The sequence below is a fragment of the Gorilla gorilla genome, chromosome 5 (assembly GCF_029281585.2).
Source record: "Gorilla gorilla gorilla isolate KB3781 chromosome 5, NHGRI_mGorGor1-v2.1_pri, whole genome shotgun sequence".
Lineage (NCBI taxonomy): Eukaryota > Metazoa > Chordata > Mammalia > Primates > Hominidae > Gorilla > Gorilla gorilla.
Window position 1 is genome coordinate 50,873,793 of NC_073229.2, and position 66,553 is coordinate 50,940,345.

At 54.6% G+C, this 66,553-nt stretch overlaps 5 protein-coding genes, 1 long non-coding RNA gene and 1 other non-coding gene across 13 annotated transcripts; 5 read left to right on the forward strand and 2 right to left on the reverse strand.

Annotated features, from left to right (window-relative positions):
* Positions 1–10,382: 10,382 nt before the first annotated feature.
* Positions 10,383–40,086, reverse strand: COL11A2 (collagen type XI alpha 2 chain). 5 transcript variants are annotated; one of them, XM_004043798.4, is made up of 66 exons: positions 39,759–40,086; positions 36,917–37,066; positions 36,575–36,785; positions 35,959–36,121; positions 34,224–34,415; positions 33,308–33,385; positions 32,600–32,662; positions 31,753–31,932; positions 28,726–28,785; positions 28,579–28,620; positions 28,283–28,345; positions 27,873–27,947; positions 27,331–27,417; positions 27,043–27,099; positions 26,843–26,896; positions 26,685–26,738; positions 26,532–26,585; positions 26,292–26,345; positions 26,048–26,101; positions 25,921–25,965; positions 25,745–25,798; positions 25,264–25,308; positions 25,014–25,067; positions 24,783–24,827; positions 24,594–24,647; positions 24,323–24,367; positions 24,035–24,088; positions 23,861–23,905; positions 23,618–23,671; positions 23,176–23,283; positions 22,121–22,174; positions 21,759–21,812; positions 21,605–21,649; positions 21,467–21,520; positions 21,295–21,339; positions 21,096–21,149; positions 20,942–20,995; positions 20,654–20,707; positions 20,123–20,230; positions 19,881–19,970; positions 19,640–19,693; positions 19,302–19,409; positions 19,056–19,163; positions 18,860–18,913; positions 18,703–18,756; positions 18,399–18,506; positions 18,146–18,199; positions 17,929–17,982; positions 17,650–17,703; positions 17,435–17,488; positions 16,987–17,094; positions 16,559–16,612; positions 16,309–16,362; positions 16,122–16,175; positions 15,461–15,514; positions 15,088–15,195; positions 14,926–14,979; positions 14,732–14,785; positions 14,382–14,489; positions 14,175–14,228; positions 13,833–13,868; positions 13,593–13,646; positions 13,211–13,478; positions 12,515–12,627; positions 11,956–12,162; positions 10,387–11,507 (listed from the first exon to the last, which is right to left on the reverse strand). In XM_004043798.4, the coding sequence occupies exons 1-66, from the start codon at positions 39,838–39,840 to the stop codon at positions 11,367–11,369; spliced, it is 5,211 nt and encodes a 1,736-aa protein (XP_004043846.3). In that variant the 5' UTR covers positions 39,841–40,086; the 3' UTR covers positions 10,387–11,366. The 5 variants fall into 5 exon arrangements, with proteins under 5 accessions (XP_018885668.2, XP_018885669.2, XP_018885670.2 ...); XM_019030123.3 differs by lacking the exon at positions 31,753–31,932 and having other exon boundaries at positions 10,383–11,507; positions 39,759–40,085; XM_019030124.3 differs by lacking the exons at positions 31,753–31,932; positions 39,759–40,086 and adding an exon at positions 38,091–39,728 and having other exon boundaries at positions 10,383–11,507.
* Positions 34,352–36,079, forward strand: LOC134758729 (uncharacterized). The gene is made up of 3 exons (XR_010134247.1): positions 34,352–34,505; positions 34,648–35,054; positions 35,966–36,079. It is a non-coding gene; the product is annotated as an uncharacterized lncRNA (long non-coding RNA).
* Positions 40,087–41,186: 1,100 nt separating the features above from the next.
* On the reverse strand, positions 41,187–48,253 carry RXRB (retinoid X receptor beta). 2 transcript variants are annotated; one of them, XM_004043801.5, is made up of 10 exons: positions 47,823–48,253; positions 46,750–46,997; positions 45,891–46,047; positions 45,345–45,524; positions 44,017–44,189; positions 43,499–43,628; positions 43,162–43,294; positions 42,955–43,046; positions 42,537–42,642; positions 41,187–42,421 (listed from the first exon to the last, which is right to left on the reverse strand). In XM_004043801.5, exons 1-10 carry the CDS (start codon positions 48,055–48,057, stop codon positions 42,274–42,276), a joined length of 1,602 nt encoding a protein of 533 aa, XP_004043849.1. In that variant the 5' UTR covers positions 48,058–48,253; the 3' UTR covers positions 41,187–42,273. The 2 variants fall into 2 exon arrangements, with proteins under 2 accessions (XP_004043849.1, XP_018885059.1); XM_019029514.4 differs by having other exon boundaries at positions 42,955–43,058; positions 47,823–48,246.
* SLC39A7 (solute carrier family 39 member 7) lies at positions 48,003–52,016 on the forward strand. 2 transcript variants are annotated; one of them, XM_004043804.5, is made up of 8 exons: positions 48,003–48,519; positions 48,823–49,237; positions 49,326–49,494; positions 49,649–49,702; positions 49,840–50,004; positions 50,137–50,277; positions 50,487–50,683; positions 51,118–52,016. In XM_004043804.5, exons 2-8 carry the CDS (start codon positions 48,827–48,829, stop codon positions 51,388–51,390), a joined length of 1,410 nt encoding a protein of 469 aa, XP_004043852.2. In that variant the 5' UTR covers positions 48,003–48,519; positions 48,823–48,826; the 3' UTR covers positions 51,391–52,016. The 2 variants fall into 2 exon arrangements, with proteins under 2 accessions (XP_004043852.2, XP_018885062.2); XM_019029517.4 differs by having other exon boundaries at positions 48,330–48,519; positions 49,649–49,747.
* A 1-nt stretch (position 52,017) lies between these two features.
* On the forward strand, positions 52,018–54,405 carry HSD17B8 (hydroxysteroid 17-beta dehydrogenase 8). Its single transcript, XM_004043803.3, has 9 exons — positions 52,018–52,300; positions 52,486–52,703; positions 52,805–52,921; positions 53,031–53,123; positions 53,224–53,309; positions 53,412–53,496; positions 53,708–53,750; positions 53,949–54,023; positions 54,212–54,405. Exons 1-9 carry the CDS (start codon positions 52,018–52,020, stop codon positions 54,226–54,228), a joined length of 1,017 nt encoding a protein of 338 aa, XP_004043851.2. The 3' UTR covers positions 54,229–54,405.
* Positions 54,406–55,036: 631 nt separating this feature from the next.
* RING1 (ring finger protein 1) lies at positions 55,037–60,294 on the forward strand. Its single transcript, XM_004043802.5, has 7 exons — positions 55,037–56,223; positions 56,344–56,479; positions 57,205–57,365; positions 57,494–57,709; positions 58,735–59,124; positions 59,306–59,579; positions 59,876–60,294. The coding sequence occupies exons 1-7, from the start codon at positions 56,012–56,014 to the stop codon at positions 59,975–59,977; spliced, it is 1,491 nt and encodes a 496-aa protein (XP_004043850.4). The 5' UTR covers positions 55,037–56,011; the 3' UTR covers positions 59,978–60,294.
* MIR219 (microRNA mir-219) lies at positions 55,410–55,519 on the forward strand. The gene has a single exon (NR_106257.1). It is a non-coding gene; the product is annotated as a microRNA mir-219 (primary transcript).
* Positions 60,295–66,553: the final 6,259 nt, after the last annotated feature.

A 66,553-nucleotide genomic window follows, 5' to 3' on the forward strand; every position in this document is an offset into this window, starting at 1 on the left:
ACTGCAGGAGACCAGGTCGTATTTCAGTCCTTATCTCAACCGCATAAAACAGACACTCCCAGAGCAGCCATTTATAGACCTCCCCCAAGGAATGTAATTATTCTCCCAGAGTATTAATTATCAATATTCCTTGCTAGGAAAAGAATTTAGTGATATCTCTCCTACTTGCAAGTCTGTTTATAGGCTCTCTGCAAGAAGAAAAATATGGCTCTTTTAGCCCAACCCCACAGGCAGTCAGACCTTGTGGTTGTCTTTCCTTGTTCCCTAAAATCGCTGTTATTCTGTTCATTTTCAAGGTGCACTGATTTCATATTGTTCAAACACACATGTTTTACAATCAATTTGTACAATAGTGGCCCTGAGGTGATGTACATCCTCAGCTCATGAAGATAACAGGATTAAGAGATTAAAGTAAGACAGGCATAAGAAATTATAAGAGTATTACTTGGGAACTGATAAATGTCCATGAAATCTTCACAATTTATGTTCAGAGACTGAAGTAAAGACAGGCATAAGAAATTATAAGAGTATTATTAGGGAAGTGATAAACGTCCACATTAAAATGAAATCTTCACAATTTATGTTCCTCTGCCTCGGCTCCAGCTGGTCCCTCCATTTGGGGTCCCTGACTTCCCGCAACAGGCATGGTGGCGGGCACCTGTAATCCTAGCTACTTGGGAGGCTGAGGCAGAAGAATGGCTTGAACCTGGGAGGCAGAGGTTGCAGTGAGCTGAGATTGTGCCACTGCACTCCAACCTGGGCGACAGAGAGAGACTCCGTCTCAAAAAAATAAAATAAAATAAAATAAAATAAAAAAGTCTTGATCCACGTTGCAAATATCCTAGTGGTGTACTAACAAAGCCAGAGGCCTCCTCAGACAGCCAGACACCTCAGAGGCAGACATATATGGAAAGGTAACTAATGGTGGCCTCAAGAGGAAAGGGGGCAGCTACTCCATGAGCACAAGCTCTAGATACTTATAACAGCCTTCAAATACTTCAAAAAACAAAACAATCCCTCGGGGAGAGATTTCCGAGCAAAACAAAATAGCCCATTTGTTTTTAGACTCCTGCTATAATGCTTTGCCTAAAGGTATTGGCCAAGGCAGGTGGATCACTTGAGGTCAGGAGTTTGAGATCAGCCTGACCAACACGGTGAAACCCCATCTCTACTAAAAATACAAAAATTAGCCAGGCATGGTAGCACATGCCTGTAATCCCAGCTATTCAGGAGGCTGAGGCAGGAGAATCACTAGAACCTGGGGAGCAGAGGTTGCAGTGAGCTGAGATCCACTACTGCACTCCAGCCTGGGTGACAGAGCAAGACTCCCTCTCAAAAAAAAAAAAAGAAAAAAAGAAAAAAAAGAGGGGTTGTCCTTATTTCCCCTTTCTCCTTCAGCTGACTGGAACACAAACATGAAAGCTGGAATTCAAGCAGTCATATTGGACCTGAGAGAGAAGAGCTATCTTGAGGCTGGTGGAAGAAAAAGATAGATAGAAGGAACCTGAGTCTCTGACACTTAAACATTACACCAGCCCTAGGGTTGCATGTGAGAGAGAAATGAACTTCTATCTTGGTGGAGACACTGCTGTTTTCAGAGTTTTCTGTTTCTCACAGCTGAAGTTAATCCTAACCAAGCAGAACAAGCCCAAAGTCATCAAAACATAAACTGGAGTTTGCAAAGCACATGTCACTTCCAAGCATCAGATACAGTAAAATGATGAGATGTTTTTCCCAAGCCCTGGCTCAGGACCCTCCCTAACAGCTCCCCAACAAGCCCTTTGTCTTCTTAGTAATCATGCCTTGCATGGTGCCTTTTCCAACATCATGCCCCTCCGTGGAGCTCATTAGTAAGGAGCAAGTGAGATTCTTTTTATTTATCTAATCAGTGAATTCCAAAAACTGACAAACAGGATAAAGAAGGAATACCAGCCACTGTTATGAATGTCAATAAGACATTTGTTCAGTTCAGGACCATCTCAATTTCAGAAGGGACCTGCATAGATTTATTTGCAGTAATAAATCAATAACACAATTCACTGGCAATTATACTTCCCAGTTTCCCACACTGCATCTATAGCTGCCAGGTACAAGTCGTAGTATCTTCAAAGAATTTGCAATAGCCATAAAATGGCTCTTTCATGACAGCAAAGTGGTAGCAGGCATTTCTACAGCTAAGGGGTGCCGAACATGTCCAATGCGTCTTTTCTTTATTGGTGAATGTCATGTTTGGCAGTGATGTAAATGGAACAGCTATTATGAAAAACGTGCTTATAGTTTAGCCAAAGAAAATATGTAAGGGTAACATTGTAGGAGGGTGGAGTGTAAACATATGAAGAGTCTGGAACCCTGATGGCATCATTAAATGCTCAAACCAACGCTGGAAGCTGTCATCCTCAGATTTCTTACAAGAAAAATGAATTCCTGTTTATTTTAGCCCCTGTTTTTCGGGTTGTCTGGGCCTGCACTTGCAAGCATTTCTGCTGGATGCAGCAGGTCCCAGGAGGCCCTTTCAGACCTAGGGCATTTGGTTGCCTTTCCCACTCTGTGCCTTTGCTTATTTCTTTTTTTTTTTTTTTTTTTTTTGTGACAGAGTTTCACTCTTGTTGCCCAGGCTGGAGTGCAATGGCATGATCTCGGCTCACCGCAACCTCCGCCTCCCAAGTTCAAGCGATTCTCCTGCCTCAGCCTCCTAAGTAGCTGGGATTACAGGCATGTGCCACCATGCCCGACTAATTTTGTATTTTTAGTAGAGATGGGGCTTCTCCATGTTGTTCAGGCTGGTCTCGAACTCCTGACCTCAGGTGATCCGCCCGCCTCAGCCTCTCAAAGTGCTGGTATTACAGGTGTGAGGCACCACACCCGGCCATCTTTGCTTATTTCCTTTTTTTTCTTTTTCTTTTTTTTTTTTTTTTTTGAGACAGGGTCTCGTTCTGTCTACCAGACTGGAGTGCAGTGGCATGATCTCGGCTCACTGCAACCTCTGCTTCCCTGGTTCAAGTGATTCTCCTGCCTCAGCCTCCCCAGTAGCTGGGATTACAGACACGTGCCACCACACCTGGCTAATTTTTTGTATTTTTAGTAGAGACAAGGTTACACCATGTTGAACAGGCTGATCTCGAACTCCTGACCTCAAGTGATCCACCTGCCTTGGTCTCCCAAAGTGCTGGGATTACAGGCATGAGCCACTGCGCCTGGCTGCTTATTTCTTACAGGATCTCTCCAGTTTAGAGCAGAGGTTCTCAACTCAGCCTGCACTTTGGAATCGCCTGGGGAAATGTTACACAAGTCCCTTTGCTCGTGCCCCAAATGGGTTGAATCCAGATCTCTAAGGGTGAGCACAGGTGGGCATGACTATTTTTAACAGTTCTTCTAGATTAGTGATTCCCAATTTTTTTAAATCTCAATTTGAAAAAAATCTCTCAATGTTTTAAGAGTATAAACCCCTTAAATTACTGAAAACACTGAAAAGCTTTACTTACGATATTGTTATTGATATTTACTGTATTCAAAATTAGAACTGAAAAAGATTTTTAATATGTATTAATTCTTTTTAAGATAGCAATAACAGGCAAGGCTCAGTGGGTCACGCCTGTAATTCCAACACTTTGGGAGGCCAAGATGAGCAGATTGCTTGAGCTCAGGAGTTGGAGACCAGCCTGGACAAGATGGCAAAACCCTGTCTCTACAAAAAATACAAAAATTAGCCGGGCATGGTGGCTGGCGCCTGTAGTCCCAGCTACTTGGGAGGCTGAGGCTGGAGCATCGCTTGAGCCTGGGAAGCAGATGTTGCTGCAGTGAGTTGAGATCGTGCCACTGTGCTCCAGCCTGGGCGACAGAGCGAGACCATCTCAAAAAAAAAAAAAAGCAAGAATAAACCACTTTTGTATATGCTTAAATTTGTCCATAATAAAAGTAAACAAAAAGGACTTTAAATAAATTACGGAAAATGTAGATCTTTAAAGAATTAGAAGACCATCAAGTTTATTTGGATCATGAGTCACACACACACACACACACACACACACACACACACACACAAAACCTACAAAACAATCTTGGAAATCTGAACACTGACTGGATATTTGATGACAACAGGAATGATTATTAAAATTGTGGTAATAGAATTGTGATTACATTTTAAGAGTAAACCAGTAAAATCTTTAACAAAGACACAAGGAGGGCCTATGGATCCATTATGTACAGTAGCCACAGTGCCTAGGGCCCACAATACTCCCATAGCAATGTTTACATTTCTTTTAAAATAGAAAAAAAATTAAGGTTGAAGAAAATATTTTAATATATAATATTAATATACTTGCCTGTGTATCAACACAATCATAAGTATGATTTTGAATTTATTGTTTAGAAAAGTGCATAGGGCCCACAGAAGTCACAATGCAGCCCTGGATATAATGGCCATGAAAGTTTATGTGCTGAATCACAACGTGGCAAAATATGAACTGGCAGAGATGTCGGCCTCTGTGGTTAGAGAGGTCATGGCCACAGCTGCTGAATGTGCCTTTGGGTTATCCATCCAGGAGATTGGGTGGCAGGGAGAGCAAATGTGATCATGAAGGGGCTGGTTGTATCACGCTGGTCAAATGCATACAAAGGAGTCTGTTTAGACAGAAGCAAAGAAGGGAAAGCAAGCGGACACCTCCTGGGGGCCTCAGGATCCCACATTATCTGGAAACAGTGCCCCCAACACCCCTCCACCTCCACCAAAAGGCATCCTACATACCTCTTTGTTGGTACACTGGGCCCTCAGCCACAGAAAATTGGTTCTCAGGGACAGAGATAACCCAAGCTAAGCCAATCAGATTGTCTCTCCATGACTCTGAACCATGGAGCCCAGAGACACAGAGGTCAAGAGCAGCTCTGCTGAGCGGTGGGTATCCACACTCCAGGGACAAAGTCCATGAGCCCCTGAGGTTCCCAGAACTGCTCTCAGTCTTCCCTATTGAGTCAACTCTGTCTTCAAATCCTGAGAAACCCAATATTTTTACAATCAATTCCTTTTGGAGCTTAAGCTATTCTGAATCAGATTTTGCGATTTGTAACAAGAAAATAATAATAGTAAGTATAGAGTTTTAACAGCACTAAAATCAAAAGTGGAAAAGGGACAGCAGCATGCCCCAGACACCCGCGTGTCAGCAATAACCAAGACATGGAGATGGAACCAAGACAGCTTGTCAGGTCCCTCCCCTCCCTTTCCATTGCAAAGGCTGTCACTAAAGGGGGAATTATTCCTTTACAGAGCAAGTATATCCCACTTTGCAGGTGAAGAAACTGATGCTGAGGTTAAATGTGCAACTCAGAAGCAAAGCATCCCTGACAAGCTAAGGGAAGGAGAACTCTCAGTTGGAAATACAGAGAGGCCTGCTGCCAGCTAGAATCAGTGCCACCTTTGGCCCTAAGTCTGCTCAACCCACCCAAAACTAGACCACCTGCCACTCAAACTCTTTTGTCTGAGTCCCTCTCTCCCCAGGGCCCCAATCAAACAGGGTGATATTTCTCATCTTCTCCCTAACCCTAATGTCTCTGAAACATGTTTGTTGGGTTTGGGGTTTGTTTGTTTCTATAGATTTGCAGTTCTAAAAGTAAGGAAAACCTGCAGGTATTAATACAAGTAACCACAACTGGAAAGGGATGGAATTATAAGAAATCTCTCCCAGCATTAGTAATACCGGTATGCCTTATTTCATGAGGAGAGCAGGCCGATTACCTGACCCAACAATATAGCCCAGGCCCGGGGGAGATGTGAACACAATGAGGAAGATATCTCTATGACCCACATTCTTTGGCCTGAGGCTGTGCCGGAGTCCAAGCCTGTTATAGGTGAAGTGGCCAAGACCTGGAACATGACCTTTACATGAGCTGCTGTACAGCCAATGTGGCTTTTATCTGTTGTACTTTGGGAAATAATCCTTGCCTCAGGAACCAAAAGTCCTTCAACCTAGAGTAAGGCGTTTTTAATAGAAAGAGAGGCCAGATAGGCCAGGCGCCGTGGCTTACGCCTGTAATCCCAGCACTTTGGGAGGCCGAGGCGGGTGGATCACGAGGTCAGGAGATCGAAACCATCCTGGCTAACACGGTGAAACCCCGTCTCTACTAAAAATAAAAAAAATTAGCCAGGCGTGGTGGCGGGCACCTGTAGTCCCAGCTTCTCAGGAATCTGAGGCAGGAGAATCGCTTGAACCCGGGCGGCAGAGGTTGCAGTGAGCCGAGATTGTGCCACTGCACTCCAGCCTGGGCGACACAGCGAGACTCCATCTCAAAAAAAAAAGAGAGGCCAGATAATCCCAGCACTTTAGGAGGGTGAGGCAGGGGGATCTCTTGAGCCCAGGAGTTTGAGACCAGCCTCGGCAACATGGAGAAACCACGTCTCTACTAAAAATACAAAAAATTAGCTGGGCATGGTGGCACTCGCCTGTAGTCCCAGCTACTCAGGAGGCTGAGGGGGAAGAATCACCTGAGCATAAGAAGTCAAGCCTATAGTGAGCCATGATTGCACCACTGCATGCTAGCCTAGGCAAGGGGAGTGAGACCCTATCTCAAAAACAAAAAACAAACAAAAAAAGAGAGGCCAGAGCAAAGTACACAAAATGGATTGACCTACTCCTGCCAACTAAGGGAAAGCCAGACAGGGTGATATGCTGGCTCTCGCTGAAGCTGAGAGCTGTGTTCATTCTACCATCCTGGCCGTGTGGGGAGAGCCCTAAAGGAGAAGCCCATGTAGATATCCTTGATCTTTATTCAAGGACTAGCAGGACAGGTCTTCCCTACTGAGATGGCAGTCTGCTGTCAGTGCCAGTTCCCATGAAACTACTCTGAAGATGAAAGAAAAGATAACAGAAGGCCAGTTATAAGCACTCAAGGTGACTTCCGCTTACTCTAGGTTTGAGTTGAGAAACATAGCTATGGCCTACACATGTACAGTCTGTGAACTGCACAGCTCGACAGAAAGAAGCTCCAGTGTGGCCCTGATGCTCCCTGCTGACCACACCACACTTGCAGGAAAATGGGCTAAACAACCACAAAACAAGGTGGCCACCAGCTACTACACAGAAACTTATTTCTGAGGCAGCTGGAGCCCTTTGTTTGTTTGTTTGTCTGTTTGTGGTGGGGTATCTCTCTGTCACCCAGGCTGGAGTGCAGTGGCAAGACATAGCTCACTGCAACCTCAAACTCCTGGGCTCAAGTGATCCTCCTGCCTGAGTCTCCTGAGTAGCTGCAACTACAGGCACATGCCACATGCCCAGCTAATTTTTAAATTTTTTTTTGTAGAGAAAAAAGGCCGTGCGTGATGGCTCATACCTGTAATCTCAGCACTTTGGGAGGCCGAGATGGGCAGATCTCTTGAGCCCAGGAGTTCTAGACCAGCCTGGGAAACAGGGCAAAATCCCATCTCTACAAAAAATACAAAAACTAGTGGTACATGCCTGGAGACCCAGCCACTCGGGAGGCTGAGGTGGGAGGATGGCTGGAACCCATGGAGGTCGAGGCTGCAGTGAACCATGATCTTGCCACTCCACTCCAGCCTGAGTGACAGAGACCCTGTCTCAAAGAAAGAGAGAAAGAGAGAGAAGGAGTTTTGCTTTGTTGCCCAGGCTGAGAGCCTTGTTTTGACTCACTCCCTCCTCTGTCTCATCTCCACCCCCACCTGCCCTGGTCCATTCAAAACTACGAACCTCAGCATGCAAGACAGCCAAGGGAGGGCAACAACAGCTCTGTGTAGCCCATGGCCTTCTAGGATATGTGGTGCTCCCAGGTACAGTGATATAAGTGGTCTGTAAGTTATTTTTATTTTATTTCACAAGTTATTTTTTGACCATAAGTTACAGATGCTAAAAATATAAGCCCAAAGCTGAAAAGCAGCTCCAAGGGTGTGACAGGCCAGAGGACCCACCCCACAGCCCTCCCTCTATACATGATCTCCCACGCGGTGGCTCACGCCTGTAATCCCAGCAGTTGGGAGACCGAGGCGGGAGGATCATGAGGTCAAGAGATCAAGACCATACTGGCCAACGTGAGGCAACCCCGTCTCTATTAAAAATACAAAAATTAGCCAGGCGTGGCAGTGCACACCTGTAGTCCCAGCTATCCGGGAGGCTGAGGCAGGAGAATTGCTTGAACCTGGGAGGCAGGGGCTGCAGTGAGCAGAGATGGCGCCACTGTACTCCAGCCTGGGCGACAGAGCGAGACTCTGTCTCAAAAAACAAAAAAAAACATGATCTCCCTGTGCGCCCCATCCCAAACCCTCCTCTCCTTCGCCACCATGCCAGCGCACAATTCCATCATATCACTTGCCTTTTCAAACACCATCTATGACTCTTAGTTTTTGGGTTCAAGTTCAACTCCTTCCATAAGCAGTCAATACTTTTCAGAATTTGGCCCCTCCAACAAGAGTTTATGTTCTGCCCCAATCAAACCCAAAGTAGTTCCCTAAAGCCTCTGCCTTTCTTTTCCCTATCTCCTCCCACCCCATCCAGAAGCCTCCATTGCCCACCAGCCAATGGAGACACTGCCAATACCCACAGGCCCAGAGGCCCGGGCACTTGCCCTATTCACACCCAGCCCCACCCCAAAACCCCGCCTCTACAGCCCTGCCCTTAAACCCCTCCCACCCTTCCTTAGAGCCTGGCCCTAGCTTTCTGGAGGGGAGGAAGAAGTTAGCTGCCAAGAGAAGGCTGTGGGCCTGGCCTCCTCAACAGCTACTTGGCACAGACTCCCGCATGAAACTGTTAGATGGGGTTGGTTGGCAGCGCTGTGTAATTAAATAGGCTTTTGTGGATTGGCCTGGGGACTTAGCCGCCGTATATAAATGTTATTCGAGTGACTGTACAGCATTGTTTCCATGCAGAAAAGCCCTCGGAACTCAGAGCATCTGACCAAACGTGACCTTTGGGAAAGTCCTCTTGCTGTTCGGGGGGCGACCTCTGCGGGTTTGGCTCCAGCTGCAGAAAGAGCGCCAGAGAAACCTCAACTCCAGCCCGGCTAGGCTGGGAGTGGGTGCGGGAGAAACAGATGGGGGGCACCTATTTAGATCTGATCTTCTCTTGATGTGACCCTGAGAGGGAGGGAAGGGGGTGTCTGAAGCCCCTGGGCCTTGGATATTGAGATGGAGAGCATGGGTGATCCCAGAAAACCTATCCACCACCGGACCCCTGACAGATGAGATCAGGGGCTTCTTCCTCCATTCGGCCTTCGGGGTCAGGGGGTTCAGTGGGTGACAAGGGAGAGGCTTCTGAGGGACCGGGATTATTCAGCTGACCCGGTGCGGGGCCGCGGTCTCAGCGCGGGCACCAGGGGGCGGCAGAGGCGGAGGCGCCAGCGCCGAGGAGCGGCTTCCACCCTCGAGAAGTTTTTCCGCGCACCCGCCCGGGCCAGAGTGGCCGTCTAGACGCCACGTGGGGCTTCCTGCGATCGAGAATGAGTTGGGACCGGGACGGCCAAGCCGATGCTGTCGGGGACACGCTGGGAGGAAGAAGTACGGGGAGGAGGGGCGGGGGCGCAGCCTACCCGGGCTCGGGCTCGGGGTGAAGGGCAGCCCTGCCAGGCCCGCCCCGAGGCCGCGGATGCGAAACCGGGACACAAAGGCGCGCACTCTTGAGTCTGGCGCCCGCGAGGAAGAGGGTTGAGGAAGAGGAAGTTGGGATGAGGCCCTGGAACACGTTTTAATGCAGCGCCCTGACAGGCAGGAGCCAGGCAATGCTGCTTGGGAATGTGAAGCCCCATGGGCACCAGCTAGGGGGTCCCGGCTGCGCGGCCAGCCTTGGAAGAGAGGACTTCTTGGACACCTAACCCGGAAGGAGCAGAGCTTCTGAGTGCCCAGGAGAGGGAGGCTAGGGAAGTGGGGGACAGTCCAGAGTGGGGGGACACAGGCAGGGACTGTGCGACTCCACCCAACACAAAGACTCAAAGAGTATGCACGTGACTACACGTGAGTGTGGAGGGCTTGGCCACAGCCCTGTCTTCATGACAGCACAGCACAAGGCTGATGGGGAGGGATAAGGTAACCAGAGGTACAGATGCAGTAAATGTCTTGGAAGTGGGCCTCAGCCTCCCCATTTACAGAGATTAGACTGGGCTATGTAGCACCGTCCCACCCACACCCAGAAGCAATCGCACACTGGTGTCAGAAACTGGAGCCATAGGGACCCCAAACCCCTACCTGGTGTCCCTGGGGCATTGTTTGTGATTTTATGCTAGTCACCCAGGCTTTGTAAACTCTGGGCCCTGACACCCCAGCTGGACAGGGCTTGCAGGGTATCTGGATTAAGCCATACAATTCTGGTAACCACTTAGCTGGGAAGAGGAAGCATCAGATGGGTGTCGGGGGAGACTGAAATAACAACACAAGCAGTGACACAGACACCTGGGAGGAGACAATCACATTATTTAACCATCAGTCAGCATGGAAGCTGGGCACAGGGTCCTGGGAGTCCCTTCCATATGCCACACATTAACCCTTTAATTGCAGGATCAGGGAAAGTGAGGGGTGCCCAGGGGAGGGACAGGGGTGGCAACGAACATACTCAGTGGCTCAGGGCCATGGCAATTTACCAGCCAATATAGAAGAATTTTAATATTCCAGCCATCTGCGGGATGCAGCCCTGCACACACCCCACACTATTCCGTTTCTTCCCTGGGGGAGCATCCTGGCCCTCAAGTAGCAGGCAGTGCCTGCCAAACCCAGACCAAGTGGAAGAGACAGTGGGCACATGGACCAGGCAGCCAACACCTGTGGGTTAGAGAGCCCCACCCTGGCAGAGTCAGAGCCCTGAGGCCAGGGAGACCACATATTCCAACTTTCACAGTGGGTGCGACAGGTGAGGTGAGAGGAAGGTGGGAGGGAGGTGGGGTTCAGCCCTGAAACCCCCCTACACACAGTCACTGAGGAAAGTCCTGACTCCAGGATGTGGGTGCCGGAGCCCACCCCCGAGACCCCTGTCTCCAACATCTGCTGATTTTTCTTGGCGTTTCTCTTTTTTGTTATTTTGCTTTCCACACTTTAAATAACTAATATAATTACTTTTAAATACAACATACACCATGTCCTTTCTCTTCTCTTCCATTTGTTTGGAGTGACTGGGAGGTGAGTTTTAAATAAGGGTCTCAGCTCTCTAACGGGTCACAGGCTCCAGGTGGGAGGGCCAAGAGCCCCAGATGCCACTCCTCCCATGGGGTGTCCAGGCAACCACCTCACCCCTCCCCTGGCCTGCCCCTGACTGAGGGCTCTCCACTCCCTGGCCCAGGGCTCCCTAGATAGTGAGGAGCCCTCTTGGGAGGTGGCACAGAGCTGATGTTGTGGGATTCCAGGTGGGCCTGGTTCCGATGGACAGGATCAGACAGAGACGGTCCTATCCCATGAAGCAGACAGGCCCCAGCAGCACCCCTCCCCGCCTCGGTGGGGCTCCCAGGTCTGAGAAGGAGGCATCCAGCACTGGCAGCTGCTCCAGCACAGGCGTTCGCACCTCCAGCACCGTCCGGCCTTGCTGTGTCTTCAGGGGGAGACAAGGAAGAAAGTGTGAGCAGGATGGAGGCACCCCCCACCCCCTAACCTCAGGCCCAGGCTCACCTCTTCTCTGAGCACCTTGGCCCCATCAGGGTGACTCAGGATGTACAGACTGGCAGTGTCTGTGTGCCCATGCGTGTGTGTTTGCTTCTCCCCCACCGTGTGCCTCTGCTGGGCAGCCATGTGCCACTCTGTGTACACGTCTGCATTACCCTGTGTGACGCTGGTGTTTGTACCCAAGTGAACCTCACCCGATGGCTTCCATCCTTTCCACCCTCCTCACCAGCTTTTGAGCTCCCTCAGGCATCCCTGACAATCCAGCAGGATGGACTCCTCCCTGCTCCCCCTGGGTGCCCTGCCCAAGGGGTCTTCCCACCTCCTTCCTCCAGCCTGAGTCTGAGATCAGCCCCCAACCCAGCTCTTCCTGTTCCCACCTGGCAGCCGTCTCTGAATTCTTTGACATAGGGGCTAGTCTCCGGGCTCAGCTCATCCTCATTGGCCCCACGGAGTCTCAGGGGACCGTCACGGGCTGCTCCAGAGCAGGGGTAGGAGATGTCCTGGTGAGCTGAGACGCTGAGCAGCCGCAGGAAGGTGAGCTGGACCACACCCACTGGGGAGCCCTCTGAGTCCACGTAAGAGAACTGGAAGGAGAGAGAGGGCTGGCCTCAGAGGGAGACAGAGACGGGCCTCAGGAGCATCTACAGCACCAGGACAGCTGAGCCAGAGTCATGAGCAGGGAATGGCTGGAAGGCAAGGGCTGGGAAAGAAGTGAGGGGCTGAGTGGGAGCCAGGAGACTGGGGGTACACGAAAGGCAAAGTGAGCATCAGAGGACCGGTGAAAAGGAAAGGAAGAAAGAGCTAAGAAGTGGAGAAGGGGTGGCAGGCTCCAGGGGGGGCAACAGCCAGGGGACTGTCACCAAAACCCAGAAACCACTAAGCCCTGAGGGGGTGCACTATGGGGCAGGGGAGGGGCAGCGAGGGGCCAGCTCTCACCTGCGTGACGTCATCCCTAGGCGTCACACAGGTCTCACCCCCTGCTGTGAAGTTGCAGAAAACTCGGAAGGCATCCCGAGCACAGCCCTGGTTGGGGTCGACCCAGTACTCTCCTGTTGGGTGAGGGAGAGGGGAGGTCAGGGCCACCTAGGTCCAGGCTCCAAGATGCTCTTTGCCCCCACATTCCCTCTTCCCTCCCAGCCCTCCCCATCATGCTCTTAGTCTCCTGGTCGTCCTCCCTCCCAGAGCCCTAGAATCTAGCCCTACTGCTGGATTCTACTGCAGCATCCTACTGCTGCAGCCCACTTTCATCATGTGACACCTCTGCCCCCAACAGTAACCCCAGGCCCTCTGACTGGAGGAGGTCCGAGTATGGACAGCCTTATACTGGGACAACATGTGGTTGCAGGCGCTCACACAGATTCATCTGTTCAGGTGCAAACAGGTGTGTGCACGTATGTATGTTTATCTGCTCTGCAGACACTGGGCTGATAACCAACTGGTACACACGGACCCAGATCAGTTGCTAAAGTATTGGGATACTTCTGACCTGGTTGGTAAATAGCTGCAGTTCCCAGCCCCTCAGCCCTCACCCTTAACCCAACACCTTCTCCAAGACTCCCCCAGCATCCATTCTGCTTGTTCAGTACCCATGCTGTTGGGGAGATGTTTGTGCACCCTGAGGCTAGCACTGACCATCGGGAAGCTCCGGGTGGCACAGCTTCAGGTCCTGGCAGGTGCGAGCAGGGCTGTCCTGGGTCCCTGTTGGCCGCCTCATCTGCTCGATCTCCTCCCGCAGGGAGTCGAGTGAGCCAAAGATCTCCTCCAGCCCCCCAGGACTGCCGGGGGCTCCCCCGGTCGGTATGGCCTCATCTTCCTGCATCAGACGGCTTCCATCCACCGATCGCCGAGTCTTCTTGGGCATCTGAATGGGCAGTGGCTGGATCACCTCGCCTGGGGGACCCTGGGTGCAGGGACAGATGGAGAGGGCAAGAGACAAGGTTGGTGTGAGGGTGAAGTGTGGCAGCAGTGGAGCAGAGGGGTACGGCCCTGGGAGCAGCCCTGACTCCTCACTCACCGGGTGTCCTGGAGGGCCCTGCACACCCTTCTCTCCCTTGGGTCCGCCTGGGCCCTGACAAGGAATAAATGAGGTCATGGAGGGGTCAAGAGGTCAAGCATGGATCAAGGTCACAGAAAGATCAAATCAGCCTCCTGGCTGGAATAAGGGGCTCCTTGGGGGGAGTCTATTTGTCCTGGAGAGACATCATCAAGTCCAGAGGGGGTGGAGCAAAGGTCAGAGCTGAAGGGGGTCACTCACTGTGGCTCCTTTGGCTCCTTTGGGGCCAGCAGGTCCCTGTGAAATGAGGAACAAGAAAGAGACGGTCACTGCAGGGGAAGGACAGGACTCAGAGGAGCGGGGAGGCAAGGTCCCAAGTCCACAGGAGCCTCGGGTTACTATAGGAGGGGCAGTCCTGTGGGAATACCAGGACATTCAGAGCCCTGGAAGTATGGGGAGGAGGTACTGGTGGGGACAGGACAAATGGGGGACCCTGAGGACTATGCTTGTTAGGCTGGTAGTTCCATGGAAGTCGTTGGGAGGCTGTGGGTGGGCAGCAGAGGGGTTTAGGGGATTTCATGGAGGAACAGAGGCAGTACTCACGGGGAGGCCGGGGGGACCTCCAGGACCAATGGGGCCGGATGCTCCTGGGATACCCTAGGAAGGGTAGTGGCTGGTTCAACTGGGTCCTCCTCCCACACCCTCCTGAGCACCTGCTCGCTTACCCACAGCTGAGTCCCAACTCCAACTCCACCCCTCTCCACCCCACTCTCAACCCCCACAACTTCCGGGACCATGCCCTCTACTCACCATCTCACCCTTCTGCCCAGGGGAGCCCTGAGGCCCAGGAAGTCCCCGATCTCCCTTCTCTCCCTGCTCACCCGGGGGCCCAATCAGTCCAATGAGACCTGGGTGGCCCTAGAGAAGGGTGCAGGCAGTCAAGAGAATGCAAAGAGGAGTCATGTGGATGGGGGAGAAGGGCCAAGGGGACATGGAGAGGGAGCCGGGCACAGGGTCCGTGAGTGGCCCTCACTGAGCAGGGACCCCCTGGGACTGGCTGCCGGAGGCCTGAAGCAGAGCAGTGGGCACTTGGGTCCCACAGGTTTCAGGGGCGAGGGTGATGGGAGAGACCCCTGGCCACGTGTCTGTCTGTCACTCACCTTCTCTCCCTTGGCTCCAGCATCGCCCCGGAGACCAGGCAGCCCTGGGGGTCCCTGTGGAGAGATGGGAAGTCATTCTCTTAAGGGAGAGGTGGGACCAAGTTCTCCCCAACAGCCTCCACTTCCTCCAGGGCTTCAGCTCTGTCCCAGGGCACTGCCCTCACCCCTCACCCAGCCCAATCCCAGTCACTCACCACAGGACCTGGGGGCCCAGCCTGGCCTGTAGCTCCAGGTCGGCCTTGCTGACCCTGAAGATTTGAGGGGGCCACAGGGGTCAGGAGGAGCATCCCCACACTGCACCCCTCCCATGGCCCCTCACTCCCACCCCAGCCCAGCCCTTCCCTGCAGTGACTCACCACTGAGCCTGGGAGCCCCCTCAGACCATCAGGGCCAGGTTTCCCTGCTGGGCCTGCAGGACCCACCGGGCCTGTCTTTCCCGGGGCACCTATAGCACCAGGATCTCCCTGAAACACACACAAGGAATGTGTCCTGAAGGGCAGAGGAGTGGGGTGTGGGCAGGGGGCAGAGGGTCCAAGGTGGGAGGTGGGAGGCAGGGAGGAAGGGCCAAACTCTAGGAGCCCCTAGCGCAGGAACAAGTACAGGGAACGCCTGTCCCCAAAAGGGCCCAACATGGGAGAGGTGGAGATGGGGTAGGCATCTGGAGACGGAGGCATCTGAGGGGTGGGAGGTGGAGGGGATGCTCCAGCACTAGGGCAGCCTTTCCCTCACCTTGGCTCCCTTCCCTCCTTGTCGCCCCTCGGGACCAGGCGAACCAGCAGGACCCTGCAGATGGAGTGGGAAGGAAGAGCACATGAGGCCATGGGCAGCCAGGCTCAACTCTTCCCCCTTCCTGTCCTAGACACACACATACACATGCACACACACACGTGCATACACAGGGACACGCGCCGAGGGCCGATTCACAGATGTGCAGAACAGATACAGCTGTGACAGTTGTGAAAATACTGGGTAGTCTGTACATTTGGTGAAGGGCCACTTGCCCACACCCTACCTGGTGGCCCATCTCCTGCCTCAGAAACTAAAAAGGTTCACCCGTGGCCCACAGAAAAGCTGGCCAGCCCCTCCTCCAGTTTCCATTCTGCTTTGTCAGTAACCACCACTACCCCTGGTGAAAACATACACACCAGAACCCAGGAACAAACATGCCCGAGATACCGCACACCCATCAACCCACCAGCTCCTGCACACACACTCGCCCAGTGCAATGAGATACTGCATACCCTTAAACCCACCAGCTCCTGCACACACACCCACCCAGGGCAATGCAGACACCAGGCACCTCCCCACCCATCCCACCTGCCATTGCCCAGCCTCCATCCACACAGCCCAGGGACTGCCTCCCAAGGTCTCAGGGGTCCACCTCACTTACTCGCTTTCCAAGTGGCCCTGGGGGTCCATTCTCCCCGGTGGGACCAGGGGATCCCTAAGGAGAGAGGAATTGGGGTGGCTGAGTGTTTATCCTCCAGCCAAGGGACCCCTCAGGAGTGGGGCATAGAAGAGGGGTAAAGGGGATAAGGCTTGGGCTCAGGGGGGTGGTGGGGTCACCAGGCACTCACAGGCTGTCCTGGCTCACCATCCTCGCCTCGGTCACCCTTAGCACCATCCTGGCCCTGCAGAAGTGAAGCAAGGTCAGAGGTGGGCCCCCAACCTGGCTGGCATCACCTCCAAAACTGTCAATACCCCATCCCCTTGCCCACCCTGCCATACCCCCAGCTTCCCAATACCCAAGCCCAGCGGCCACACAGAGGACCCCCCCCATAGAAGCCCCACCCTTTTTGCCCCTTCCCTTCTCTGAGTAAGACTCACCCGAGGGCCACCTTCTCCAGGGGGGCCAGGGTCACCAGGAAAACCAACAGGACCCTGATCCAGATGGAGAATAAGAGTCAGGGTCACAGCTCCCTAAGCCCACCCAGCACAGACGCCCACAGGCACACGCCACTGCCTCTCTAGAGGCAGTGCCCACCAGTACCCCCCAGGAAGAGGTCTCCTGCACCCCTTTCCCTACCACGTGCACTGCGTGTTGTCTAATTCCTCAAGGTATTAACTGCAGGGCATCTCTCACTTTCTCTCTGGATCCTAGACCCCAGGCATCCCTCTGGATGCCCCATTCCCAGAGCATCCCCCAAACTCCCGGGCTCCCCACACTCCAAGATCCTCCCTCACACACACCCATATTCCCAGGTCTGTCATTCACAGGGCCTGAGAGGACTCCGCCCCCACTGCCCCAAACTCACAGGGTTCCCTTTGGGGCCATCATCGCCTGTGGGGCCTTTAGGCCCTGGTGGTCCTGGCTCTCCTGGCTGCCCCGACTCTCCTTTCTCTCCACGTTCCCCACGTGGACCCTGCAGAACAAGCGGAGGACACAGATGGCCCAGGGAGTCTTGAAGATCAGGGATGCAGCCTCTGCTTCCGAGACACCTTCAGCCATCCCCTACTCCCCTCAGTGACAATAGGACATACACAGAAAGTCAAGCCTGTAAGGGGAGTCCCCTAGTCCCCTTCCCTTCAAGAAAGGGGAAGAAGGGCTCACTCAGACCAGGGATCAGGCCTCATAGAGGATGGCAGGGAGCAGAGACTCTTGCTGCAGAGGAGTTCCAGCTCAAGGAGGTCACAGGAAAAGTGGAGGCAGGGTTGAGGCGGGTGACGGGGATTGGGGAGTAAGGCCTTGGAGCTGTCACTCACCTTGACACCTGGCTCGCCCTGGATCCCTGGAGATCCTGACTCTCCTGGTTCCCCCTGCAAAGAGATTAGAGTCAAAAACCTCCTCTCCTTCCCAGCCAAAAAATTCTGATATTCCCCACATCTCATTCTCTTTTGTCTCCCCACCCAAAATTGGCAGAAATCCAACTCCCATCCCCCACTTCCATGACTGGTCCACTCACCCCCTTCCCAGTTACCTTCTCTCCAGGGGGACCCAGGTTCCCAACACCTCCTGGGGGACCTTGTGGGCCCTGGAAGAGGAACAGAAATAGGTGACATTGCTTAGGAAGGAGGTGCCATTTCAGGGGCAAAGTCCCAGATGAGCAGCCCAAGGTTACAGCAGTGAGGCAGTGGAGGCCTCCCGGGAGTAAGGGCTTCTCTTGGCCCCTGAGACGATACTAGAGTTTATGGTCTGGGAAAGGGAGGCAGAAGACCAGACACATTGGTCTCAAGGGACAGGGGCTGAGATGACTCACATCAGCGCCATTGGGTCCAGCTGGACCTCGAGGTCCTGGGGGGCCAGGTGGTCCCTGGGGGAAACAGATACACCACAGATGAGGAAGGGAAGTGAGATGGCTGAGAGAGGAGGAGGAGCAGCCAGGCCAGGGAGTTGGCAGTGGGGTGTGGGGTGGGGGCTGGCCAGGGAGGGGGGTGACTAGTATGGTGGCTAGGGTCAGTAGGGGTCACACTCACCATAGGACCCACATCTCCTGTTTCTCCCTTCTCCCCAGAGGGGCCTGGCAAACCCTGTGCAAGTATACAAAACATGGGCCCAGGTGACCACCCCACCCAAAGCACAGCCCTAGGCAGATAGGCTCCACAGTCCCCTCCCCTCAGACTCCGCAGGCCCTCCAGTCCTCATCGGCAGGCTGCTGGCAGGGTCTGGGGCAAAACATCACCCCATCCTGACCCCACCTCTCAGCCCCTGTCCTATCCCCCAACACACCTGTAGGCCAATGGGTCCTGGGGGCCCATTGAATCCTCTTGTTCCTTCATCACCTTTGGCTCCAAAGTGTCCCTGGGGTCCCCGAGCTCCGGGCTCCCCATCTGCTCCCTGCAGGGTTGAGGGAAAGCAGAGACAAGGACACAGGGATGGGTCATGGGTCAGGTGTTCTCTATCCACAAATACCACACACAGCTGGGTGCCAGGCCCAGAGCGCCTGCTCCCACTCCCAGCCACAAGGGCAGAGGGGAGCTGAGGGAGGACCAGAGGCTGCTGGGCCTTCGGTGGGGGTGGAGGGGTCACTCACCGCTGCTCCAGGCTGCCCCACAGGACCAATGGGTCCAGGGGGTCCAGGAGGGCCCTGGGTAAGAGAAGAGAGTCAGAGACACCAAAACAGGGAGAGAGATCAGGTGGGACTGAGGTTAAAGGCCAGGAGGTCAGAAGTCAAGGTCATGGACACTTACATGTTCGCCCTTATTCCCTTTGGTGCCCTTCTGTCCGGGGTCCCCCACCTCACCCTGGGAGGAGAAGGCAGACAAGATATTAGAGAAAGGTGATGGGTAGAGTGGGAAGGATGACATGACAGGGGCCAGGGGTCATGCCCAGGTCAGCCATCTCATCTGGAAAGAAGATTGGTTGGGGTCTGTGGGGTCCCCTCACCTTGTCTCCATCCTCTCCAGCCACACCTGGAGGCCCAGCAGGACCAGGAAGCCCCACAGGACCCTGCACTCCATCTCGGCCAGTCGGGCCAATGGGGCCCTTCTCACCCTGTGGGACAGGAGGAAGGAGTCATGGCCTGGAGGTGACCCTCACCCTCAAACACCCCACAGGAAACTTGTCATAGCCCATCAACCCTAGGCTCACAGACCCCTCCCCAGTACCCTTCCCCAGGACCTCCACACTCACTGGGACACCTTTCTCTCCTGCTGCTCCAGGGGGACCCTGCGGGCCTGGGCGCCCTGGTGGACCAATGGGTCCCCCTGATCCTGCTGCACCTCGTTCCCCAGGGGAGCCCTGAGAAAGCAGATGGTCAGACCCCCAGGAAGGAGACCCCAGCCCGCCCATACCAGAGAACCTCAGACCACAATTCCCAAAAGCTCCCAAAATCAGATGCATTCTGGCTGCCCCTGGACAGTCTCTGCCCAGCCCCACAGCCCCTGGTGGTATCGGAATGCCACTCCCACCCTTCCTCACCCACCCCTTTCCCGGGTCCTTTCTACCACCCCCCGGAACCCCAGACTCACTGCAGGGCCAGGGGGGCCAGACGGACCTTCATTCCCCTTCAAACCAGGTCCACCCTATGAACCAGACATTTGGGGAAGATGAGACTTCACGAAAAGAGAAGGGTGAGAGCTGGAGAGGGAAGACAAGCTCCAAAAGACGGAAGTGGGGAGTGACATGGAGGGGGTCAGGGACAGGGTCGGAGGGGGGGGACTCAGGATGCTTGGTGCTTGTGACAGGCAGGGGTCTGGGAGTCACACTCACAGCAGTGCCTGGGAGGCCTCTCTCTCCTGGGAATCCCCTCAGACCAGCAGGACCATCCTTCCCTGGGGCCCCAGGGGGACCAGGGTCACCCTAAAAGGAAAGGAGAGGTGATGAGCCACAGCCATGCTCCCAAATTAAACAGAGAGCTCTCCAGCCCCCCCCTCAAATCGCCAACTACCTGTTCCTTTCAGCACCCCAATCCCCAGTTCCCCCACTTCCCCTCTGCCTGGCCCCTCACTGACCTTTGTTCCTTCTTTTCCAGCTGTCCCAGGTAGTCCCTGCTCTCCAGGGGGCCCTGGGGGGCCTGGGTGACCTCTCTCCCCCATAGGGCCGGTTTCTCCTGCTGCTCCCTAGACAAAAGCAGAGAGAGTTCCTGCTCTCAGGCCCTTCATCTCACTGTCTGCCAGAAGAGCCCACCCTGGCCACCCTAAAACACTCCTTCAGAACCCCTTTATCCCTGCCCCAAAGCTCCTGGGAAATTCCCCGGCATTCCTGGGCCACTGCTGGGTTTTCTCCTGCCCCATGTGGAGTAACTACACCACCTTGTGTCTCTGTTGGGGAACTGCCTCTCCTGGGGGACAAGACGATGAGAATGTGCCCCAAAACAGACTGAAGTTCAGGACCCCTGCCTGAAATCCCAGCCCCCACCATTGACCCCAGCCCCAGGAGTCTGGGTCAGGTGGACCAGGTGCAGGGGTGTGTGACCGAGAGAAGAGGGGCAGACAGACTAACGCTAGGGTCTGGGGTCCATTCTCTCCTAGGGACAAACCTACCTGAGGTCCCACCACTCCTGGAGGACCAGGGGGGCCGGTCTTCCCTTGGAAACCCTAGGCGAGGAAGAGAGGAGAATGCAGTGAAAGCACGCGTGGGTGCTGTGGGGCAGATTCCCAGGAGGAAGGATCCCAGGCAGGATCACACCGAGCCCTGGGCCCTGGGTCTGAGCAGCACCAGGGCAGGCTCCACTCTGCCAGGAGAACGTCCCTGTGGGCTTTCCAGACAGCTCTGGGGTTAAAGGGTCTGACGGAGCCCCCTGAGAATGGGTAGCCAGGAGCATCACTCACCACTTCTCCTCTTTGGCCTGGGTGTCCCGGCAGCCCGTCCTTCCCAGGGGGGCCCTGGAAGGGGTTCAGGTGTCAGGTGAACTCTCAGCTGGAAAGCGGGTAGGGAAAAAGGACTCAGAGAAGTGAGGTGGGTCAGAGCTCGGGGTCAACTTACCGGGGGTCCTTTCGGTCCGGGAAACCCGTTGGGACCCTGAGGTCCAGGGAGGCCCTAGAGACAGAGGTGGGGGGAGTCAGGAGAATGGGGGCAGGGGCTGAGTGGGGGAACTCAGCTTCCTTCCTGGGGTGAGGAGGGAGCTGGCTCACCCAGGCTCCCTGGGGACCTCAGGGGAAGGGGACTTTCGATCCACACTCACCCTCTCTCCAGGGGGCCCATGGGGGCCATCACCACCAGATGTTCCCTGTGGGGGGAAACAGAGTCAAGGAGTAGGAAGAGCTGCTTTCCAGCTGTCCCCGAGGTCAGGATGTTTCGGGAGAGCTGGGGCTGAGTGGGCAGGGGGCAGATGGAGCCTTGTAGAGACCACTCACCTTAGCTCCAGACTTCCCAGTGGCACCTCGGGGTCCCCGCTGACCCCGTGGACCCTACAGAGGGAAGAGGAGTTGTCAGAAAAACCCAAATGCCCCCCTCTGGACCTTGAGCCACCTGTTTCTCTCCCCTGCACTCACCGTGGGGCCCCGTTCTCCCCGAGGCCCTGACTTCCCCGACAGGCCCTGGTGGGAATGAAGCAGAGAGAACATTACCCAGGGTGAGACTCCCCACAGACCCCGTCTACATCTCTCCAGCCCTTCCCTTCTCACCGCCTCCCACCCCCCAGCTTACCCGGGCTCCCTTCTCTCCACTGGCACCAGGAAAGCCAGGAAATCCTAGGGACCCCTGGTGAGAATGGAGAAGGGGGGAAATTGAGAAGTTATGAAAGGTAGGGTTCAGGAAGGGGCAAAGGGGGTCAGGAGAGGCCACAAAGGCAGTGGCCAGGGAGACCCGAGCTCTGCCAAGAACTAAGTGGCCTTGGACAAACCCCTGCTGCTCTCTGGGCCTCTTTCGGTCATCTGTAAAATGGGGGTCGGCTAAATTCCCTCTGGGGTCCCCCACTGCCCTGCATCTCTGCTTTCTGGAATCAGGGATCAGGGAAGGGAAGAGGAGGAGGGAAGAGGAGGAGGGGCACGTATGGGGCATGGCATCACCTTGGGTCCCTGACGTCCAGGATAGCCAGGCAGACCAGGAACACCCAGCTTGCCCTGTGGAGGGACAGGGAGCAGTTAGGAGAGGAGGCCCAGATGCCACTCCACCCCTGGAGACCTCAACCCTCGCATATAACAGCCAGCCCCCACCCAGCAACACACCCCACACACCCCCCACACCCCAGCCTCTAGCCCCTCATTGCTTGCCCCACAGCTGCCTGACTTTTGTTGTCTCTCCTTCCCGTGAGTGGATTTTCCCCAATTCTAGTGCTGGGATCCCACCTCCCCTGCACCTACAGAGGTATCAGGTCCTTCAGGGTCACTGTGATCTAGCTGCTTCCCACCTGTCAACCTCAGCTCCATCTACCCCATGAGGGAGGTGGGATCTACCCCAGCACCCACTCCTGCTTTACCAAGACCAATCCCCCTGCAGGCCCTTTGCCCACCACACCCCGACTCCCATGCATGCCCCCTTCCCCAGAGGCTCCAGGGCTCATCCTGCCCAGGCAGCTGCAGAGCAGGGCTTAGGAGCAGAGATTCTGAAGCCAGACTGCCTGGGCATAACCCCTGGCTCTGCCCTTCACTGGCCATGTAATTAACAAGCATCCCTGTGCCTCTGTAAAACCTCAGCAAAACAATACGTCACATGCCTACCTCATAGGATAGATAGGACACATCAGCACAGCACCTGGCATAGGGCAAGTGCTGGGGAGAGTCAGCTCTGGAGACCACAGACCTCACTGCTATTAGACTCTCTCATCTCAGAACTCCTGCTGCTTGGAGTCCGAACGCATGTTCACTCCGCCTTGAAGCAACAGCTACTCTCTAAGCCTCGTCTCCATCCAACTCTTCGTGACAGGGACTTTTCCCTGACTTCTTATATATCCCCTCTGCCCATCAGCAGCTGAGAGATGCCATTTACACAGACAGAAGTATGACTAATGCATGGCCATCTTCAACTGACTGGCTGACTTCAGCGGCGGGCACACCCCATGCCCATCCTGACCCCAGTGCCCACACCCCCAGAGGACCCAGGCACAGAACCCTCATCCCATCACCTTCTCGCCCATGAGCCCTGGGGGTCCAGGGTCTCCAGTCAGTCCAGTGCGTCCCTTTGGCCCCTCAGGACCATCCTCTCCCCTGGAACCAGGGACTCCAACATCGCCCTGTGTGAGAGGGAAGGACAGGTGAGTGCTGGGGACTGGAGGTGGGGTCTGGGCCCAGAGAAGAAATGGGCATCAGTGAGGCTGAGGAGGGCTAGAGGGGTCCCAGGAGCCACTGCAGGACAGGAAGCCCACAGGATAGGGATAGTGTAGTGATGGGAGGGCAGGCATGACACAGACCATGGGGTTATCATCCTGTAGGGGTCAGGCTCCCAAGGGAACACAGCACTGGAACTGTGGAGTCTGGAGACTCAGGAGAATAAACTGGTGCTTGGTGTCTCCAGAGTGGAGGCTCAGTAGGACACAGAATTGGGGCCAGTGCGGGGTCTCTACTCACCCTGTCACCTTTCACGCCTATGTCACCTTTGAACCCAGGAAAGCCATCCTCACCCTGAGAAAGATAGAGGTGAGAGGGCACCACAGATGACAGAGGGCTGGGGTTCTAATGGGAATTCTGAGAACATAGGTGGAAGCAGGGGCTCGGGAGCTGGAGGGCAGTGCGGGGCAGGCTGGAGGGAAGGCAGTGAAGAGAGGAGATGGCAGGACTGAGGTGCTGGGAAGCTGGGGGCATGGTGCTCACCTTCTCACCCTTATGACCCTTCAGACCCCGAATTCCGTCCACACCCTAGAATTAGAGAGGGGATAGAAGTAGACTGATCAGGGGATGGAGGTGGGTTGGAAGGACCAAGCTCCTAAGACCCCATATAGCTCCCCTGACCACAGCCCTTTGTCTCCCAGCCTGGTGGTCAGTTACCTTGACCCCTCGAGGTCCTGGGTATCCTAGAGGACCCTGAGGTCCAGAGGGACCCTGGAAGATAAAAGAGAGGCATTTATAAAGGGGCCTCAGAGTGTCACTGTGGGGGCCTCCAGGGGTGGAAGAAATGGAAGTAACAACATTGCTGTCTGGGTAGGGTTACAGGGCACAGGAATTGAGAATGTGGCAGAGCCATATGAATAATGAGACAAGGAAATCCCAAGGACTTTGAGGCTCTAGAGTCTGGGTGGAGACTCCCTCAGGGAATAAAGACATGGAAGATCTCACCTGGTTTCCTTTGGTTCCAGGGGGACCTTCCTTCCCTGGGTGACCCTGGGAGTAAGGGACAGAAAATGTGACCAGTGGCCCCTGTCACCCTCTCTGCACCCCTCCCTACACTTCTTCCAACCCAAATTTCCTGTGACCTAGTGAAGCCAACTGTCCATGGACAAGCACCACCAGTGACCTTTCAGTGCAAGGGTCACTGAAGGAGCTCTGAGGTCATGCACTGGGGTGGAAGGCCAAGGGGAACTGGATTCGGAAGTGGGGTCCCACTCACCGGGGGTCCGTCTGAGCCAGGCATGCCGGGGAGCCCTGGCTTCCCTTGAGGACCCTGCAGGAAGACAAAGAGGCTCAGGGTCACTAGAGGGGTCAAGTCTGGACACAGACAAAATCCCAGCAGACATTTAGGGTTCTCCCTACATCCCCACTCTAAACCCCCTGTCCTCCAAATCACTTAGTCACTTACCTTCTCTCCATGAGGGCCGATGGCACCCTGGGGCCCGGGGAGACCCTACATACAGGGAAAGAGAAGTCACAGGGGCCTCCCAGGGTCTCTTCTATCCAGCCTCCCGGATTCAAAGCATGAGCAACAAGGGCCTGAAACCCTTAATTTCCTGTATCCTTCCAGGGTCTGACCCATTGTGGAAGCCCAAGGGAAGTCACAAAAATTGGGGAACGGAGTAGGGGCACTGCTCACCTGGGTCCCAGGGGTGCCCTGTTGTCCAGGAGGTCCTGGCTCTCCCTGGGGTCCCTAGAAACAGGTGACCAGGCACAGGTCAGAAGGAGATGGAGATAGAACAAATTTAGAGCATGGAGCTGAGTCCCAGCAGCGATAGCCAAGAGGGCAAGAGCAGGAAGCAGGCAGGGGTCAAAATGGCGGCCAACAGGATGCTGGCAGGGACCTCGGGGGATAAGAATGGGGGTGGGATCTCCTATCCATCACTCACCAAGCTCCCTTTGGGGCCCTGGGGACCATCCATGCCTCGGACACCCTGAAACACAAGATGGGTGTGAGCAGCCTGAAGGTGGCCTGGAGGGACCTGTGGTTTTCAGAGGCCTGGCCATTCCCGAGGGTGTGACGGTCAGACCTCCAATCCATCCCAAACCCGAGCAAACACAGCTGGCCCAGGCCTGCAGTGTGTGGGACTGTGGGACTGTGGATCTGTGGGCTTGTGGGCTTTGGTTTTGTTTTTCTTGAAGATTTATTTCCTATGCCCAGAGCCCTTGGGGCACCACCACACCACATGGCCCTCCCTGTGCACGGGGAGCGAAGGCTGAGGCAGGGCAGTGTGGGGCCAGAGCAGGGGGAGCTCACAGGGAATGGGAAGCATGCCGAGAGAGGAGAGGGAGCAGGAAGGCAGCTAGAAAGGTGGAGAGTTGGAGAGGTCAAGGGGTCACCTCAGGGTCAGAAGTCAGGGAGTCACTTACAGGGGGTCCAGGAATACCAGGTGGGCCTTTGGGGCCAAGGAGACCTCGAGGTCCCTGCATTCAGGGTGAGGGGAGGAGACGGCATGAATGGATAAAACTGTGTCCCTTTAGTGCCCATGTCCCCCTCCTGGCTTCCCCAGAGCCCCCTCCCCCAGCACCAGCCCTTGGACACTCACCGACTCTCCAGGCAGCCCTCGAGGCCCAATCTCCCCATCATCTCCCTGGAGGAGAAGGACACGGTAAAGCTGCTGTGCCTTCTAGACCTCCCCTGCACCCAGCCCCTACATTTGCCACTACACTTACCCTCTCTCCATCCTCACCAGGGGGACCAGGAAGGCCCTGGGCACCAGTATCACCCTGCGAAATGGGGGAACTCATAAGTGGGGCCTCAGAGCCCCCAACACAGGCAGACACCAAACCTCTGCACTTAGCCCATCCATTACTTTCACTGAGCTCCTGCCAAGCCTCCAGCCTCCCTTCCCTACCTATCCTCACTCCCATAGAAGATCTATCCCCAATTACAACACACACCCACTAATGTACTCACCCTATGGCCCTTCTCTCCAGGGAGCCCTGGGAGTCCATCAAAACCTCGGTCACCCTAGGAGGAGGAGGGATAGCCAGAGTGAGGACATGACCCTGTCCAAGCCCACCCCTCCCTACTGCACCCTGAGTTGGGGGGTGCTGATCTTGGGGGAGCCTGGAGAACTAGGTCATCCCCAAGAAACAACTGAGCCCAGCGTGGGCTGAAGGCTACAGGCTTCAGGGAGGGGCCCAAGCCTGTTACCTTCACTCCAGGTTCTCCAGGCATCCCTCGGGCTCCATCAGCACCTGCCCGGCCCTGGGAGAACAAGGGAAGTGTCAGAACAAGCAGGGGCGCAGTCCCCTACCCTGCAGGCCCTGTCTCCCCACAACACCCATCCACCCCTGGGGCACTCACCCTTCGCCCAGCCTTGCCAGGAGGGCCTGTGAGGCCCTGAGGTCCTCTGGGGCCCTGGTGAGAGGAGAGATGGGGTGGGGTTAGGAGGCATAGGGAGGGGAGTGAGGGAGACTGAGGTGGTGAACAGATATGGTGGTGCAGTGGAGGAAAGTGGTCACCTGAGGTCCTAAGTCTCCAGACTCTCCTTTCAGGCCAGGGCTCCCAGGTTGGCCCTGGGAGAGAGAAGAGAGGATGGCCGTAAGGAAGGACACAGCCAACAGTGGCCTCAGAGTGTTCCCCAAAAGAAGCCCCTTTCCAGAACTATCCACGCCCCACACACAAATAAAGCATCCTCCACCCGAGCACCCTGCTCACTCACCAAGGGTCCAGGGCGCCCTGTGTATCCCATGGGGCCAGGGGGTCCGCGGAGTGCCAGCTAGGGGAGCAGGGGGACAGCAGAGCTGAGGGACAGGCAGTGGGAACCCCCAGCCCCAGCACTCTCCAAATTCACCCTTCCTCTCCTGATCCTCATCCACTGCCCAGGATTCTCCCCAGCCTCCCTGTTAACCCCAAACCAACCCAGGCCTCCCCTGCCGCACACTCACTCCAGCGAACCCTTCCAGTGCCCCCCAGAGCCTCCCCTTTCCAGGGAAGCAGCCCCACTCACCCTCGCCTGCTGCAGGATCGCCTGGGCCTGAGCCTCCTGGGCCGCCACCACAGGGCCCTTGTCACCCCCACCACTGCCAAACCGGAACTGAGGGCAAGGAGAGAAGGTCCAGGTTCTCTTCCAAGAAAGCCATGGGACCCTCCCAGCCAGAGGCTTTCTCCAGCGTTTCTGCCCCTTGCCCCAGGTTCTGCCCATCCAGCATTTCCCATGGCTTCCAGATAATCACTTAGAGGATTCCAGAAACTCAACTCCTGCCCTCCTCCTCCACTGTCCAGCCTCTGCCTCCAGAAAGACTCTCTTTTGGTTCTAGAGCTCCTGAAATATAGGCTGTTCTGCCCAGTCCTAGAAGACTGGTGTTTTGTTCTAGGTCACCTAATGAGGCCCCATCTCCCCAACCCCAAAGACGAATCCCTTTGGAGTGATGATCTTTGATGATCTTTAGAGACTCCTCCATAGCTTTCCTGCCCATCTGGTTCTTGGTAACATGACACAATTCCTTGTCTTCCCCATCAGCATGTTCCAAAACCCAAGAGACAACTCACTGGGAGCATGAGAGATGTGCCAGGAGGACCAGGAGCCCCATCTGATCCAGGGAGCCCTGCTCGGCCAGGGGGGCCCTGGAGTGGGAAGAGAATGCAAAAGATGGGGTGAAAGATAAGGGGACATCAAGATCTTAGCGTGATTTTGAAATATCCTCTTCAACAGAATAAGTGTAGACTGCTCTAGCTCTTTCCTGAGTCTCCCACCCCCATGGGGAAAATTGAGGGTGAGAAACCAGATCAGCACCCTCCCCAACCAGAGTCTGCCCTCCTTTCTGGTTGCTGGGAAGCACAACCATCCCTTCATTCATTAACAAGCCACCTAACAGGAAATTACTGGGCATGGCAGCCCCCCGCTTGGATACCACTAGCTCCCCCGAAGCTCCCCCCTCACATAGAGGACACCCCCTTACCCTCTCTCCAGGGTCTCCAACTGGGCCTGGGTTCCCCTGGATGCCAGGGGGACCAATCAATCCCTGAGGAACAAAAGAGTAGGGGTCAGGTGTGGGCATTCAGACAGGTGTGGACACTCAGCCTGTGGCTGAGGAGTGGTCTGTGCAGAAGAGATCTGGGAATCTGGGAAGCGTTGATTGGAGGGATGCTCCCGAGTTCTGAGGAGGAGGCCTGGGCATATGTGGGGAAGGCTCAGATGAGCACATAGAAGGGGTTTCTAAGAAAAGAATGGCCACCAGGTCACTGCTAGACTTACCGCAGGGCCTTCTGGGCCAGGGGGCCCCTCCACGAGCATACCCTGTGGAGTCAAAGGTTAAAAATCAGAGGCGGCAGGACCAGCACACTCAACCCCACTTGCTTCTCCTATTTCCACTGCCTCAGCCCTGTGACCAGCATAACTTACAGGTTCCAACACCGCAGGCTCTCCTTTCTCTCCCTTCAGCCCTCGGGGTCCATGGGCAGCCTGAGGGAGACACACATGTAGCCCCCAGTGGGGCCCGTGAGCAGCCAGGACACTAGGCCTTTCCCCATCTCAACTCCAACCTTGATTCTTAGATCCTCTCGAGACCACTTCAGCCCTACCCGAAAGCCCCACAGCCCTCCCCTAAAACTCCCTCTTCACAAACCTTTCAAGCCTGCCAAGGAGACCTCAGGGTTCCCTGCCCCCCCAGTTCCCAGCCCCACCTCAGCAAACACAACCTCTCCATCTCCCTGAGAGCCTCTTTCAGGAAGGTCCCCAGAAACTTCCAGTGTTTTTGTTTGTTTGTTTGTTTGTTTTTCTTTTTTTTTTTGAGACGAAGTCTTGCTCTGTCACCCAGGCTGAAGTCCAGTGGCGCGATCTCCGCTCACTACAACCTCTGCCTTCCAGGTTCAAGCGATTCTCCTGCCTCAGGCTCCCAAGTAGCTGGGATTACACTGGGATTACAGATGTGCACCACCATGCCCGACTAATTTTTGTATTTTTATTAGAGATGGGCTTCACCGTGTTGGCCAGGCTGGTCTCAAGGTCCTGACCTCAGGTGATCCGCCTGCCTCGGCCTCCTAAAGTGCTGGGATTACAGGCGCGAGCCACCGCACCTGGCCCCTTTCAGGGATTTTAAACCACCCACCTTCCCAAACCCTCTTCTAGAGGACCCTATCCCATCTCCCAAACGCCCTCCCTAGAACCTTAAGAAACCTTCCACACATTTACCCCAATACATCATAAAAGAATCTCTCTAAGATTGTGGGTAGATTTTTATTTGGGGTAAGAGGAGGGCATGGACCCACATGAGAACCTGATAAAAGCTAGGCCGGGCGAGGTGGCTTACGCCCATAATCCCAGCACTTTGGGAGGTGGAGGCAGGCAGATCACCTGAGGTCAGGAGTTTGAGACCAGCCTGACCAACATGGTGAAACCCCGTCTCTAATAAAAATACAAAAGTAGCTGGGTGTGGTGGCACATGCCTGTAATCCCAGCTACTTGGGAGGCTGAAGCAGGAGAATCGCTTGAACCCAGGAGGTGGAGGTTGAAGTGAACCAAGATTATGCCATCGTACTCCGGCCTAGGCAACAAGAGCAAAACTCCATCTCAAAGAAAAAAAATAATCTGATGAAAGCTGTGAGTTTTTCTCCAGAAATGAAAAAGTATATGCTATTATGCACAGAATTTTATTTAGGATTTCAAAGAGTTCACAAGTTTAAATATGCCCCAAAGGTTAAGCATCCATACTCTAAGTAAATTTGGAGGCCAGGCACGGTGGCGCATGCCTGTAATCCCAGCACTTTGCAGGGCCGAAACAGGCAGCTCATTTGAGGTCAGTAGTTTGAGACCAGCCTGGCCAACATGTGAAACCCCGTCTCTACTAAAAATACAAAAAATAGCCGGGCGCAGTGGCACATGCCTGTAACCCCAGCTACTCGGGAGGCTGAGGCAGGAGGATCGCTTGAACCCAGGAGGCAGAGGTTGCAGTAAGCCAAGATCCTGCCACTGCACTCCAACCTGGGTGACAGAGTGAGAACCTGCCTCAAAAAAAAAAAAAAAAAAAAAATTGGAGAGCAGTCCCCACTGAATGCATTGCCCTTCCTCTGGCCCTCAAGTACATTCTAAGTGCACCAGTTCCCTCCCTTGCACACCTCCACTCAGATACCTGTTCCCAACTCTAGGGCCAGAAACAAAATAAGAACATGGAGAATGGGAGACATTCACCAACACCCCAACTCCCCGCAACAAAGATCTTCAGAATGCCCCTCTCCACCAAACAGCAATGATCAGTTTCAAAACTCTCTGAAATCCCATATCAACCCCAAATACCCAGAGAGCAGCATAAAGGAAAGGCAGTAGAAGCTCAAGGGAGGCAAGAGAGGGGAGGTATGGGATGCGGCAGCAGGGTAGAGGAGGCAGCCAGAACTGCAAGGCAGGCAGAAGACGGAGCGGAGTAGACAGGAAGCAGTCCCACTGACAGGGAATACTGGAAGATATGAGAACAACTAAGGGACACAGAACAAAATGACAAACACTTGGAAGCAAGAATGATGCCAGGGCCGAGGAAAATTAAACATGGCCAACATGGCTAGAAAACAAACTGGACAAACAGGAAGTGGCTGAACAGACAGGAAGCAGCGAAGGAAAGAGGATCCAGGAAGTGAACCTTCAACAACAACATGGCTACCTTGACCCAGAGAGAAAAGAAAGGCACAAAACAGGTAGAATGTGACTCCTGCAAAGGGAATCATGACAGTGAAGGTAATTCTTCCAGAAAACACAAACATCAAGGCTAGGACACACAGGAAGTAGCCATGAGAAATATCGAGGCCCACAATGGAAACTTTATGATTTAAATGACCTGAGACATACAGGAAGCGGTTCATTGTCAAAGGAAATTGTCACAAGATAGCATGAAAAACTAGAGCCAGAACAGAAATAATAAATCCTTGGCAGTCCAACCTGACACAGTTACCAAGATGGATGCCACAGCTGGAGAAGGCAGGAAGGGACAGATAATAAGTGGCCTGTAGGTTAAAAAAAGGTGACACAGGAAGTTAGATCGTTTGGTAGAAACATGAACAAAAAATTGTTTCACCAAGAAATGATAGAGAAACACTGAAAATGGACACAAGGTAGTAGTTTATTGACCAAAAGCTTTATGAAATCCAGCTTCAGTTAGACAGGAAGTGATCAAGAAAGACAGGAAGTGGCCACATAATTTTTTTTTTAATTCCCAATTGCCCTGAGCAGAAGTATCCACAAGAGTCACAAGGTAAGACATTTGGCAAAGGAAGGCAGGTAGTAATCTTTTCAAGCAACATATACATCATATGTGAACAGAAAATGACAAGTCACAGATGGGAAATAGCTCACAGCCAACAGCCAAGGATCGAAACCAACAAGAAGGAATTCTTGTAGCTCCCACTGGTAGTCAAGAATGAAAGAGAAGCTCCTTTCACTTACGGCTCCTGAGTGGGCTGTCTCCGCAGAGAGGGCAGGGCCAAGCTCTGTCTCCTCACGATAATCATCCCCATAGCCATAGGTGTAATCGTAGGGCCCTTCAGGGGGGTCTGTGCCACCCTCCCCATATTCCTCTGCCCGGAACCTGTCGGCTGTGGGGGGGACCTGGAGATCTGTCTGCTCCTTCCCAGGGATGGGGAGGGAGAGGGGTAGATGGGGATGTTAGGGCTGAGAGGAGGCTTACCCTGGACCCCAGGGTGTGACAACTTCTAGCCCAAAGGATTCTGAGGTTAATCAGAACTGGAGTTTTTCTCCCAAGAAGAGCCATGGGAGTGGTTGTATATAAATGGAAGGGCCATCAAAGGCCAAAAGTGGGGACAGATGTCCAGAAAGTGGGTCCAGTGGGAAGAAGTGGTGGATAAAATGAAGGGTGGCCGGAGGACTGGATGCAGAGTGGACAGTCCATGGACACAATGACAGACAAAGGAGTCCAGGAATGACCAAAGAGATAGAGAAGACAAAAGGTGACAACATTGGACAGAAAGTGGCTCCCGGGAACAGAAATAGGACATAGAAAGTAAGACCATTAGACACCAACATGGAGACAAAGTCACTCAGGAATCAAAGAATCATGGAAGGAGGCCTGGATACTGAAGGGAACTGGCTGGACTTAGAGAGTCAAGCAGGCCCATAGTTCTAGAGTGACTCAAAGACAGAGGCCATCGATGGAAATGAGGAAGAACCCTCCGGCCAGAGGAGGGGCTGGTCCATCAAGACGTCATGGGCTGAGGGGAGTGAGTCACAGGTGCCCACTGCCCCCAGATGGGGTGAGGGTGGGGCATAGAGTTACCTCCTCAAGGGGTGGCAAGAGGCTCGACTCCAGGATTTCTTCCTCTTCACCTGGGGTGGGGTCCTGACCCCAAGGAGAGAAGGAGAAGAGTAGCACAGGGTGGGAAGGAAGGAGAAAGGTTAGCAGAAGGGAGGCAAAGCAGCACCTGTCCCCCGAGGGCAGGGTCTGTCTGCGCTGGGGGATGGGGGAAATCTCAGATCTTGCAGCCCCTTTGGAGGGGGATAGTTTGGGGAGAGTGAACCTCCAAGGTCATAGAGGTTTGGGGGCAGAGATCTGGATGCCCCGGCTCTACCTGCCGGTAACTGCTGCCTCTGGTCCTGGGGCGGGGCCAGGCAGTGGGGGAAGCTGCCCTCTGAGCTGGGCGTCGGGAAAGGGGAGTCTGCTCCCATGCTGGGCCGAAGCCTGCAGTTGGAGAGGACCTCTGGCCTGGTGAGGGGGACGCCTGCCAGGCCACTGACCTCTTGGCAGGTGGGGTAGGCTTTCGGGGAGGGGTCTGATGCCCCCTAGGGGAAGGGGGAGGCCTGTGGTGGGGGCTCCCAGGGCGCTGCAGCAGAGAGACAGGGAGGGGGCAGGAAGTAAGTAAATCCCCATAATCTAAACACACTGTGCCTCTCCCCACGGCATGGGGAGAGGAGGAAGGTGTCCTAGGAGACGATTGCTGGGGGTGCTGGGAGAAAGGGAAGAAATGAAGGGGTCCCTTGAGTTTACCTGATAATCAGGGGTTGTCCCCGTAGTCATCACATCATAATAGGGGGGCTCGTAGTCATAGTAGAGAGACTCAGTGGGCTGGGATTGGGGGGTGGGCATAGACAGGAAGGGGATGGGGTAATTGGAAGGTGTGGGGTGAAGGGCGGGAGAGGGAGATATAAAGATGGTGTGGGAGTTGGGAAACGGGGGAGGTGTGGAGTTGGGAAAGAGAGAGTTGAAGATGAAAGGAGAGGTTGAGGGTCAGGAGGGAGGTGGGGAGAGGTGGAACAGAGGGAAGGGGTTCCACATATGGGGCAGAAGCAGACATGATTAAGAGATTGACCCTCTGATCTTTAGACCACTGACCCCAGATCCCATCTGTATTCTAACTCTCCAGACCCCACCCAACCCAGGCTCCCTTCCCTTCCCTTCCCCCCACTACCTCCCCTTTTCCTGCCCCTCCAGGTAGGTGGGGGCCAGAGACTGGGCTCCCCACTCCCACACTTCTGCAGACCCACCTCTCCTTTGATATTCCCTCCATCCCTACTCCTTCCCATTCCTCCTCCTTGGTCTCACCATCCCGACTGCTTTCTCCTGGCTTCAGTCCCCTCTCCTACCTGCCTCCCCAGCTCTCACCCCTCTCTCACTGTCTCCCAATCTCTTAATTCAAAGAAGGAAGGGAAAACCCAGGGACACAGTTCCAGGAAGACTGGAAGAGGAGACGCAGAGCAGGGAACACAGCTCCCAGCCACAAATTCTTCGTAACAACTCTTTTTATTTTTAGATGAAAATAAAAAGGCTGATAAATGAGGACTAGGAGGAGGGGGTGATGGGAATAGGGAGATGAGGGTGGGGAGGACAACTAAGGAGGAGAGATGCCTGGGTGTCTTCCCTCTCTGGGGTGTGCTGCACTTGGAGGTTCTCCCAGCTCCCTCACCTGGCTCTGGGGTTCCTGATTTTGTGGCCTATGAAGTCTTGATGGTTGCTGCTGTGGAGATCTCTGGGCTCTGTGAGGCTGTTGGTTTTGGGGTCTTTCCCTCTGGCCCCCCTCGCATTCCAGCTCCTTCTGTTCACACGATTCATAGGCTGCCTGGACCCCTGGGACAATGGCCAGCTCCTGGACATCACCCTGCAAAGACATGAGAGAGATGGAGCGGAGAGATTCAGAGAGAGGCAGAGGGTATCATCTGGGAGAAAGAGTATAGGAGGCCAATCCTAGGTAAAACCCTAAGATGGGAGAAGGTCACTGTCAGTCCTCCATATGCAAAGCCCTTTTCAGTTTTCAAGGGATCTCATAGGACCTTCAATAACAACCAGGAAAGTTGGCAGAACAAGGATCTTTCTTTCTACCCATTTTTCAGATAAGTTCCATGCAGAAAAGCCCAAAAAGGCAATGACTGCCCCAAGGTCACCCAGAGTGGCAGAATCAGGACCAGATCCCAGGCCTTCCAGAATTCTTTGCCGCCCCTCTGCGCTTTGTGGCAATGCATGAGCCCTTCCACGGTGGCTTCCAGAGACAGGGCTCAGCTTTAGATGCCTTGGCCTTCCAATGGCAGTGATGATGAGAATTCTCTGGACCTCTAGAAATGGAGTGGGGAGAATCCATTCCTGAGTTCCAGTGGCATTTACTTTTGCCCACACATGGTGCTTAGCATACTCTCCATTGCACCGTAATTTAGGGATGTTGTCTCGTTTCCAGAGCCCACCTGGGAGCTCTTGGGGGTGATAGAGACTTCATATTCTCTTCTTTGTTCTCCTTGTCCAGCAGGTATTCAGAAAATGTTGACTGGCTTGGAGGGTGAATGGAGGGATGGGTGAATGGAGGGATGGATGAATGGATAGATGAGTGGATGGGTGGCTGGGGGCTTACATGCATTAATGAATGGGAGCATTGATAAATAGTGAATGAATAAATGTATGTATGGGAGGGTGGACTGGGGCAGATGAACAGGGGTTACAGAGTAGATGGAAGCAAATGGGTGAATAGGTAGATGGGTGAACTTATGTGGGTGAATGACTGGTCAGATGGGAAGTAAGTAGGTGAGGAGATGGGTGCGTGAGTATATTGAAGGAGGGAGTGGTTGAGTTGGTGGAAGGATAATGGATAGATGGTGGCTGAATGGATGCATGCATCCTTGTGTGCATGGGTAGATGGGGAGGGTGGGTGGGTGAGTGAATAGCTGGGTGAGTGAATAGTTGAAGAGGATAGATGGGTGGAAGCATAGATGGGTGGTCTGAAGGGGAGAGTGGTTAAGCGGGGGGAGGATTGACAGGTGGGTGGATATAAGCCTTCATGCATGAGTAGGTGGGCGTGTGATGCATAGATGAGTAAATAGATGGGGGAGTGGGTGATGGATGTGTGCATAGGTTGGCTGAGGAGTGAGTGAATTGATGGGTGGGTGAGGAGAGAGGGGTTGAAAGGATGGATGGATGAGGGAACTGATGAAGACTGAAGGACAGAGTAAGTGGCTGTGGACAGTCCTGCCATATAGGTAGGCATCTAGTTCTCCTGCAGAGAACAGTAGCCCTGAAGATAGAAAATAGAAATGAAAATTCATAAGAAAAAAAAATGAAGGCCTAGGGAATAGGAAGATGACATGCTGGGGCCAGAAGGGTAGTGGGCACAAGATAGGGGACCAGAAGTCAATCCTGCCTCTGATTGCTCTGGTTACCTCAAAGACTTCTTCATCCAGAATACGGGCACCAAAGATGATCACTCCATGGGTGTCCAATACTGGATGAGCACTTCGGGGGAGAGGCCGGGTGACTCGCTTCTTGCAGTCAACAATGAGGGTGACAGACTGGCCCTTCACAGCCACAGCCACACGGTGCCACCTGGAAATGGTGGAAGAGGTTCAAGTGAACTCTTGGCTGACTGAAGTAGGGGAGTCAACATGGTTGGAGAGCAGTGATAAGAGTTGAAGCCAATGGTGATAAGAGCAGTAATAAAAATGGCTACCATTTATTGAGTGTTTACAGTGCACCAGACACCATGCCGTCACTTTCTTATTTGTGCCAATTCTATTTAATGTCCATTTTACAGATGTAGAAACTGAGGCTCAAAAATTTTAAGTAACTTGCCCAAGGTACAGGCTAGTTCAACATGCAGAGAAGGCTGTACACTCTAAAGCCCAAACTCTGGACTAGAAGTGACTGAAGTTTGGGCAGTGGGTAGGTGTGGTGTGGCTCAAAGGGTCTGAAGGGTTTCACAGTTTAGAGTGTAGGGGTTCGGGGGCACTTCCTCCTGAAAGTGTGGGCCAGGCAGACCAGAGGAGCAAACAAACTTACTTGCCATCTGCTAGGCTGAGGCCTCGGAAGACTGGCTGAGAGGGAGGTTGAGGCCGCCCAGTCTGGTCTTCATACAGGAAGCGGACAGGTCGGCCCAGCTCCAGGCCCAGCTGTCGGACACCCTGGGCACTGTAGAGAGTCAGGAGGGGAGCTTGGAGACCAGGGCGGGTCCGGACAACAGTCAGCAGAGAGAAATCTTTGGGAAATCCTCCTAGTATCCGAGAGAGATACACACAGAGTGAGAGGCAAAGGGAGCCGCCACAACCCCTTTCCTCCTGGTGTCTGATCCTAGGCCCCATCCCATTACCTCCCCCCAGGCCTACCCCACCATGTCACCCATACCTGGGAAAAGCTGGCGAGTGGGTGCACTGAGCTGGGCAGGTCGTGCCACTCGGTAGGCCACATCAGCTGGACAGATGCCTTTCGCTCTCCGGACACCATCAGGGAGGGAGGGGAACCTCAGGGCCTGGAGCACATCCACAGGGGGTGCACCTGGGAGAGTCCATGACTATCAGGAGAAGGGACATGCCCTCAGGAGGGCATAAATAGGGGACATTTGGGATCTAGAACTCAGCTTTCCAGGGCTCAAACTCCCTGCAAGGGAAAGGTCACCTCACCCTCACTTGCTTCTGAACAGTGCCTGAATGGATGGGAAATGCAAAGGTACCTGGAGGCAGGGCAGCATCAGCAGGCATTCAACCCCATGACACTCCTGCCCCTGTCTCTCCTAGCATCTGCCTCTCTTACGCTCTCTCTTTGTCTTTTAGTTTATGAATCTGTCTCTCTCTGTACTCTCTGAATACCTCTCTCAACTCTTCATCTGTCTCCTGTCTCTCTCACTCTCTTACTCTCTCTGTCTCTTTATGTTGGTCTTTCTGTCTCTGTCTCTTCTGTCCTCCTCCATTTCTCTCACATTCTGTCCATCTTTTTCTCTCCCTCGCTCTCACTCTCTTTCCATATCTCTCACTCTCTGGGTCTCTGGCATCTGTCCCGTCTCCAGCACAAACAACATCTGGGCAATCGATCATCCTGGACACAGGAGGTGCAGGGGGGCCACAAGGAAGAGATCAGAGAAGCAGCTCTATGAGAGGGGCTTCAAGCAGCTACAGATCCCAGGTTTGGGGGATGGGGTGGGAACAACCCCGACCATGCTGAGGAAAAAGATACGAGAAAGCTCTCCCAGGAGTCTGTGCCTCCTGGTTTAGGAGATGAGGTGGGGAGGGGTAGAGGAATGGGGGGCAGGGGCTGAAGCTGCCACGCGGAGCCGGAACAGGTCCAGGGCCCTGAGCCACACATCTGTGGATCCCATCAGAGTGCTTGCCCAGAACCCAGGCAAGCTCCCCACACCTGGAACCTCAATCCTGTCTCACCACCCCCACCAACCCCACCACCTGGGACCCAAAGATTCAAGATCCAGCCCACCAGCCCTGTCTACCTAGAACTCAGCTTCCTAGGGTTCAAACTCCCTGGAAAACAAAAGATCACCTTGCCCTCACTTGCTCCCCTGTATACATACTCTTCACACTATCAGCTCCAGATTGGAAAAATCCCAAAGAGAGTTCCAGCAAAACTTTCATAGAAGTGTGGGGCAGGGCAGAGGCCAGAGCAATCAGGAGAGTGGAGCTGGGTGGGGTGGGTGAGGTGGGGCGGGCAGGCAGAGAAAAGGCCCTTTGAGTCCAGGAGCCGGGAAACCACGGCCTTCCCCCCCAACCCCCGCCTAAGCCTGGCCCCCGCGCGTGTGGCAGCTCCACAAACACCAACACACAAGGGCCGCTTTGAGAGATGAAGGGTGAGTGAGACAGAGACACAGAGACTCATAGAGACCCCAGGCCAAGGAGACCTCGGAGGTCCCCACCCTCCACCAAATCCCAAGGGAGTACAATTCGATCATATGGATGACCTACCCACAGGTCCGCCCACCATCTTCCCACACCAGGCCACATACTTGCCCCACTGTCTCCAGCCTCATCTGCCCCACAGGCTCTCCACTGGTAGCCCCATTACCCTCCACCACTCTACCTCTGGCCCCCCAAATGCCTTATTCTCTAACCTTAGGAATTCTACAGTAACTCATTTCCCTAAAGTCCCATCTCTACCCACTCAGCCCCTGAAATAAGAAACAGTCATCTTAGCCATCCCCCTGCCTCCATGCCAGAGGATCCCTCTTCCCCCTAAGAAAGACTCCTAGAGTCTACAGGCACCATACGCCTCAAGTTCCTGGCCCTGGGCCTCACTGTCCTCACATCTTGGAAGTTCTTCCTTCTGTAATCTAATCTAAATCTTTTATGCTGCCATTCTGACCATTTTCTCTCTAAAGCAGAGAAGAATTGAATAGTCAAGTTAAATATAAATCAGCCCTCAGTGTCTCCAGAAATGGTGGGCTTTTTCCAGCCTGCTGAGGGCTTGGTGGTCACAGCCCCCTCCTTGACATCAAATCCCCTTTCCTAGAAGCCAGGAATTCTGGGTCCTGGGAAAAAGAAGGAAAAGATCGGGGTTGTGGACACCAGGGTCCCAGGGGAGCCTGGCTGGCCAGAGGGAGGAGGGGCTAGGCAGGAATGCAAAGAGTTGGCTCTGGCCTCAGACACCTGATCCTGGCCTGTCCGGCGGGCCGTCCTGTTGGCAGCCAGCCCCAGTGCTCCCCAGAGCCAGCTGCGTGGCAGCATCGAGGGCACAGGGAGGGGGAGGGGGACCCTGTCCAGGAGGCCAATGAGACAGGTAGTCAAGGCTTCCTTTCTTTCTGGGCTTACTGGGCTCTGCTCTGAATCACAGGTGCTCACCCCTTATCCCAGAGATATCGACAGAAAGGCCATAAGACACACACGCCTCACCCATCAACATTGGCGTCTACCATCCCCACACCAGCAATGACTGGACCGGGCTGGCCCTGGCCATCTTCAGCTCTTCCCAAGGACCCAAGACAAGCATCCATCCCCATTCAGGGTCTCTAAAGTGGTCCTCCACCTTTCAGCCCTATCTGCCCTCCCCCAGTCACTTCAAGGACAAAGAGATCCCTACCCTGATGCCAAGGAACACAGGTGTCCTGCCCTCCAGCCTGTAGCCTTGAAGCCCCAAATCTCCTTGTTAGACTCAGAAGCTGCTGCCCCAGGCATCAGCTGTCCCCTTCCCAGAGACACTCAGAGCTCCAGCCTGACTCCGAGGACCCAGGCATCAGGACTCCTCTTACCTGCCCAGCCTGGGGCCGCGCTCAGCCCCAGCACCAGAGGTAGGAGGAGGAGGAAGCGATGGCAGCGGCTGCACCGCTCCATGGCTGAGAAGCCGAAACGCCGGGTCCCAGGGACCCAGGTCGGCCTGAGACGCTGGATGCCCTGAGGCTGACAGAAGACAGGGAGCAGACTATGAGCCTCAGACGCCGGGGTCCCAGGGAGGTCAGAGGCTGCGGGCAGCGACAGCTGTCAGCGGCCCAGCTCCATGCAGCAAGGCGCCGTCGGGGCTCCCGGCACTGCTCCCTCCTCGGTGGCTGCCGCTTCTGTGTGTCCCCGGCCACCCTGGCGCCCAGAGCCCCCACCTCGCCCCCGCCCCCGGCCCGGCCCCCGCCTCCAGCCGCCCGCCCACAGCCACCGAAGGGAAACCCCACCCTCAGTCTCCACCTGGGGAGGGAGGCGGTAACCCTCCCTCTATCGCTCGCTCTCTCCTGCCCCTTGTAGGTCTCAACGGCCTGTACCCTAAGATTCTCTTTTCGGGAACCCCAATATCTTCCCTAGCCCCTTCCTTTTCTAGGACCCAAACGTCCAGTCACACACACTCCCTCCCATTCCCTCCCTCTTGGGGGCCCAGAGCCCCCTTTCAGCAGAGGCCTGGGCGGGATTTAGGGCACAGTGGGAGGGGGAGAGGCGGGCCTGGGGGTCGCAGTCCCCACCCCACCCATAATCAGGTCTCCATAATTACTTCCCTCACCCCGCCCCGTGTAATTACAGAGCCGGGCCGGGGCGGGGGTATTTATAGACAAGGCTATAGATAGCGACGAACTGGGGCGGGGGATGTGGGGGAAGGTGTTCTACGGGGAGCAAGAGGGCAGAGACTGGGACCCACCGACAAACACAGGATAGTCAGGTCCAAGGAGATGCAAATGGGGGACGCGGTAAGGGAGTCCCAGAGCCGAGGTAGAGGGGGAGCAGTGGTAAGATGAGCGAGCAGTCGACTCTGGTTGGAAGGGTCCAGGGAAATGGGGTCACTCGGGGACGTGGGCCGCCTCCGGGCGGGCAACGCCTGAGAAGCCCGCAGCGCTCGGCGCCCAGTGCGCCCCCACGAGCGGGCACGGCGCCGGGTCTGCCCGGAGCCCGCAGCGCGGCCAGAGGGAAGGCCGCAGCGAGCCGAGGCGCCGCCGCCCGCTGGCGCGGAGAGGGCACGAACGAACAAGGCGCCTTTGAGAATCCACCGCCCCCCCTTCCTCCTCCGGCCGGCCCCGCCCCCAGCCTGGCACACCCTCTCCCCCCCTCCCCGACAAAGCTTGCCTTGTGTCCCCCACCCTGCGTGCACCTCTTGGGCCCCACGGAACCTCGGCGGCGGCGTCCAGGGATCGCGTCCGGAGCTCCCAACCGGATACCCCCCCAAGCCCGAAACGGCGCTGCCCATCCTCATACAGTCACCTCAGTCCAGAAAACAGCGATTTTAATTTGAAAGCGATTTTATGTATGAGTGAGAGGGGAAAGGAGCCCCAAAGAGAAGGGACGCAGGGCAAAAATCATGCAGCCCCAGCACCCCACCTCTGCGGGCTGGCCACCTCCCCTCAATTCTCAGGCCAGGATCCTGTGTCCCCAGCCTATGCTATGTGCCCAGGGCTGGAGGAGAGCTGTGAAGGGAAGGCCTCCGGGACTACACTCGTGAAACCATCCCCTGTGGGGGCCCTGTCCTCACAGCCCAGGCCCCTTCCCCAAGTTAGACAGGAAGAGATGGGGGGGGGGGCGGTGGGAAGCTGGGAAGGCTAGTGCTTGGAGAGCCCTAGGGACAGGCCATTTCAGGGCCCTGCCTTTCCCAAACACCCACCTCCACCACTAGCATTTCTTAGTCAACCTGGGAAAGTACAGTACTTCTTTGAGTCTAACTGCAAGTCTCTATCCTCACAGGAAATTAAAAATAGCAGATCGGTTCCTACATCTCCACCAGCCCCTTCACCACCACCACCACTTCTGACTGCAGAAGGAGGTGAAGTGTAAAAAGAGACTCTGGACAGTGACAGGGCCCCTCCCTCTTCCAGAGAGGCCCCCATCTGCCAGGTTTGAGAGGAGGAAGGCCTGTCAGGGCCCTACTCTCATGTCCATCAGCTTGGGAGGCCTGCCCCCCAATATCCACCTCTGGGGGAGTTCCCCATTTCCACTCTTCAGATGGGAAGCAAAATGAGGCAAGATGAGAAGGAAGCAAGGTCCTGGAGGCAAGGCCAGTGCTTTGTGCTGGGGGAAGGACAGAGGGTGAGAAATCACCCCAAATCATGGGAGACCCCGACAAATTCAGAGACTCAAGGCCACCGAAGAGAGACAACCAGTCCTCACAGGGATCTGGGGTCCCTTCCAACTTGGGATATCAAGCAGATCCCTTGGAGGGTTTATGTTCTTGGTTCTGCCCTGTACTTCTCACCCCATCAAGGTTCTGGGAACATGGCCCCCCCACCCTGCCCCAGGGCTTGGAGTCCCTCTTGGATGTGTGCTCCTCCAGTGTGAGAAGCACCACGTCTGGGTCTAAGCTCAGGCCAGTTGATGGGGAGCCTCAAGCATCTCCATGAGGAAGGTGTCGATGGGGGTGTCACCAATGAGCTTGAAGAAAAACAGATGCTCTAGACACTTAAGGCCAATGGACCGGAGGGCAGGAAGACGTAGCAGCAGCTTGGCAAACCTGGGGTGGAGGTGGGAGAAGGGGATTGAGAGCTGGAAGCACACGGGCCCTGAACACATCCTCATAGCACTCCCCATCCCCAAGGGAGCCTCAGTGCCCCCCAGCCCCATCTCACCGTCCCTGCTGCTCAGGGTACTTCTGTTTGCAGTAGGTCTCCAGTGATGCATACACTTTCTCCCGCAGGACCTCCACCTCACTAGGGTTGGAGAGGCCCTTGGCATCTGGCATGGCAGGGAAGAGAGGAGGAAGAGAAATGAAGACAAACCAAATCAGGACGGCCATGCAGATGTGAGCCACAGGATGCCCCTTTTGGGCTGCACTTGCTTGCCCTTTACCAGAGGCCTGGCAAGGGAAGCAGGGCCCACTGGGTTTGTGGGATGGATCCGTGGATGTGGGTTTTTCCTCGGCCAGTTGGGAGATTTCCAGGTTGAGGGTCTTACTGAGGGGGATAGCTGGGTAACTTAGGAGTCTCGGAGAAGAGGAGGCTCCAAGGTTGCCTTGGCCTTGAGAGACAAAGGTAATCCTCCTCTTACCTGGATTAAACAGAATGATTGCCCTCAGGCAGCCAAGCTCTGTCTTGTCCATCCTCATGTCACGCATTTTGGACACTAGCTCTGTCAGCACCCTGGAGAGGGACCTGCAGGTCACTCAAAGGTCACAGCTCAGCCAGCCTTGGACACGGACCAGCCTATAGCCCCACCCCCTCTATCTACATGCCAGCCTAGCCGAGGGCCACTGACCGATCAAAGATGGCTCCTACTCCTGCTGAATGGGCTGAGTTGCGGTGCACGTGAAGACCTGTGGCAAGGAGGATGCCATCTCGAACATCAATGGATCGGTGTGAGAAGGAGGCAATGAGGAGTTCATTCCAGCCTGGGTGGGGCAGCAAGGGTCAGGAGCCAGAAATCAGGCCAAGGGATTCAAAGCACATCAGAGGAAGAGAAGGAGAAAAGAGGTGGCGAGGTCAGCAAGTTTGGCTCCCTGAGTATGCAAGGTAAGGCCACTGGGGTCACTAAAGGTCGGGAAGTCAAAGAGGGGTCAAATGTCAAGAGGTCAAAGGGATCCAAGGTCACTGACCTGCCCGCAGCAATATGACCTGATCATCCAGAGGCAAGGAGGAAAAGTGTGGGATCCTCTTCGCCCACTCAACAAGCGTGAATAGCTGTTTGTCAGCTGCCTGACAGATGTTAGTCACGGGGTCATTTGGCTGCAGGGGACGGGGGTAAGAGTTATGGAAGATTTTGAGATATGCTGGGAGCCCCCTTGTAAGAGGCTTTTGACACCCCCTCCTTACATATAGTCTTCCTGTGAGCCCCATCCAAACCAATCCCTGTAAGTGAGTCTTCTCTTCTGGCATTAGTGCAAACAATTATTTATTTGGGACATGCCTGTGGTTCTGCCAGTGGGTTGTTTGGGGAGTGGAGACAGAAGGAGCTATCACATCCACCTCAGATGTTTGAAAGACCTTGTTTGGCAGCACCTCCAGTCCCAAGTAGTGTTATGAGGGGAAAGGAGGGGGAGGGGATATAGAACAGACCTAGACTGCCTCCCCCAACCCCCATCACGAAGGAGAGTGGATTGACCCCAACACTCACGCTGCTGCCGCTACCCCCGGTTCCCCCAGGACCCTCAACGCCCTGGTCACTCTTCTGTTCCACAGCAAGCTCTGCCTCCAGGATCCTGTCCACAGGCATCTCCTCGGGGGCTCCCCCAGCCCCCTCCCCATCCCCATCCTTGTCCTTTCCCCGCTGACGCTCCTCCTGTACCGCTGCAGGGGGAAGGGGGAGAGAAAAAATGGAAAGTCAGCAGCCAGCCATGAAGGGGTTCCACAAATATCCTTACGGCCTCATCAGGATCTCATGGCCCTTGGGAGATATTTATAGGAATTGGGGAAGTCACTAGAAAGGGTGGACTGGGGGCAGCCCTGAAGGAAGGGTTATAAAAGGGCAGGTAAGTCAGTCGGGAAGGGTGAGGTAGGTAAAAGAATTAGGGAGGAATTTAAATGGAGAGCCTACTACGTGGTTAAAAAAAACATGCCAAGATTCAACCTGAGAAAGCTGATTGAAAAAAAAAACTTTTTAAAATAAAATATGCCAAGAAACATGCTAAGCACATTTTAACATTCACTCAATTATCATAATGATGCTGGAAGCATTTATTCTCATTTTTAAGATGAAGAACTCGGGGTTCAAAGAGATTAGTTTGCTTAAATTCATATAATACGTGGCAGGTCATACAACTGACTCTAAGTGTGTCTGAGTGCAAATCTTGTGCTCTTCTGACTCAACAAATAGGCAGTGAAAGGAGCACTGGCCTAGGTCTTTGAAGATGTGGGTTCTGATCCCAAACCTGCCTGCCACTCCTTTGTTGCATGACCTTGGGAAAGCCAAGCCTCAGGCTCGTCTTCTCTAAAGTGGGTGTTTTGACCAAGATATGCTCTAAAGTGTCTCTCAGAATCCTAGGAATCTGACTTAAGAAGATAAGATGGAGACACGGAAGAAGGAAGGGAAGCCCTGAGGTCTTCAGTAAAGTCTGTAAGCTTAAGAGTGCCCAGTCCCAGGAGTTAGAGGAAAGATCACAGATAACAGGAGACAGAGACCAGAGAAGGTCCATGGAATCAGAGGAGGAACCACTCAGGTTAGAAATGGGGAGACAGCCCATCATGGGTAAGGAAAAGTTATCCTATCCTAGGATCAGTCTAGGGAGGGGTCATATGTGCAGGCCACAGAGGCCTAACCATTAAGAAGGAAACTCAAGGGCCAGAACAGGGTAACAGGGAGGAGAGCTGCGAAGGGAGAGAGAAATCAAATATCGCCCTCTAGAGGAGAGAGAGCAGTCCACCCTTCCAGAGAGGTACTCAGTCTGAGTGGGATAGGGGTGAAGGGCATGTGGTCTAAGACGCCTGGGCAGGGCGGGTCCTTACCCTCCCTCTTCATGCCAGTGGCCAGGCACTTCTGATAGCGGCAGTACTGACAGCGGTTCCGCTGGCGCTTGTCCACTGTGCAGTCTTTGTTGTCCCGGCAAGAGTACGTAAGGTCTTTGCGGATGGTGCGTTTGAAGAAGCCCTTGCAACCCTCACAGCTGTAAACCCCGTAGTGTTTGCCTACAGGGAAAGGGGAGGAGCAATAAGAAGGGTGCATGGAGACACCTTCACCATTTAGTCTCTTTCCAATCTCCTCCTAGCAAAACTTAAAGTCCTCCCTGTTTGCCAAATACAGAGATAGGGAACCAGGAGCTGAGTGATGATCCAGTCCCAGTCTCCTCACTGTTCAGAAACCCTACACGCTGCTTCCTTTTCCCTCTGACCTTCCCCCCAATCGCGTCCTACATCTCAGCTTCAGCTTCTTTACTCTCATCAGGCCTCCCCCAGGTCACTTGCTCTGACCAAACTCCATAAGCCCTGGGAATCCCACAGGTGATGATACATGGCCCAGACTCTCCCTCTCTGTTCATCCTCTGAGCCACATACCTGAGCTTCTGTCCCCGCAGATTGCACATAGCCGTTTGCCAGCCCCAGGGCCACCTGGAGGGGGTGGACAGTGCAGGCCCCGGACCCCTAAGACTGGTGGCTTCACATCTTCAGGGGGGCCAGACCCACCCCCAGGGAGTGACACTGTTGAGTTAATCTGGGATGGGGGAAATAGGGAAGTCACAGGAAGACTTATTGGGAAGCAGAATGTCACAGAAGTGATGGAAATCATTCCCTACCACTAAGCAAGGCCCTGCAATGCACATTCCAGAGGGTGTCATTTACACTGCAGTCTATGTGAAAGGCCATCCCTGGAGCACAACCCCGAAGTGAATAAACAGGCCCCCCTGAAATTGTGCAACACAGTGACCCTGAAGGGCAGGTGTCTTGGGAAAGCAGATGGGATCAAAAGGGCAGAAAATCAGATAGATGAAAAGGACATCAAGAATATCAGAATTAGCCGGGCGTGGTGGTAGGCACCTGTAATCCCAGCTACTCAGGAGGCTGAGGCAGGAGAATCGCTTGAACCCAGGAGGCAGAGGTTGCAGTGAGCTGAGATCGTGCCACTGCACTCCAGCCTGGGCAACAGAGCAAGACTCCATCTCAAAAAAAAAAAAAAAAAAAAAACACACACACACACAAAAACAAAGAATATTAGAGTTCTTTTAGGGGAGGAAGCATGCACTGAAAGATCAGTCACCTCAGGAAAGGCAAGGGGTCTCACAAAGACCACAGGCCTGACAAGGTTAGAGGATTGGAAGGTCAATGGGCCATGGGGAAGTTCACACAAGGATCTGGGGTTACAAGGAAAACAAGAAAATGAAAGTGGCCAGGCAGTAAGTTGGTCACAACCTCTCACCTGGGGGCTGCTGACAGGCCCGGAGAATCCTGGGGGAGCTGGAGGGGGCAGACCAGGGGACCCCATGGAAGAACTGATGACTGGAAAGGGAGAGCCCAGTGGGGGTGGTGGCATCGGGGGTGGGGGTGGGGCCCCAGAGCCTCCAAGGGATGGAGCTGTTGAAGGGGGTAGGGGTGGCCCAGGAGGAGAAGCGGGAGGGACTCCCTGGGGAAGGGGATTTGGGGAGGAGCTGTCTGGGCTTCGGGAGTCTGAGGGAGGGGTATGTACAGGCACACAGACACACAAGAGACAGAAGAGACAAAAAAAGAAAATGAGTCTTCAAACATCCAACTAGAGACTTTAATTCTCTAATACCCCACCGTGCCGGACCCAGCCCACTCCACCCATCCCCAAGTCCAGAGACACCCTGCTGTCAAACAACAGTGTAACTCCGGCTGGTCCGATGGTAGTGGGTTATCAGAACTTATTAACATTTGTGTCACTAAAATTGGTATACAACCTCCCACTGCTATATTTGACTGGCTAAAAAAACCCAAAAACAGCGTAACTCCTCATTGTGGTGAGAGGAGGGAGTTGACAAGGAGAGGAGGATAGTTCAGGTGAGGAAAATTTTCCAACCAATCCATTTGAATGAATACCAGGTCATCCCAAAGCCACACCTGTCTCGTGGGTGGGGCAGCACGTGGGGTAGACCATCGAGCCCCTCTATTCCCAGCGTAAAGCCAGGTAGCCAGAGCGTGCAAGGGAAAGAGACAGGCAGGAGAGACCCCTCCTAAGACGCAGGATCTGCCTGTAAACGCCCAAAGTCCTGAGGTTTAAGAGGAATCGTGCCCTTCCCAGGCCCGCGACCTCCGGTGCCCAAGGCCTCAAGCGGTCACAGCTAGGAGGGCGGAAGCTCCCCTTCCCCGCCCCGCCCCGGGGGGGAGGGTGCTAAGGCCCTCGGGAGGGAGGGGACGCGTGTTTACAAACAAGGGGGCGGGAGCGCCAGGAAAAGAGCACCGGGGGAGGGTGTGGGGGAGGGGTTGCAGATAAAGCGGTCACTGGCTCGCCTGCCCTTCTGCTGGGGCACTCACCCCGCCCGCTGTCGCCCATCCCGTCCCGTCCAGCCTCCCCTGGCTCCGGCTCCGGGGTTTGTTGTTCTCCGCCTGCCACCGCCGCCGCCGCCGCCGCTGCGGGATCCAGCCAGGGCCGTCGCCGCCGCCACCGGGACGCGACCCCACAATGCATTTCTTTTCGCACCCCCACCGGCCCACACTGCCCTGCGGCATGCCGCTGAGGGAGGAAGGGCGGGCGAGCGGCCCAAGACATGATCCCTGGCTGAGAGTAGGGATACCGAAGAGGTCCCAGGGATTCCCAAGGATTGATCGGAGGATTAGCTGAGCACGAGGAAGCCCCTGAGAGAAAGACTCTGGCCTGGATTGGGTCGAATTAAGCCCGTCGCTCTGCTCAGTACCAAAATGACAGCGCCAATGTGGCAGCCATCTTTGTACAGACGGGAAGTCTCGGCGCGAGTTCCCGCCCCCTCGTCTAGTTGGAAACCGAGGAGGCGGTCTCCTCTGGCCTGTTAGCCCGCCTCGCCCACCCTCCCCTCAAATAACCTCCACACTCGCGCATGCGCGTCAGTGCAGGATGGATTCGTCGCTACCGGAATGCCGCCATATTGGTAAAGGCATTAGGGCGAAGGTGGAACGGAACTTCCTGTTCTCGCGGGATCTAAAGGCGGGACTGCCACGTCCAAGCAAACCGGGAAAGGAGAGGATCCCGGAGCCGGTGAGAATTCTCTGTTTTTTCTCTACCATCCTTTCCAGACCTTTTCCTCACCTAATGAGTCGTAGAGACGAGGGCCCAGAGAGTCTGTAAAGTGGCTGGTGAAAGATTAGTGTCCCAGGGCCCTACATCCGGGAGGTGGTTCGGGATAAAGAGAACTAGTCTTGGGAACAATGTAGGTGGGAACTTAAGGGAATGGGAGAGCGGCCCATAGAGGTGGACGGAGGGCGCGATTGGAGTAAAGCGGACCCTGTGTAGGTATAGAGTGGAGTCAAGTGGAGTCACTGCCTCTGTCCCTCTGGTCAGCGTGATGGCCAGAGGCCTGGGGGCCCCCCACTGGGTGGCCGTGGGACTGCTGACCTGGGCGACCTTGGGGCTTCTGGTGGCTGGACTCGGGGGTCATGACGACCTGCACGACGATCTGCAAGAGGACTTCCATGGCCACAGCCACAGGCACTCACATGAAGATTTCCACCATGGACACAGCCATGCCCATGGCCATGGCCACACTCACGAGAGCATCTGGCATGGACATACCCACGGTCACGACCATGGACATTCACATGAGGATTTACACCATAGCCATAGCCATGGCCACTCCCGTGAGAGCCTCTACCACAGAGGACATGGACATGACCATGAGCATAGCCATGGAGGCTATGGGGAGTCTGGGGCTCCAGGCATCAAGCAGGACCTGGATGCTGTCACTCTCTGGGCTTATGTGAGTCTCCAGGGGATGGGAGAGAGAAGGGCTGGTTCTGGATTGTTGGGAAACTCCATAGTACTTGACCTTGACTCTCCCTCACCAGGCACTGGGGGCCACAGTGCTGATCTCAGCAGCTCCATTTTTTGTCCTCTTCCTTATCCCCGTGGAGTCGAACTCTCCCCGGCATCGCTCTCTACTTCAGATCTTGCTCAGTTTTGCTTCCGGTGGGCTCCTGGGAGATGCTTTCCTGCACCTCATTCCTCATGCTCTTGGTAAGTAACCTCTGACTTCTACCTCAAATCTAACCTATTTTGTTCTTTGGAGGAAAAGGGTTCTTTCTCCTTTATGATCCCTGACCTTTCGATATTCCCCCAAATACACACTGTGTCAGATATTCCCTCATCTGGTTTTCCCCCCTTCTTCCAGAACCTCATTCTCACCACACTCTGGAGCAACCCGGACATGGACACTCCCACAGTGGTGAGGAAGAGACAGATGGGGATGGGAGTTGGAGTGCTGGGGAAGGTCCGTCTCTCCCTATTCCTCACCTCCCGCACTTCAGGAGGAGGAGTCTGGAATGCACATCTCCCTTAATATCTCAATGCCTCTATTCCCAGGCCAGGGCCCCATTCTGTCTGTGGGACTGTGGGTTCTCAGTGGAATTGTTGCCTTTCTTGTCGTGGAGAAATTTGTGAGACATGTGAAAGGAGGACATGGTCACAGTCATGGACGTGGACACGCTCACAGTCATACACGTGGAAGTCATGGACATGGAAGACAAGGTGAGCCCAGGAACAACTTTCCTGAAAGCTGACTTGCCTGCCTCAGAATCTCCTCATCTTATGGCCCTCAGGAGGGAGAGGACATGTTGGAAGATCTGTTCTCCACTCTGACCAACTCTTTTCTTCCCTCAGAGCGTTCTACCAAGGAGAAGCAGAGCTCAGAGGAAGAAGAAAAGGAAACAAGGGGGGTTCAGAAGAGGCGAGGAGGGAGCACAATACCCAAAGATGGGCCAGTGAGACCTCAGAACGCTGAAGAAGAAAAAAGAGGCTTAGGTAAGGGCCAGAGTTGGTGATAAATTTGGGCAAGGGACATCATCACAAATCACATGGAATATGTGCTGTGGGTAATGGCAGGTATCTGAGAAACACTAAAGGACTGGGTGTGAAGTGGTCTCTGAGGGGAGGTGTGAGAATAGCTGACCAAGACTGGAACAAGTGGTGATGGAAGCCTCTGATCATTTTCTCTTCTTGTCCTGTACAAGACCTGCGTGTGTCGGGGTACCTGAATCTCGCTGCTGACTTGGCACACAACTTCACTGATGGTCTGGCCATTGGGGCTTCCTTTCGAGGGGGCCGGGGACTAGGGATCCTGACCACAATGACTGTCCTGCTACATGAAGTGCCCCACGAGGTTGGAGACTTTGCCATCTTGGTCCAGTCTGGCTGCAGCAAAAAGCAGGTTGGTGATGTCTGCCAAACACAGCTGCCTCAAACCCTTTATTTCTCCTCACTCTCCCTAAACCCAAACAGCCTCTTATTAGTTCCAAACAATTCATACTGTCATTGACAAGTCCTCTAGAAATGAGGGGGAAGAAGTTCTGGTTACTTTGTCCTTTAGCTCAGTATTTCTTAAACTGGTCTATAAACCATCTGAATGGTTTAGTGGAGTCTTACACACACACGCCTACTCAATCAGAAAGTCTGTGGAAAGGACCTCTGATCTCTTAAGATTTTTCAGAAATTGTCTATTCTAGACTGCTCCCTCTTCTCTTTTTACTTTGATGTTTAGTTTCCAAATCCATGTCCCCTATACCTATACCCCACCAGCCACTTCTAAACCACTGATAATCTTTAGCTATTGGTGAGTGCCTTTTTCTCTTTTCTGCCCATCAGGCGATGCGTCTGCAACTACTGACAGCAGTAGGGGCACTGGCAGGCACAGCCTGTGCCCTTCTCACTGAAGGAGGAGCAGTGGGCAGTGAAATTGCAGGTGGTGCAGGTCCTGGCTGGGTCCTGCCATTTACTGCAGGTGGCTTTATCTACGTAGCAACAGTGTCTGTGTTGCCCGAGCTGCTGAGGGAGGCATCACCACTGCAATCACTTCTGGAGGTGCTGGGGCTGCTGGGGGGAGTTGTCATGATGGTGCTGATTGCCCACCTTGAGTGAGGGGTGGATAAACTACCCCTGCCCCAAACCTCTACCCCTAACTCCAGGTCAGGGGTGCGTAGAGGTTGGGGGCCCTGGCCAGGGACATCTGCCAAAGGAAGGAACTGTAGCCTGGGAGAATGGTTACTTTGGCATTAGGGCCTTCAAGGGCTGGCAGTCTTACAGAGGCTGGAGCGGTGAGAATGAGAGGCCAGAGGGACCATAGTGTTGGGCACTGTCTGACCATGTTGCGTTTGGAAGGCTAAATGGGGCCATGAAGAAGGCTGGAAGGGACAGGGGGTGATGGCAGCCTACCTGGTGTCCCCTACCCCACCTGTTCTCGGAGAACCAAGTTGCTACACAGGAAGTTCTCCAAGGTCCAGTTTCCTTTCTCCCACCAGTTGGTGGAGGCTTCAGGGAAGACCAGAGTCCTGGACAGAGAGGGTAACAGGAGGAGTCGGGGATAAACATCAAACATCAATCGTGTGTCCTGATTTGGGAGTGATTAGGGGGGATGGGGGTGGGAGAGGGTTAGTTGGTATTCTCATGGCCTGATTTTTTTTGTTTCTATTCCTTTTATATCACTGTGTTTGAATCGAGGGGGAGGGGTGGTAACCGGAAATAAAGACCTCCGATCTTCCGCCCCATATGCAGTCTTTGTCTTTTTGGGGGGAATGGGGCCGCTTGTCTTCTCCACACCCGGGGCCCCTAAGCAGCAGTGTCGGGCCACGCCCCCTCGGTGGGAGGTCGGCCTGCGCTGGTGGCCGCAGATGGCCTAAGGCTGGCGGGGCTTTGATTGGCCCCGGCTTTGCCTTTGCCACGCCCCCTCTGCGCTGGGATTGGCTTAGTGCTGGGATTCCCACCCACCCACAGCCCGCCATGGCGTCTCAGCTCCAGAACCGGCTCCGCTCCGCACTGGCCTTGGTCACAGGTTGAGGGGGTTCTTTCCCCGGGCGGTTTGGGGTATTGGAGTGAGGTCAGGGGCGTGCCCTTGGAGTGCGCGGCCGCTGTGACCTCTGGCCCCTTACCCACATTTTACTAACTTTCTGCCCTGTGACCTCTGATCCCTGCCCCCTCCTCCCCTTGCCCGGTCCGGGGCGTTCTGTCCTACCTCAGGTGCGGGGAGCGGCATCGGTCGAGCGGTCAGTGTACGCCTGGCCGGAGAGGGGGCCACCGTAGCTGCCTGCGACCTGGACCGGGCAGCGGCACAAGAGACGGTGCGGCTGCTGGGCGGGCCAGGGAGCAAGGAGGGGCCGCCCCGAGGGAACCATGCTGCCTTCCAGGCTGACGTGTCTGAGGCCAGGGCCGCCAGGTGCCTGCTGGAACAAGTGCAGGTGAACGCCAGGCCACCTTCCCCCTCTAAAGCTCTAATATTGCCTCCACTGCCCCGGCTTTTTGTGGAGGGTTTTTGATGCGTAACCTCCCCCTCCCATAGGCCTGCTTTTCTCGCCCACCATCTGTCGTTGTGTCCTGTGCGGGCATCACCCAGGATGAGTTTCTGCTGCACATGTCTGAGGATGACTGGGACAAAGTCATAGCTGTCAACCTCAAGGTGGCGATCTCTGAACCTGCGACTTTTGGCTCCCTTAGCCTGGGGAGGGAGTTGGAGGAGGGCTGTCACCCCAGCTGATCTTTTCTCCCTTGTTACCCTTTCCCGCCAGGGCACCTTCCTAGTCACTCAGGCTGCAGCACAAGCCCTGGTGTCCAATGGTTGTCGTGGTTCCATCATCAACATCAGTAGCATCGTAGGAAAGGTCAGGTTGAGTTGGACAAGGTCAGCCAGCCAAGTGGCATAGAGAGGAGAACCCCTCCTTGAGACTCTTGACTCATTCCACATCTCTGACTCACCTATAGGTGGGGAACATGGGGCAGACAAACTATGCAGCATCCAAGGCTGGAGTGATTGGGCTGACCCAGACCGCAGCCCGGGAGCTTGGACGGTTGGTCAGATGCTTGAGGGTGCTGGGGAGCACCTGGGGGGTCTGAGGGAGGGACCAGCATTCAGCCCTCTCCAGAATCGGCAGCCACTCTCCTTCCCACAGACATGGGATCCGCTGTAACTCTGTCGTCCCAGGGTTCATTGCAACACCCATGACACAGAAAGTGCCACAGAAAGTGGTGGACAAGGTAGGAGGCTGTGGGTGGAGGGCAGAATCATTCAGAGACTCAATCTCTCTGGGCTTCACAGAGAGAGAGAGAGAGAATACTGGGCACAGTTCCTGGCAAACATTAAATATTCAATGAATGTATGAGGAATGAAGACAAAAAAGGGTCACAGACTCAGTCTTCAAAAAAATCCATAAAAGAAGCTTTCACCCACATGAGTATTTCTTTACAGATTACTGAAATGATCCCGATGGGACACTTGGGGGACCCTGAGGGTGAGCACTGAATGTAGTGGGGTCCCTGGGAAGGGGGCCTGAATGAAGAGATCCCCAAGGTTTTGGGATTTTCTAGGGGACTGGTGGTTGGTGTCTGTGGAGAGGTTTGTGGGGAGGGATGTCTTTGGTGGGAGATTATGGCTGTTTTGGGTCTATGGGAGTGAGCAGAATTCTGCCCTCTCCCCACCATTCTCATAGATGTGGCAGATGTGGTCGCATTCTTGGCATCTGAAGATAGTGGATACATCACAGGGACCTCAGTGGAAGTCACTGGTATGAGGCCAGCATGGGGAGGGAGAGGGCAGAGAAGTAGAACCCAGACTATATGAGAAAGCAAGTAAGGGGAGTCTGGAGCCACTGGGAATGGCAGAGGTTCCCAAGGCCAGGGACAGAAGTGGGTACCCCCTAGCCCATTTGTGTCTCCACCCATGCATCTGTCCAAATGTTTCTGCCCCTCCCAGGAGGTCTTTTCATGTAACTGCCTCAAGGACCCTGGACTCTGCTCACCCCCCCACCACTCTGCCTGGCCTCCTGCTGATGAGGACTCTAAGTTCCCAGGCTACAAAAGGGGTGGCGGTGTATGGTTCAGGAATGCTGAATATGGGAAGCAGGGGTGCTTGTGACCCTAATAAATTCCAAGTCCTCTTCCCTGCCACCTCCGGCTCTTCTTGTGTCCAAGCCCTCAGACCCTTCCCCACCTCCCCCCTCCTTTCCCTTTCCCGAAGGATTGTTCCCTTTCTCTGCCTGGTCTCCCAGGGCAACCCCCGCCGCCGGGTGTGAGAGGAAAGAGTATGTGTCACTGTGTATGCGTGACACTCCGGGTCTTTTTGGAGGGAGGGGTTCGTGCGTCACCCCTTTCCACTGGTTCTGCAGCACCAGTCCCCTCCCCCCAACTCCCTGGGTTCTTATGGTCCCCAAGGGTGATTTGTTCATGGCCCCATCTTGGTGTCCAGTCTGGCCTTGAAAGGGGGTCTTGGAACAGGTGGCCCTCCCCCACCCCTCTCCTTTCTCTGAGTCCCCCCCTCCCCTTTCTCTCCACCTTACAATAGCTGCAGCCGGCCTGGGGTCGGATGGGGGGGATTAGGGGAGGGGGCCAGGATTAGGGGAATGAACCAGCCGATGAAAGGGGCTGGAGAGAGCAGGAGGGAGGGGGCTGGGAAGAGGAGGAGGAAGGGGAGGGGGGTCTGCGCTAATCGACTCTGGCGCCCACATAAGGACTGGCCACGGACTGAAGGAGAGGACAGGGAAGTAGGGGGGAACTGGGGTGGGGGGCGAGGGCACCCACTGCTGCCTTGTCCCAGGGACAGGCCACCCCCTGGCAGCCGCAGCCCAAGTCCGGGAGCCTCAGCTCGGGCGGGGACAAGATGCCCATCAGGGTCTCTAACTGCCCCCCACCCCCTCGCCCTGTATCCCTCTCATTCCCTACACTCAATGGGGATCGCTCTGCCCCTTCCTCTTCTCTTTCCTCCCCATCCCCTTCGTTTACTCTAGAGTCCTCGAAGAGGCTTCTGCCCACTTCCCACTCCAGACATTCTGCCCCTGTGTACCCCACCCACACACGCACCCCCCCTTCCCAATGGGAGCCCCATCTTGTGTATGTCCCTGTTTCCGCGTGGTGTCTCCATTCCCCCTTTCCTCCCGTGCGCCTCCCTCCCTTCCCCGCCCCGGGCCGCGGCTCCTGATTGTCCAAACGCAATTCTCGAGTCTATGGCTCCGGCCGAGAGTTGAGTCTGGACGTCCCGAGCCGCCGCCCCCAAACCTCGAGCGGGAGAGCGGGTCGGAGGGTCTAGGGAGAGCCAAAGCGGAGGGTGGAGGGAGTCCCCAGGGTGGTAAGGGGAATCCCGGGCACATCGGGACCTAGGTGTGTTCTCAGGACTAGAAGGCTAAAGCGGCAGATCTTTTGCAGCCTTTTTCCCCGGGATCCTGGAATGGGGGTTACGGAGAAGTGAGGGGGGTTGATCCCCAGAGTCGCCAGGGTACGCAGAGTCGGGGAGGTAGCCCTTTTCACGAGCCCTCTGTCCCCTCCTGGGGTCCCAGATATTCCAGGCCCCGCCCCCCCGGAGCTGAGGCCCCGGGTGGGGGCCTCTGGAAGGGAACCGAGGCTAAGGTTGTTGGCCGCGCGACGGTGCTGGGCCGGGGGCGGAGACCGTGGTTCCCTAAGTGGCGCAGAACTCCCGGGACGCAGGATCCTCACGCGGGACGAGCCCGTCCCGTGGGCGGGAGAACCGCGGCGTCCACGTCCCGTCCCACCCGCGCCGCGAATGGTGGGTGACGTCTCCGCCGGCGGGGGGAGCGGCTGTAGCGGAGGAGCAGGCGGAAGTGACGTAGGGCCCCAGCGCCCGGGCCATGGCGGCGGCGGTGGCGGGAGCTGCTGTCTGAGCAGCGGTTGCGGACCGAGCGAACTTGGTTGGCCCAGGAGCCCGGGCCTAGGGAGAGGCGCGGCGGCGGCGGGAGCGCGAACGGCTGGAGCTGGGTGAGGGGCAGTGCCGGCGCGGGGACGGGAGCGGGGGCGGAGAGGGGCGCTTCTGGAGGGGCGGGGTCTACGCGAGGGGCGGCCCCCCTGACGCCCTCCTCCCCTTCACCCCACCCCCAGCCTTCTTCGCCTTCTCCTCGGCTGTGGAGCCCTGGTGGGGGGTCTGCGCCCGGTCACCATGACGACGCCGGCGAATGCCCAGAATGCCAGCAAAACGTGGGAACTGAGTCTGTATGAGCTGCACCGGACCCCGCAGGTGACAGGCATTCTCCCTTTCAGGCTTACCCCCTCCCCCAAACCCTTATATCCACAGACCGCATCACACAGCTTCTTTTCCGTAATTTGCTCTATTCTGCCCTGCCTGGCCCTACCTTTGAATCACCTTAATCTTTCCAAAGCACTTTCGCGTTTATCTCATTTAATCCTCAAAACAGCCCTGCCAGAGAGGTGGAACAAGTATTATTATCTTCATTTGAAAGATCACAAACACAAAAATTACCTTCCCTGTTCCTCATTCAGTGTCATAAGTCAGTGCATATAAGACTCACTTTGGGAGTTTATTAAAAGCAGAGCTTCATGCCCCCCAACATTCTGATTCAGTAGTGAATTGGGTTCTCAGAATCTGAATTTTTAACAGGCACCCTATGGGGTTCTAATACAGGTAGCACCAGGACTTTAAAAAATTTTGTTGAATAGTTTTTCCCAACCACAGATTTGTGCCATCTTCACTCCTAGGCCACTTAGCCACCTCAGATCCTCCTATTCCAAAGCTCCTACTCTTAGTTAATGGACACTAAAGTCTGTCTTTTCTCCAGTTGCTCCAAGTCATCAGTCCTTCTCTTTCTCAGAATTCTTGTCTCCTATAGAGACCAACATGGGTCTTATCACTGTATTTCTCAAAATTCTTATTTTATGGGCTGCTGTTTCTAAAACCCCTTTCCCTCTAACCCACACCACCTTTCTACTCACTGATGCCTTCAGGAAGCCATAATGGATGGCACAGAGATTGCTGTTTCCCCTCGGTCACTGCATTCAGAACTCATGTGCCCTATCTGCCTGGACATGCTGAAGAATACGATGACCACCAAGGAGTGCCTCCACAGATTCTGCTCTGACTGCATTGTCACAGCCCTACGGAGCGGGTAATAGGAGAGACATGTTTGAGATGAGATGAAGGGGTACAAAGTTAGGGCCCTCTCACTGGTCTTGGTTCAGCCTAGGCTTCAGTTCCCTTGACTGACCACTCAGGGCTTCCCTTCTCCTACCCCAGGAACAAGGAGTGTCCTACCTGCCGAAAGAAGCTGGTGTCCAAGCGATCCCTACGGCCAGACCCCAACTTTGATGCCCTGATCTCTAAGATCTATCCTAGCCGGGAGGAATACGAGGCCCATCAAGACCGAGTGCTTATCCGCCTGAGCCGCCTGCACAACCAGCAGGCATTGAGCTCCAGCATTGAGGAGGGGCTACGCATGCAGGCCATGCACAGGTGTGAGGGTCAGGAGAGAAGCAGAACTGGTGGGATGGGTCCGTGGGTCAGTCCTTGTTGCCTGCTAGCCTCTAAGCCTCGGCATCCTAGGAGCTGACCACAGACTGATCATTAGGGCTGGAAATCATGGGTGTAAATTGCAGTTTCTTAGTAAACAACTGGCCCTGCTATTCTTAAGAAAAATATAGGGCTGGGCACAGTGACTCATATCTGTAATCCCAGCACTTTGGGAGGTGAGGATGGGAGGATCACTTGAGCCCAGGAGTTTGAGACCACCTTGAATAACATAGGGAAACCTCATCTCTACAACAAATTAAACATTTAGCTGGGCATGGTGGCACATGCCTGTAGTCCTACCTACTTGGGAGGCTGAGGTAAGAGGATCACTTGAGCCTGGGAAGGAAGTGGATGCTGCAGTGAACCATGATCACACCACTGCACACTGCACTCCAGCCTGCTGGGCGACAGAACAAGGCCCTGTCTCAAAAAAAAAAAAAAAGGAAAAATGTAGTTTACCCCTTGACTTTCTAGAAGTTAGAACAGTAGAGTGATTTTGAGAATAAGCCCCGGATTCATACTGCTGGAAGTTAAATCACCTCCTAGGCCAGCATCTCTCAGTCTTTCATGTGTATCCAGATTACCTGTAGATCTTCAGATGCAAACTGTGATTCAGTAGGTCTAGAGTTGGGCCCGAGAGTCTGCATTTCACAAGCTCACAGGGGATGTGTATGCTGCTACCGCACTTTGAGAGGTGACAGCCTATGATCACTAACAAGTTACTTAACCTCTCTAAGCCTCAGTTTCCTCAGCCATAAAATAGAGGTAATATAATTACCTGTGTCATAGGATTCATTGTATTAGGTAAGGGGATTGGTGCAAAACACTTAGTAGAGTGCTTAGCACATTGTGTTTAATAAATATTAGGTATCGTCATTAGGATTTTTCTTATCTCTTAATTCTCTGAAGTTTAAAGTCTAAGCCCTTTATCCTGGATGCCTTCTAACCTTAACCACTTGCTTCTACAGGGCCCAGCGTGTGAGGCGGCCGATACCAGGGTCAGATCAGACCACAACGATGAGTGGGGGGGAAGGAGATCCCGGGGAGGGAGAAGGGGATGGAGAAGATGTGAGCTCAGACTCCGCCCCTGACTCTGCCCCAGGCCCTGCTCCCAAGCGACCCCGTGGAGGGGGCGCAGGGGGGAGCAGTGTAGGGACAGGGGGAGGCGGCACTGGTGGGGTGGGTGGGGGTGCCGGTTCGGAAGACTCTGGTGACCGGGGAGGGACTCTGGGAGGGGGAACGCTGGGCCCCCCAAGCCCTCCTGGGGCCCCCAGCCCCCCAGAGCCAGGTGGAGAAATTGAGCTCGTGTTCCGGCCCCACCCCCTGCTCGTGGAGAAGGGAGAATACTGTCAGACGAGGTGAGGAGCCCTGTCTTTCCCCAGCCACTGAGAAACCAAAGATCACCTAGATTTCCATCAGAAGTGGGCTTTGCCCAAACCCAAAATACCACCCCAACCCAGAATCCATTTTGGAAAGCCCCTACCTCCAGTCCCCATCTGAGGCGCTCTGGCTCTAAGCCTGTCCTCCCTCCCATTCCAGGTATGTGAAGACAACTGGGAATGCCACAGTGGACCATCTCTCCAAGTACTTGGCCCTGCGCATTGCCCTCGAGCGGAGGCAACAGCAGGAAGCAGGGGAGCCAGGAGGGCCTGGAGGGGGCGCCTCTGACACCGGAGGACCTGATGGGGGTGGCGGGGAGGGTGGGGGTGCCGGAGGAGGTGACGGTCCTGAGGAGCCTGCTTTGCCCAGCCTGGAGGGCGTCAGTGAAAAGCAGTACACCATCTACATCGCACCTGGAGGCGGGGCGTTCACGGTGAGAGCTTCTGAGGGCAGTGGTAGAAGAGGGGAGAGGAGGGAGGGTGGTCTGGGCCACATAGAACCATGAGCCTGGTCTAACTCATCAGCACTCTTCCCCTATACATCCTCTATCTCTTTCTATGTCCCCTCTCCTTTCCCATCATCCATGTCCTTTTTTGCCTTATCCCTTTTATTATTCCTTTTTTCTTTCCTCCTCCCTTGGTCACCTTTTGCCTCTCATTCATTTCCTTTTCCATCTTCTCCAACTTTCCTCTCTCTTTTCCCCCTCTCTCCCTTTTACCCCCTCCTCAGACGTTGAATGGCTCGCTCACCCTGGAGCTGGTGAATGAGAAATTCTGGAAGGTGTCCCGGCCACTGGAGCTGTGCTATGCTCCCACCAAGGATCCAAAGTGACCCCACCAGGGGACAGCCAGAGGAAGGGGACCATGGGGTATCCCTGTGTCCTGGTCTATCACCCCAGCTTCTTTGTCCCCCAGTACCCCCAGCCCAGCCAGCCAACAAGAGGACACAAATGAGGACACGTGGCTTTTATACAAAGTATCTATATGAGATTCTTCTATATTGTACAGAGTGGGGCAAAACACGCCCCCATCTGCTGCCTTTTCTATTGCCCCGCAACGTCCCATCTATACAAGGTGTTGGAGAAGGTGAAGAACCCTCCCCTTCACGCCCACCTACCAACAACAAACGTGCTTTTTTCCTCTTTGAAACCTGCAGTTCTGTGTGTCTGTTTATCAGGGGTGTACAAGAAAAAGAAAGGAAAATAGGTTGGGGAGGGAGGCCTAGAAATAATGTAAAATCAGCCTTGGAAATAGGGAGAAAATGTCGGGTTATTGGAGATATGTCGTCGGAAACTCCAAATTAGCAAATATGTATGAAAATAGGAACCATCTATGAAGCTGGAAGAGAGGATAAAAAACAGAGGTGCCAAGTTAGACCCCAAACTTTCCCCCTAAAACCTGAGTCGCCCAGGCTGAAATCCAGGGTTTCAACACCAAAGGGAAAGCAGGAAAATGGCTCAAAAGAGAAAGGGATGTGTGTAGATGTGGGAAGGACCGTGATGTTTGGAAGTCACTGCGAGCAGCCGGTTTCTATAGCTGGAAAGAGGGAGGGAGGTGGAGAGGACTGCGGAGAAGCTCCCTGTTCGACATCCCAGTCCCCGGGCCACCTCCCAAAAAAGGGCAGGCTGGGCTGCAGACTCGGAGTGTGAGTGCACAGCCTTTGCCCGCCGGGGGGCGGGGCTGAGCGGAGGGAGGGCCGCCTGGGAACACTAGTTCTGCGCTCGTCCAGGCAGCGGCTGAGAGCAGAGGAGTGGGGGCATCAAGGAAAGCCGCGGCTGCCTTACTGGCCTCGAGTTCCGCGAGCGGGGCTGGGCACCAAGCCTGAGGCTGGGGGGACAGGGGCGCACGACTGCACTCCCGGTCCGGGGCAGTGCAGGTATTCGGGGAAGAGGAATCGCCTCTCCAGAACCGACTGCTGTTCCTTCCACCACCCGTAACCTCTCTGCCCCTCACTTCCTGTTTCCTCTGCTCTGGGTACCCCCAGCCCCTCTGGCCCCAAATTCCTCCCCCTTGCTCAGTTCTGTGTCTCACTGGCAGAGGAGCCGGCCGTGTTTCCCCCTAAAGCCCGCTTGGCCCTCCCAGTTCCGCAGCTGCGCGGCCCGCCCGCCGATCCCATGGCTCCCTTCTCCACCCTTGGGATTTCTCGTTTGTTCGCCTCCTCTCCGGTACCCTCAATCCCGTAGATGCAGGTGGGCATCCTCCAGCCCCAGCAAGTACTGCGGACCAGTTGGGCTGGCTGGCCCCTTTCCTGCAGAAGCAGACGACACCCACTTCTACCCTCGTAGGAGCCCCTTTCTACACTCACTTCCCTGGAACCCGTGATCCTGACTCCCCTCCTCCCGGACCCCAAGCATCCAGGACGTGTACGGTATAAGGGGAAGTTGTAGGGGGAGGCAGGTGGGCGTTGTTCCTGGAGTTTCAGGCTAGAGAAGCAGGTGGGGAGGAGTCGGGTGAGATACAGAGGTGGAAGCCAAAAGTCTGGAGTTAACCTGACTTCTCTTCTGGCTCCAGGGGCTGCCAGGATCGTCTGTCCTCACCCTCCTTGTCCTCCCCAGCCCTAACCACCCGGCAGCCTCTTCTCTGTCTCTGCTGCCCGTCCTGCCTTCACTCTGAAACAGCCTGCCCCCTCCCGGGTCCCCAGTCCTCACCTTCGCCCCACACGCCCCCCTCTCTATTTATCACATTTCCTTTCGTGTCCCCCTAACCCCCATCGCTTGGTGCGAGTGCTCTCTTGCCCTCCTCTCCCCATGACTGAACCTCACAGACATGGCTGTTTATTTAGGTGACACCACGTGGGAGACACAGAGGAACCCATTTCCATCCTGGCTCCACTGGGGCATTTCCTTTCCAAGTCCTTCAGTCCCTCCCAACCAAGCCTATGTTACTGGGTCAGGCAAGGTGAGAGATACAAAGTATGCAAAAGAAAACGTTACTATTTTGTTGAGGAACAAGATACATGTGGAATAGTTGACAATGCAGAGGAACAGGGTAGAGGAAGGAGGGTTGATACAGTATTAGAGTCAGACAAACCTGGGTTCAAATCGGCTCTGCCACTTACAAACTGAGCCACCTTGCACAAGGCACTGGGTCTTCCCTCTGTTTCTTCACCTGCAAAATGGGGGAGAGTAACAGGTTGCCCTGAGAATTTAGAGATAATACAAGTAAAGTTACACGCCTAACAGATCAGTGGCTCTCCCAGTGTGGATCCCAGACTAGCAGCATCAGCATCGCCTGGGAACTTGTTAGAAATGCAAATTCTTGGGCCCCACCCCAGATCTGCTGTTTAAGAAACTGGAGGTGGGGCCAGCAATTGCATTTTCCCAAGCCCCCAAGTGCTTCTGATGTTCACACAAGGCTGAGGACACTGAAGAAGATGCCCCACAAAATGTTACGGCCTTGCCTTATACTATAAAGAATGGCAAAGGGCCCGTGCGGGGGTGCTCTGTGACTCCCAAGCAGGAGGATCACTGCAGGCCAGTGGGGAGGTGAGGAGCGGCCTCACAGAGGAGGTGGGACTGGGCTGGGGAAGGAAACAGAGAAGCCTTTCTGCAGTGGGTGAGGGAGATGGGGGGAAGCTCCCTCTCCCTTACCCTACCTACCACCCAGCACGATTTTACCTCTCAGGCTTCTCAGTCTCCAAAGCAGAGCAGACCATGTATCTGAACGCGGAAGCTGAGCTCTGGAGCCCAGAGCCTCAGGGCCCTGAGGGAAGGTTCCCCCAGGAGACCCCTGCCCAGGCAAGGCCTAACTCTGAGGGCCCTGTCCTTGCCTGGCAGCCCTCAACACCCTGGGAAGCTGCTCACAGGAGGCTGTGCTCTGGGCTTCTCCACCTTCACAGTCCACCTCAGCGACGAGGGAGGTGCCGCTGAAACCGCCAACCACTTCTTCAGTTGGGTGTGGGGCTTAGCCTCTCCTCTCCCACCTCTGTCTCCTCTGCTTCCTCCTCCCCCATGCTGCTCTCACCTCTCTCCCCTCTCCCTGCAGGCTGGGAGCAAAGGGAGAGGAGGAGGAGAAGAGAGGACAGACCCAGCCGTATACCTACTATGGCACTCCTTTACCTGCCAGCTGTCACAACCAACCCTTCCCCAACTCCCCTACCCGGGACCCCCATCTCCACCCACAAATCCACTCAAATTTCCTGCCTGGAATGTGGAGTCTCTTCCCACTGCTTTCACCTCTCTCAGCACAGCCTGGGCAAGGGGCCCTTCTCCTCCCCCTAATATAGGAAGTACTTCAGCCAAGGGGCCCACCTGGCCCTGTACGAACACTTTCACACAGGTGATAGGCCCTAGTCCTGCAGAAAGTGTGGCCACAGCTCTTGCCACAGCTCACACCTGGCCCAGCACTGCGGCACACACCTGCCTGAACCCAATCACTGCCACCAGCGTGGCAAGGGCCTCTCCCCAGAGCTCCAGCCCGTTGCAGCCTGCCACTCTACACACAGGCAAGCAGCCTTATGTCTGTGCCACCTAAGCCTTCTTGTGGTAGATGAGGGTGCTGGCCCCCACTCCAACCTGCAACACCAGCAGCAGAACCATACCTGGGGGCGTCCCCATCACAGTGACCAGTGAGGCAAGGGCTATGGACATTGCTCAGGGCTGGTGCAGCACCAGCAAGTCTGCAGAAGCAAAGGCTGCAGGCATGGTTTCTGATACAGCCCCAGGCTGGTGCAGCATCACCAGGGCCACATCAGGGACAGGCTCTACTGCTTGCCTCTGTGGCTGTGGTTTCACTTGGAACACCCACCTGCCGTGACACCAGGCCTCATATGCGGAGAGGACTGAGATGAACACAGTGGGGAGGCAGGGAATCAGAGCCCCTGTGGCTGCATCACTGCCCCCAATCTGCAGTGCTCTATGAGGGTGGCAGGGCAGCCTCAGAGACAGACTTCCTCCACCTGTGGGAGGCATAACAGAGCAGAGCTCCACCCCCTCCCAGCCAGGGTGACCTTCAGAGCAACCATAAGGGGTAGCTCGAGTGTCTCGCCTGAACCCACTCAAAGCTGGAATGGCCAGGTCCACTTCACTCTAGACCAAAGTGCCAAGTCCTGAGGGAGCTCCCAAGCCAGGAAGTTTTCTCTGGAGAAGAATCCATACTTCTCAGGGTCTTAAAAAATTTTGTTTTTTATATAAATAAGAGGTCCTGGGGCACTTTTCCATCTCCTGTCCTCCATCGGAGAAATTTCACTAGGCTGTCTCAGACGTGCTGTTGTCATGGATGGATTAGACTACTTGGGACTTTCTTGAAGGGTCATTTTAAAGAGATAGCTTAGGCTGGGCGTGATGGCTCATGGCTATAATTCCAACACTGTGGGAAGCCAAGGTAGGTGGATTACTTGAGGCCAGGAGTTCAAGACCAGCCTGACCAACATGGCAAAACCCTAGCTATACAAAAAACACAAAAATTAGCAAGGCGTGGTGGCCCATGCCTGTAATCCCAGCTACTCAGGAGGTTAAGGCATGAGAATCACTTGAACCTGGGAGGCGGAGTTTGCAGTGGCCGAGATCACGCCACTGCACTCCAGCCTGGGCGACAGAGTGAACCTCTATCTCAAAACAGAACAAACAAAGAAAAAAATGCCCTTAAGAGTTCTTTTATAAAAATAAAAATAGAAAAAAAAATAGATAACTTAATTTCCAGAGATCTCCATGACAACCCCCTACCATCAAATCCTAGTCCCCCAACTAATCCCACCCAACCCCTAGAGGCTACTGAGTTCTTCCTGCCTCAGGTGTTCACACTACACCCGGCACCCCTATTTGATGAGCCATCTTCCTGTGCCTACTCCTTGCTTCACCAGGCCCTGTTCTTACGAGTTTACTGTTACTCTTCATGTTATAGGGTAAGTGAGACCTTATTCTTGTATTAACTTGCCCCAGAGTATACTCTTTGGAACTTGGCAATATTTCTCCCTATGATGTACCAAGGAGGTTGATTACTGACACATGCTAGAAGAAATTAAATACCCTTAGTGGTCAAAGGATTACTTGAGAGACTGCTAATCATTTCCACCCTTTCGGGAAATGTGTATTGAGTCTACCATGTGTCAGGAGTTGTTCTGGGACCTGGGTATCATAGTCATGTGGCATGGCCCCTGCCTTCGAAGGATTTGATGTAGGGGCGGTTTAGAATGAGCATCTCAATATTGAATCCAGCACCTAGTCCTATCCATTTTATCTGCTCTAATATATCTCAAGTCTGTCCACTCGTTTTCATCCCTCCACATCCCTGAGCTAGCCACCATGTGGACCATGTGGCCTTCTCTGAGTCATTGCAGTAGCTGAAGAGGCTGGGAATGGCCTTCTCTACAGTATGACACACACCTAAGAGGGATCCTTTAAAAATGCAAATCTGATTGTTTCAGTCAGCCTCCTTAAACCTATTCGGTGGTTTTCCATTGATCTTAGGTTAAAGACCCAAGTCCTTAACCTGACCTCTAAGGCCCTGCAAGGGGTGGCCCCTCCTCTCCAGCCTCATCTCCCACCACTCCCCCTCACTCGTGTGCTCCAGTTGCTGTCCACCTTGTGCTTCCTCCTGCACAGAGTCTCCAGGGAGGCTGGACCCTCTGTGGAAAGGCTCCTTCCTCTGTTCCTCTCCTCTTAGCTCCTCTTCGTTCTTCAGGCCTCACCTTCTCAACAGCCTCAGGGAAGGCTTCCTGACCTTCTTTTCAGGGTCAAATTCCCCTGTTATGAGCGCTCACACTAAGGTATACCTTTCCTCAGAGGCACTTGGCCCTGTTGGAGTTCTACATTTGTTGATGATTATGTACAGATTGATGTCTGTCTGCCCCATTGAATGTAAGCTCCCTGAGGGCAGGGACTATGACTGCAGATGCTCACTCTTGCCACTCCCTGGACCTAGCACTGGATACTTTATAAATAGTGGTTGAATAGATGCATTCATGGCAGGATCTGGGCAGGAGGCTAGATATTTCAGGATTTCAGAGGTGATGAATTAAGGCCATGATTCTCCCTCCTGTAGCTGCAGCCCAAGAATCCCATGTGCTATTACCTAACACTGTTACTTCCTCCTTAATTCCTGGCATCATTCAGCTCCACAGCCCTGCCTTCATCCCAGGCTCCCTCCATCTTGCCTGTGAGACCCTCTCCCTCTTTGACTTTTTAGTTCCCCTTTCTGGTTTTGCCTCATTGACTTCAGAAGCCAGCATGGAATAATGTGGCAAGACCCAGGATCCAGAACTGGAGGCCAGGTGCAGTGGCTCACTGCTAAAATCCCAGAATTTTGGGAGGCCAAGGCAAGAGGATTGCTTGAGCTCAGAAGTTCAAGACCAGCCTGGGCAACATAGTGAGACCTCGTCTCTACAAAATATTTTTTCAACTTTTATTTTAAGTTCCGCAGTACAAGTGCAGGATGTGCAGGTTTGTTACATAGGTGAACATGTGCTATG

Bases quoted from the DNA above. Each gene is read 5' to 3' on its own strand.
- COL11A2 (XM_004043798.4), bottom strand. From the start codon at position 39,840: ATGGAGCGGTGCAGCCGCTGCCATCGCTTCCTCCTCCTCCTACCTCTG. The intron at 24,648-24,782 runs GTAAGTGACTAA...GTCTTCCTGCAG, and splicing joins TCGGCCCTCATGGAGAGAAG to GGTCCTCAAGGGAAGCCAGG. The intron at 13,647-13,832 runs GTGAGTGACCCC...ATTCCTTGTCAG, and splicing joins AAGGAGCCAAAGGAGCCACA to GGCCCAGGCGGACCCAAGGG.
- RXRB (XM_019029514.4), bottom strand. From the start codon at position 48,057: ATGTCTTGGGCCGCTCGCCCGCCCTTCCTCCCTCAGCGGCATGCCGCA. The intron at 46,998-47,822 runs GTGAGTGCCCCA...CCCCTCCCTCAG, and splicing joins GATGGGCGACAGCGGGCGGG to ACTCCCGAAGCCCAGACAGC. The intron at 44,190-45,344 runs GTAAGGACCCGC...TTCCCCCTGCAG, and splicing joins CACTGGCATGAAGAGGGAGG to CGGTACAGGAGGAGCGTCAG.
- SLC39A7 (XM_019029517.4), top strand. From the start codon at position 48,827: ATGGCCAGAGGCCTGGGGGCCCCCCACTGGGTGGCCGTGGGACTGCTG. The intron at 49,238-49,325 runs GTGAGTCTCCAG...CTCCCTCACCAG, and splicing joins CTGTCACTCTCTGGGCTTAT to GCACTGGGGGCCACAGTGCT. The intron at 49,495-49,648 runs GTAAGTAACCTC...CCCTTCTTCCAG, and splicing joins CCTCATTCCTCATGCTCTTG to AACCTCATTCTCACCACACT.
- HSD17B8 (XM_004043803.3), top strand. From the start codon at position 52,018: ATGCAGTCTTTGTCTTTTTGGGGGGAATGGGGCCGCTTGTCTTCTCCA. The intron at 52,704-52,804 runs GTGAACGCCAGG...CCCCTCCCATAG, and splicing joins GCCTGCTGGAACAAGTGCAG to GCCTGCTTTTCTCGCCCACC. The intron at 53,497-53,707 runs GTAGGAGGCTGT...ATTTCTTTACAG, and splicing joins CACAGAAAGTGGTGGACAAG to ATTACTGAAATGATCCCGAT.
- RING1 (XM_004043802.5), top strand. From the start codon at position 56,012: ATGGTGGGTGACGTCTCCGCCGGCGGGGGGAGCGGCTGTAGCGGAGGA. The intron at 57,710-58,734 runs GTGTGAGGGTCA...TTGCTTCTACAG, and splicing joins CGCATGCAGGCCATGCACAG to GGCCCAGCGTGTGAGGCGGC. The intron at 59,125-59,305 runs GTGAGGAGCCCT...CTCCCATTCCAG, and splicing joins GGAGAATACTGTCAGACGAG to GTATGTGAAGACAACTGGGA.